The sequence below is a fragment of the Castanea sativa genome, chromosome 5 (assembly GCF_040712315.1).
Source record: "Castanea sativa cultivar Marrone di Chiusa Pesio chromosome 5, ASM4071231v1".
NCBI classification, from domain to species: domain Eukaryota; kingdom Viridiplantae; phylum Streptophyta; class Magnoliopsida; order Fagales; family Fagaceae; genus Castanea; species Castanea sativa.
This window is the reverse complement of record NC_134017.1, coordinates 76,162,410-76,234,498: the sequence shown is the minus strand read 5'-3', so window position 1 is coordinate 76,234,498 and position 72,089 is coordinate 76,162,410. Positions and strand designations below refer to the sequence as shown.

The following is a 72,089-nucleotide window of genomic DNA, read 5'->3' as shown; positions in this document are numbered from 1 at the left end:
CGAACAGGTCCATGACTAGTTACAATTAATAACAATACACATAAATATAAACAAAATAAACATCAACATCAACATAATATTAAAACTAATAATGATGTTAATCTTGATGGTGATATATATTTCTTGATTCTTAACCTTAAGCCATCATTATTTATTTTTTACCAATAATTATAAGTTGGCAAATTAAAGGTGCATTAGAATATGGATACTTAATTATTCTTTCATTATGCATTTGCAGCTTTAATCATTAGGACTTGATTTGATAAACCCAATGAATGTGCTTGGCAGTCGCAAATTTAATGGACTCGTTGATATCAATGTTGGTTACATTTGTATTTGAGAAATAAGACTCCATGTACAAATAAAAATGAAATTAAAAAGGAGATTTCAAGCATTGATGTCCAAGACAATGAGAACCTCAGGCAACACCAAGGTATTTTAGTTCTCACTCTTTTTCTCTATCTCATCTTTGCTGCAAAACCTCTGACTGACGAGCTAGTATATGGTGTACTCGGCATATATGCCGGGTCACTCACACACTGGCAGGTCCCACAGTGCGTGAGAGACCCGGCATATATGCCATGTACAAGATATAATTTTTGCTGACTGAGAGCGGCGCTCTCTCTCTCTATTTCTCTATTTCATTGTATGGCTTGTGACTATTTTTTTGATAATGCAGTGTATTGACTTAGACTTGGACCTCTTGACTATTTTTTTGTCTTATAATCTCTCTTTTTTTCTGCTTTAACTTAGACTTTAGGGTGCGTTTAAGTAGCACGGCATACTGCGTGCGTTTGCATTTTGACTGGTCCATGACACTGTTCATAGACCAGCTTAGTGATGAAAAGTGCATAAACAGTAATTTCAGCCCAAAAAGATATTATGTTACAATATTTTTTATAATAAATTTTTAATTGTCAGTGATATAAGAATAGTATGCTATGGTTCACTTTGGGCTAAATTGGTTTCTTAGCTTTTGTGTAAGTGTATATATGTAAATATGTATTTGTGTTGACTATTGATTGACCATTGTCTCTTGAGTTTTTGGGTAGGTGGAGGGGGGGGGGGGGGAGCATTGGATTGGGGTTAAGCCGGGTGGATAAACTTATAATTTATTGTTTATTCTTTTGCTAGTTATTATGGAAAAATATTTGATAAGGAAATCATGTACCCAAGATTCATCTCCTGTGCAAGATTCATTTTCAGTGCAAAATTTATCTTCATCTTTTAAGTGAATTCGTGTTAACTTTAACTTAAAAAATCTTCGTTTAGATATGAATTTGCGTGTTTTTTGGTTGTTGTTGGCGCCAAGAAATGTGGTCTCTTAATCAATTTTCAAAGGATAATAACCGAGTGGCTTCTAACCACACATACACACCATTTCACAATGATGTCTCTCTCTCTTTCTCTTATAAAAAATTTTGTATGTTTCTCCATTTATAACTAACTGATTATCTAATTGGGCTGACCTATTGGGCTTTAGTGTGTGGCTTATAGTGGGACCAGAAGGGACCAATAAAACACTAGTTCCAATGGGCCTTGGACTTTTCTGTCAACTCTAGATAAGTCCAAAGTTGCTCTTAATTATATTTAATATCACTATATAAATATAATTTCACTTTATGCTTTATTAATAAATTATATCCCAAGACTTTATTATACATGCAACCCCTTCATAAAATATTCGTAGTAATACAAAGTCATGAATGTAGACTGCCACTTTGAAGATCATTACATTTTTATCCTTGAATATCCGATTTAATCCTTTAAGTTATTTATCATATATCTATGAAATTTAATTTTATAAATATATACTTTAATATCTCCTTACTAAAGTGGTTAGATTTAACACTCTAAATAACCAAATCCATTAAACTTGTCTTAAAGGAATATTTTATATCTCCATTAAGAGATCATGAATTCCATCTTGAGAATATATGTTTCATCAACACTAAATGTGGCTGCTCAATATACTGAGGTTTTGATCATGACTTTAGATCTCACTCCTGATATATCAAAGCAACCTATATTTCATGATCAAGTCTATTCTCCTCTTAGGATTAAGAGTTCATATAAATAGAAGTTGTGAGATTTATTATTCATTTAATAGTCGTTAGAAGAATAATAAATCTCATAGCGGTCTAGTTCAATATGTCTAAACTCTTAAAACATATTAACATATCAACTAGAAGTCTCCACTTCCATGATCAAGACAAATCATCTTAGTTGATACATTATAGTTTTCGCAAATGAAATATCAAATTTCATCACCGACTACGAATTATAATTTTGAGTTTACAAAGAACTTGTAATTTATATCTTTTGTGACTTTTCACATAAATCACATACTATGCATCTCATGGACTATATGATAATGTCCAAATATTCATGTTACCATTATTTTAAATAATAATAAAACAACTTTATTTATCATAATATTAAGTCATACATAATGTCATACATAACATCATACAATAGGATTTAAGAGGGCACACATTCTAACATTTCCTCTATTTGGTTAGACTGAAAAGGGGTGGAAAAAGGGAAGACCGGGTGTTTGCCAATTGGGTCCAATACAAATCCGCCTAATGAATGAGAGAAAATGGAAAGGAAAATAAGCTAACCAAATGAAATACCAAATTTTTCTTACCCATTAACAATGTCTCTTTAGTCTTTACTGGTCGGAAAATTATCAAACTCCTCCATTTCGCAACAAAGCTTTAGACAGAGAGTATTAGATGGCAAAAAAAAATTGCACATAGGGAATGTGATCTAACCATCTTTCAGGAAAGAAAGAGGGAAGATTGTAAACTTAGACAATGACACTACAAGTGGAAGGAAAGACAGAAAGCAAAAATGGGATGCAACAAAGAGAAATACAATGAGTTGCTAGCCTTCACCTCCATTGCAAATCCCCTCACTGGCAAGAAGCTTTACAATTGCACCTTCAAATGGATAGATTCCCACCACCCAAAATGATGCCACTAATGCCATGTAGGGATTTTCTATACTCTATATATGTGGCTTGCCACCTAGGAGTCTTTTTACTTGCCCTAGTGTTAAACATTAAACATCAATAAACACAGACCTTCAAATTATTGGTTTAATTTGCAGCTAAGTGGTTCTCCAATAAGTTCAAAGAAAAAGGAGGATGCAAGACACTATATGAAAAAGAAATTGTAAATATATCTTGCTTATAAGTTCAAATAAAAGGGAGTACAAAATATAGAAGTAAAAAACCTTGAAAAATTGGAGATTGACTGGCTTAGGAAGCTTATTTTGGTTATGACACCTAGACTAATCAGAGCATATCAAGATAACTGTCTGAAGCACTAGAGTGTCTTGTGAGTTGTGATTAAGTATCTGTTTACTTTGATTTCTCCTCTAAAGCAGTAATTGAAACATTCAAGCACTGCAAAGAACTTCAATTGCTAAGCTTTTTAGCACTTGAGGGCGTGGGTAACTAAATTTGGTAGTGGAGATTGGGATTGCACACCCCTCTTGGCCAATGCAAGCCTGCAAATCCTCAATATGTGAGAATCAATACTAAGCAAATAATTCAAAAGACAAGCTTAGGCTAAAGTGAGATAGGCTGCTCGTACACTCTATATCAGACTCTAGTCAGGTTCCAAATCTATGTTCTTATATCCATATGTATATGCTATATATAAAACTAGAAGTGTAACATTTAATATTGCTATACTTCAATTGTGCCACATTATCTACCACAACATTAATAGCATTATTGTAAGTGCACAATTGTACCCGGACCCCAAAGACAAATGTGGGCGCAGGCCCAATTAGCCTTAAATAATAAAATTCGTAGAGTGTGAATTTGAAATCTAGGTTAGGGATGTTGGAAGCTTTAGTAGCAGGCTAGAGTGTTACAATCTATGCAAATGATAAACAAATATGACAAGGGAACCTCCTCGGACGTAAGCCGAGGACAATTTGTATATTACTTCTCTTTTTATGCCAAAGATTACAGTTCTTAGTTCTTTTTTTCTAGCTCTCCTCCTCTCTATTCTTTCCTCTCGTATCTTCTTAAATACTTCTTCTTCTTCCCTATTTCGTCCACGTGTCACACAAATCTTATCCTTCAATGCTCCCCCTTCTTCCACCACTTTCTTGAAGTCTTTAAATAATAGCAAGAAAGTTGAATTCTACTGTTTAGAGGTCATTTCCTCATTAATGCGGCCAAGGAGTTAGGTGCAGGGTCTTTAATGTGGAGGTAGCAGCCTTTTTCTGAGATATTTCTCTCACACCGCTGCGTCTAGAGGGTACTTGGATCCCCCTCTTACCTAATAGTTTTTCCAGAAATCAGCCTTTAACCTTCTTGGCAAGTCCCAGGGTCATCGTCAGGCATGTCTGAGGAGGCATTCCTCCTCGGACAGCTCCTCGAACCTTCGCAGTTTAGGCTGACTTGTGGGCCTAGGGGCCTTTAATAAAAAACAAACTGGTACCCGTCAATAAAGTCCAAGGCCCAAATGTTTGTTCGGGAGCTTTTACCCTCCACAATAGCCCCTCAAAACTTTATTTTTCCCCCCATCCGAAGAGAGAAATAGAGTTTTGATTTGACCAGAATACCTCCCACACGCTTTGTAAATCGCCACGTGTGTACGGGTCCTGTCGTTCCCTGAAAAACGCTTCTGACGCTTCGAAACCCGGAGCGCGCGCATTTATGACCGCAAGTTACATTCTGTTTCCCACGTTCAACGGTGAGATGCAGATCCAACGCTTCAGGTTGCCCCCTAAAAATTTGAGCGGGACAAATTTAATTTCGAGGCCGCCTCCCGCACTTCAAAATGTTTAGGAACCCGCGCTTCATTCATTTCTTCTGTAATCAATCGTATCAAAGTATCAATCATCGTCCTTTCTCTCCAGAAATTCGTGAAGAACCGCATAACCCTCTCCAGTAAGTTTTTTGCTTTTCTTTACTCCTTCCTCCTCGGTTTCTGTCCTCGACTCCCATCTAGACTCCCTTTCTTCTTAAAACTTTCCTTTTCGCTTCCTCCAGATGGGTAGATTTAAGTGTTTAGTTGATTCTGACGCCGGTATGGAAGGGTTTAGGGCCATATACCAGATTCCCAATGACGTAGGTCTAAAATACTGCCCAGTAGAAGCCTTGGGAGGCGCTAGAAAAATGTGAGAAGTCATCATTCCCATGATCGCCTTCATAGAAGGTGGAATGACTCTCCCTATGAGAAATGTGACCAGGGAATACCTCCGCAACCATAGGTTATGCCCAGACCAGTGCGCACCAAACTTGTTTAGGGTCTTAGGTAGTGTCGATGCTTTAAATGAGCAGATGGGCCTGAACCTCACATAGCACGATGTTGCCTTCATGTACGAATGCCACAAACTTAAAAATGTAGGGTATTACATTAAGTCGCGGTCTAGTGTAGTTAGGCTGGTTTCTTGTCTGCCTAAATCTAGCAAAGGCATGAAGGACGACTACCTCATCGCCTCAGGAAATTGGTACGACGGTCCTCACTGCCCAGTTGAATGGGGAGAACCAGGTGTGACTCCTTAGGAGTTAATTTCCTTAACCCGTGATTCAACCCCACCGCCTTTTACTGCTTTAATCCTTATTGCTCGCTATTGCTTTTGATTTTTATGTTTACTACTAATCTGACCATGTTTGTCTTCTCGGATGTTTCTTTTCACAAATAAATAGCATGTACCCCCATGCCTGAGCTTTTGCAACGCCGTCGACCTAAATCGTGTCCTCCGCTCAGAAGTCTTCGTAAGTGAAGATCTACAAGTGAGAGCAGCACATTTGATATTAGGATACAATCCTATATCATCGAACTTCCAAGAGATAGAAAACGCAATCATTGCTGGGGATAAACGACGAAGAAGGATAAACGTCGCACGACTAGGCTTCCTCTCCGACCACGATCTTCCCGACGAACCCAACATTATCCTGTACACACGCCCCATTGCAGCAATCCCTTTTTCGGTGCACTCTCAGACGACCGCCGCCCAGGAAGAGCAAGCGTCCTCACCGCACTCGTTGGACGAGGAGATAGACCAGTTTCAACTCGAGGACGTCGAAAAACCCCGAGGAAACCCGTTTGTCATACTCTCGGACGAGGAGGACGAGCCTGTTGAGACTTCCGGGATAGCAGGCCTGATAGTTGCCCGCCTCGACTCCAGCTCCAAAGAGGAAGAGATGGGCGTGCTTAAAGGACTAATGCATAAGAGGGGCAAGAGAGTCGCCAAAAAGGAGCAGGGGGGTCTCAAGTTCCTCCGTCCTTGCCCCCACCCCCTCTTCCCTCCGACCCCAAGCCTCCTGTTGCGGAGCCCAAGAACAAAAGGAAGGGTGAGGCCGAGGAGGCAGATGGGGAAAGGCAGAAGAAGCTGAAACAACAGCAGCAACCCCAGCAACAAAAACTTGACAAGGGCAAGGGACGTGCGCCCTCAGTGGAAAGCGGGGAGAACAGGGACCTCGCCGAAGTGCGCCGAGCACCGGCTACCTGGTCTCTCGAGCTCAAGCTGGACGGGGCACCCATCTTTTGTCAGTCCAATATTAGGGCATTCCAACAAGGCCATGCCCTCCACCTGGCCGATGCATTGGAACGTCCCCTTCTTCTGCCTAAGGACATGGAGGCCCTGGAGAAGATGAGTCAGCCCCATTTGTTCCTTTCACTAAAAAGAGACTTGGCCTTGGTAAGTCTCGAACCTTATCTTCACTTCATTTTTCATTGTATCTAACTGTTAGGAGATATTTTTATGAATTTGACCCTTTGGTATTCTGTCATAGGTCGTCCAAGAAGTCTTTGCTGCTGAGAAGTTCGTGGAGGATTCTCGGAAGAAAGCTGGACTGGAACTGGAGCTTCGGTTGGAGACCGAGAAGTCCCTAAGCTAGGCCCTTGCACAAAATGAAAAGCTCACCACAAAGCTGGCGGAGCTAAAAAGGGAGAGGGATGGCACTGAGGCCAGCTTAAAGACGATGAAGACCCAGGTGGAGGGGCAACGCAAGCTTCTTCGTCAGAAGGATGAAGAGTTCTCCAAAGCTCAGTAGGAGCACTCCGACTTGAAGAAGAAGCTTACAAAGATGAAGGACGAGGCCCGTGCCTTCAAGGACTCACTAGAGGCCTCGAAGAAGGCTGTTACAATGAAGGGGTAGCGGCGATAGAAGACCAGCTGACAGAGGAATTCGCTGCGCTGTGCCGAGAATACTGCCAACAAGTTTGGGGTGAAGCCCTGAATGTAGCAGGGGTTCCTCCAGCTTCTGAGCTGAGGAAGCCCGAGAAAATTTGGCTTCCCCTAGACATACAGGAGATAGAAGAGCTTCCTCCTGTCGCCCTTGCCCATGAGACAGCTCCTTCCATGCCCCCTCCTGTGATCCCAGAGCCCACTCCTGCTCCTACAGAACCTACAAGTTCCAATAAAGAGAAAGAACAGGGTAAAGGTGCTGAGAAGGCAGCAAGCCAAAGCGCCGAGACTAACGTTCCTCCACCAGTAGCGATAAACAAGGGAAAACAAGTCCAATCCTCCTTTGAGCTGGAGCTAAAAGGCACCGAAGCTAGCAGCACCTCTGAGCAAGACCCTCCTTCCAAAATTTAAGGCCGAACCTAGGACTCTTTTTTTGTAATTAAGACTTTCTTTGTAATGTATATTAAGAGCAACTAATGGAAGTCTGTCTTGTTTGATCTTCATTTGACTTGTATTTATTTTATCTTTGTTTTTACTATAAGAGTTCTCATTAGCACACAAAGAGAGAATGAGTGGGACAACTAACTCCACTTTCAATAGTTGAACTATCATAACTTTAGACAACAGTACACATACTTAACGTGTACTTTACACATTACATCTTAAGAGTATAACATGTGTGACGCAATGATGAACACCTAACAAGCTAACTTAGAATTCACATTGAGGGCTAAAGTGATAAAAAACATTTCATCAAAATCTCAACATTAATACGACATGAATTTTTGCTAGCATTTCTAAAGTAAAATGTTCAAGAACCTGACATAAACAAACTTTGTTTTCATGGTAAGTACGACATCAATTTTTACAAGGCATATGGGCCGAGAACCATATATATCAATGTGATACTTAGAATATGTAACTTGAAACGTTAATTTCGCCAAAGGATGAGGTCCAAGGACCCTACATTACAAACTTTCTGCTTGATACTTAAAAATTTGTAACTTAAGATGTTAATTTCCCCAAAGTAGAAGGCCTGTGGACCCGACATAACTAAGGTTCTGTTTAACAAATGTTAAGACATCAATTTCCACAAGGCATGTGGTCCGAGGACCATGCATTACCAAGTTTATATTTGATACTTAAAAATTCATAACTTAAGATGTTGATTTCCCCAAAGTAGGAGGTCTGTGGACCTGACGTAACTAAGGTTTTGTTTAACAAATGTTAAGACATCAATTTTCACAAGGCATGTGGTCCGAGGACCATGCATTACCAAATTTCTGTTTGATATTTTAGAATATATCAATTTTCACAAGGTATGTGGTCCGAGGACCACGCATTACCAAGTTTCTGTTTGATATTTTAGAATATATCAATTTCCACAAGGTATGTGGTCCGAGGACCATGCATTACCAAGTTTCTGTTTGATATTTTAGAATATATCAATTTACACAAGGTATGTGGTCTGAGGACCATGCATTACCAAGTTTCTGTTTGATATTTTAAAATTTGTAACTTATAAGCCCAAATATATTCATAATTTAAACCACGAACGGCAAAAGTGCCTTTATTAATAATAATACCTTCGAAGGTTGTTTACATTCCACAGGCGTTGTACAATTTTTTCATCTAGATCAGCTAGCTGATATGACTCTATACCTGCTACAGAAATGATCCAATATGGTCCTTCCCAATTTGGTCCTAACTTTCCCCAAGCTGGGTTTTTGGTAGTACCCACAACTTTTCTCAACACCAGATCCCCAGGCGCAAGTGGCCTTAGCTTCACATGGGCATCATATCCTCGTTTAAGCTTTTGCTGATAACAAGCCATTTGGACCATGGCGGCCTCTCGCCGTTCCTCAACCAAATCCAGGCTTTTCTCTAGGAGGCCGTCATTATCTTCTGGACTAAAAGAACTCGTCCTTAGCGTTGGGAAACTAGATTCTAAAGGTATTACTGCCTCGGCCCCATAGGTCATAGAGAACGGTGTCTCTCCAGTGGATCTGCGCGGCGTAGTTCGATACGTCCATAAAACATGTGGTAGCTCTTCTACCCATCTGCCCTTCGCGTCGTCCAGCCTCTTCTTGAGTCCATAGACTACGACCTTGTTAACGGCCTTGGCTTGCCCATTTCTCTGAGGATAAGCCGGTATGGAGTATCTGTTTATGATGCCCATGTCACTGCAATACTTCCGAAAAGCTCTACTATCGAATTGCACGCCATTATATGAAACAAGTGTGTGTGGTACTCTAAATCTAGTGATAATACTTTTCCAAATAAACTTCTTGGAGTCGATATCCCTAATATTGGCTAAGGGTTCAGCCTCGACCCCCTTGGTAAAGTAGTCGGTTCCCACAAGTAGCCACCTTTTGTTTCCTATAGCCCTTGGAAAAGGCCCTACTATGTCTAGTCCCCATTGAGCGAAGGGCCAAGGACTGGACAAGGGATTAAGGACTCCCCCAGGTTGATGAATGTTGGGAGCGAACCTTTGGCACTGGTCACACTTTCTTGCATAATCCTGAGCTTCCCTCTGCATATTGGGCCACCAATATCCCTGAGTCAGAGCCCTATGGGCTAAGGACCTTCCCCCAATATGGCTTCCACAAATTTCCTTATGCAATTCTTCCAAAAGTGCCTCTGTTGACTTGGGGTGCACGCATAACAAGTATGGTCCGGAGAATGAGCGTTTATACAGTTTCTGATCCTCGGATAGCCAGAAACGAGGTGCCTTTCGACGGATCTTATCTGCTTCAGATTTTTCCTCAGGAAGAATGTCACTTTTCAGAAAAGATACCACAGGGTCAATCCAACTAAGTCCAGGCCTTATCAGATGGATACGGGCTGCACTCACAGTGGTGAGAGTTGGCTCTAGCAGATCTTCGACAAGAATAATCCTAGGCAAACATTGAGCCGAGGACGTCACTAAGGTAGCCAACGAGTCTGCATGTGTATTTCCACTTCTAGCAACATGAGAAAGGATAAAGGAATCAAATTTAGATTGTAAACGTTTGACCTGGGTCAAGTACTTTTGCATTCGTGGATCCCTAGCCTCCATGGTCCCTTTCACTTGGCCGACCACTAACTAAGAATTCGAGAACATATAAACTTCCTTTCTGTCCATCCTACGCACCATGTTCATGCCGACCAGAACTGCTTCATACTCGGCCTTGTTATTAGTTGCCGAGAACGCTAATCTCAAAGATTTTTTGAAGACAATTCCCTCAGGAGATACCAAAACAAGTTCAACACTAGACCCCCTTTGGTTAGCTGCCCCATCAACGGACACTTTCCAAATCAGTGGTCCTTTGTCCATGATCATGCCAACTGATTTTTCATCCATGTGCGATTCCTTCGCAGTTTCTTCCAACAATGGTTCAGTAAATTCCGCTACCAAATCCGCGAGAACCTAGCCCTTCACCGAGGTGCGCGGCATGTATTTGATATCAAAGGCTTCCAAAATAGTTCCCCACTTAGCTACTCTTCCGGAGTAGTCAGCACTTCGTAGCACTGACTTGAGAGGCAGTTGGGTCAAAACCACGACGGTGTAGGAATGGAAATAGTGAGGAAGCTTTCGCGTAGTATAGACTACGGCCAGAAGTGCCTTCTCCAAGGGTAAATAACGCATTTCAGCCTCATTTAAGGACTTGCTGACATAATAGACCGGTCTTTGCACCCCGCCGTCGTCCCTTATAAGGACCAGGTTGACTGCATGGACGGCGACAGCTAGGTACGCAAACAGGATTTCATCAACCTTCGGCCGAGACATAATGGGTGGCCGGGAAAGATATTCCTTGAGTTGATGGAAAGCTAAAACACACTCCTCGGACCACTGGAATCCTTTCCATCTATTCAACAGTTGGAAGAAAGGCCTGCACCTATCAACTGACTGAGAGATAAACCTGCTGAGAGCGGTGATCATTCCGGTCAACTTTTGGACTTCCTTTGGATTCCGAGGTGGCTGTAAGCCTTGGATGGCCCTGACCTGCGCCGGATTCACCTCTATTCTTCTGTGAGTCACCATGTAGCCTAGAAACTTTCTAGCACCTACCCCAAAAGAACACTTTGAGGCGTTAAGGCGCAGCTTATACTTTCTAAGTATTCGAAAGGTATCGTCCTAATCATCCACCGCTAATGGAATTTGGTGATAGCCCTGAAAGGCATCTAAAAAACTCATCCGAGGATGCCCGACCGTGGCATCCACAAGCTGATCGATGCGTGGCATCGGGAACGAGTCCTTTGGGCAAGCCTTGTTCAAATCTGTGAAGTCCACACACACTCTTCACTTTCGTTCTTCTTTTTCACCACAACTGTGTGCGCCAACTAGTCTGGGTAGAAAACTTCTTTAATAGCCCCGGCCCTCTTGAGCTTGAGCACTTCTTCTTTAACAGCCTCGGAGTGCTCTTTGGAGGAACGCCGAGGTGGCTGCCTTCTAGGAACAATAGCAGAGTTGACGTTCAAATGAAGGCAAATGAAACTTGGGTCAACCCCCGGAGCCTCATAGGGATCCCAGGCAAAAACATCGATGTTGTCTTTTAAAAACTCCACCAATTCTATCTTCTCTTGGTGTGGTAAACGTACCCCAACTTGAAAGAACCTTTCGGGATCATCAGCTATCAAAAACTTCTCCAAATCTTCACACATGGTCTCCTCCGACGTCACTGCTTCGGGCGCATCCGGAGTCGTTAATTGCTATAAGTCGTTCATAGCCGAGGGCGAGGACGCTGATTTGGCTTGATGTAGTACTGCAACCGATATACATTGCCTTGCCACTGCTTGGCTGCCAAGAATTTCTCCAGTGAATTCCCCAGAGGGGAATTTTACTTTAACATGCAAGGTGGAGGAAACAACACCTAAAGCATGCAGCCAGGGCCTGGCGAGGATGGCCGTGTATGGGGAATATGCGTCGACCACAATAAAATCCACCTCAACCATTTTCGAGCCAGATTGTACGGGCAACCGAATCTGTCCCTTTGGTATAATGACATTCCCTTCAAAACTTATTAATGGCGAGTCATAAGGAGTGAGATCCTCCAATCTCAGCTTCAGCCCTCTAAATAAGTCCGGGTACATAATATCTGCACCACTGCCCTGGTCGATCATCACCCTCCTGATGTCGTAATTCCTTATTCGCAACGTGACCACCAGGGCATCATCATGGGGTTGGATGGTCCCAACCTTATCCTCCTCCGAGAATTCGAGGACGGGCACGTTCCCTTTAATCCGATTCGGCTTCGAGCCTGACTCCTTGGCCTGGGAATGTGAGACTGACATCACCCTGGTAGGACAGGAACCGGTCCTCCTAGGTGCAGCGAAGATAACGTTAATCGTTCCCAAGGGCGGTCGAGACGAGTTGTTCTTCTGATTATTTGAGCCAGACTGACTGCCTTGCCCATTAGGTTGATATAGGTGCTGCTTCAACTTCCCCTCGCCAACGAGTTGGTCCAAGTGGTTCCAGAGGGTCCGACAATTCTCGGTGGTATGACCCACATCCTGGTGGTATTGGCAAAAAAGATTCTGATTCCGCTTCGTAGGGTCCCCAGGCATCTTACTAGGCCATCTGAAATAGGGTTCCTTACGGACTTTCTCCAGTAGTTGGTGCACTGGTTCTCGAAATACGGTGTTGACTATTTGAGGAGTAGCCGAGCCAGCCTGCCTAGAGTAATCTCTCCTCGACTTATTATTGTGATACTTGTCCGACCTGAAATTCCTTCTCTCTTATAGGATAACCTCGCCTTACCTTTACCCTGCTGTTGGTCCTCTTCAACCCTTTTGTACTCGTCTATACGGTCCATGAGGCGACGTACACTCCGTACAGGCTTCTTGGTCAAAGACTTCCTCAAGTCATGGTCAGTGGGAAGGCCCACTTTAAAAGCATTGATCGCCACCTCGTCAAAATCTCCATCTGTCTCGTTGAACATCTCCCAATATCTGTTGGAGTATGCTTTTAGTGTCTCACTCTCCCTCATGACCATAGATAATAGTGAGTCCAGCGGTCGAGAAACTCTGCTGCACGTAATGAACCGTGACGCGAATGCTCTAGTAAGTTCTCCAAACGAACCGACAGACCCAATTTTAGGCCATTGAACCATCTCATGGCAACAGGTCCCAGGCTGGAAGGGAAGACTTTGTACATCAAGGTCTCATTGTGAGAATGCACCGCCATCCTCTGATTAAAGTGGCTCACATGCTCCACCGGGTTTGTCCGGCCGTTATAAATGGTGAAGGTGGGCTGGGTGAACCACCTGGGAGCCTCCCATTCTCAATCCTGCGTGAGAATGGCGATTTGGAGAGTTGGTGTAATGCTCGGCTCATAGCGTCGTTTCCCAAGCCCCTGGAAGGGAGCTTCCTATGCCTACGACCTAGTAGGTTATCCTCTTCGCAAGAGGAGGTTTTGCTAGGGGGGCGACTAGGACCTTGAACTGTAACTGCTTCCCCGGGATTCCCCCAAAGAAGGATTAGATGAGGGTGAAGCATGCCTTCGTCTGACGCGGCGCAGCTTCTTCTTGAGGCGGTTAATCTCCCTCTGCATGACCTTGGCATCATCTTCATGGGTGGCACTACCTCCATCGTGCGTATGACTCGCGCTGGGATATACAGTGTGAACGCTTCCCTCTCGATCCCTCCGGTGCTCAAGACGTTCGAACAGATCTTTGGGTTGGATCCCTGAGATTCAACATGGTGTGAGCCTAAACCTGCCATGATGTTCCAGTTCCTTCAACACTAGATTTCCCATAGACGGCGCCAATTGTAAGTGCACAATTGTACCCGGACCCCAAAGACAAACGTGGGCTCAAGCCCAATTAGCCTTAAATAATAAAATTCGTAGAGTGTGGATTTGAAATCTAGGTTAGGGATGTTGGAAGCCTAATTAGTAGGCTATAGTGTTACAATCTGTGTAAATGATAAACAAATATGACAAGGGAACCTCCTCGGACGTAAGCTGAGGACAATTTGTATATTACTTCTCTTTTTATGCCAAAGATTACAGTTCTTAGTTCTTCTTTTCTAGCTCTCCTCCTCTCTATTCTTTCCTCTCGTGTCTTCTTAAATACTTCTTCTTCTTCCCTATTTCGTCCACGTGTCACACAAATCTTATCCTTCGATGCTCCCCCTTCTTCCACCATTTTCTTGAAGTCTTTAAATAATAGCAGTAAGGTTGAATTCTATTGTTCAGAGGTCATTTCCCCATTAATGCAGCTAGGGAGGTAGGTGCAGGGTCTTTAATGTGGAGGTAGCAGCCTTTTTCTGAGGTATTTCTCTCACACCGCTGCATCTAGAGGGTACTTGGATCCCCCTCTTACCCAATAGTTTTTCTAGAAATTAGCCTTTAACCTTCTTGGCAAGTCCCAGGGTCATCGCCGGGCCTGTCCGAGGAGGCATTCCTCCTCGGACAGGTCCTCGGACCTTCGCAGTTTAGGCTGACTTGTGGGCCTAGGGGCCTTTAATAAAAAACAAACTGGTACCCATCAATAAAGCCCAAGGCCCAAATGTTTATTCGGGAGCTTTTACCCTCCACAATTATCATTCTTATTTGTTTTTTACTTCTTATTTATTGTTTTTTTTTTAACAATATCAAATAAATGAATAGATGAAATTCACACATTCATCTTGAGCTTTGGTGGTTTTAACTATACATATATCTTTGCCTTTATAAATTAATCTAATTTAATTTAGAAGTTTATAACTAAAAATTGAAATGAATGAAGAATCAAAAACTTTGCCATTAAATATTTATCTACTTTGATTTAGATGTTTATAACTAAACATTGAAAGCAATGAACAATAAAAAGTAAAAGATATTTTCTATACATATTCATCTTAGGTGATTTTAATTTTACATGTGGGAAAAAACCCGCGTGGGTTAAGCGGAGTGGGGTAAAATTACCATCCCTAAATCCTAGTGATTTGCACAATTATTTACTTCTCTTTCTCTCTCTCTCTCTTTCAGTTTTTTTTTTTTGAAAATCTAAGCAAGTAATACATAACCAGGTCTTTAACCCAAAATTAATACCATCTCTCTCTCTCTCTCTCTCAATTGTGACTAGTTGAGAGAAATGTCAAATCCCCAGATGAACGCATGAACACAATTATATTTATTTATCTCTCAAGCAACAAAGCATGTTGCATTCTCTAATCTAATGTAACATTGTTTCATTAGTCTAATGTCCACAACAATGTCTACCTGATTTTCAATCTAAAACTACAAATTATTTCTCTCAACATGACCTCCACCAAGGAGATTTATGGTATATCCTATGCATGTAATTACTCACACACATTGTGTGAGACTTGTAGCTAATTGGAATCTACATATTAAGAGTGTAAAGTTATATGCATGAATTGGAAACATTATATATAGTTGTCCACTTTAGTCTTCCTTTCTCTCTCTCTTAAGATGTATTTTACATAATTTCTATGTATTTTACATATGTAACGTACCTCTTCCAATAAATAAGATGTGTTTTCATTTCTCTCTCCCAATATAATGGATAGCCTTAAGATATTTGTTAATAAACTATTTTATAAAACGTTTTAATACCACATTTATGAGAAATATAAAAAAGTTGTCAAAAGAGTTAATTATTCTTTTTCACCCGCAAAAAGTTTCAAAAAATAGTTTTTAAATCAATACCCTTAAGACATTCATTAACTTTTTCCTATAATAATTATACTTATATCCAACATACCTAATATACCTTTCCCAATACTTAAATCCCATGAAAATATTATTGAGTTATATGGAGTCAGTTTTTGTATTTGATCTGACTTATGACCTTAACTTAGAAACGTTATAGTTTTCAATAAAAGATTTTCTAATGTTTAGTCTATATATGTACATATTGTTGCTTCATATTAGGGTTTGATGTATTGTAATTGCCACCTTTGAATTTTTTTTACCCTATAATAATTATACTTATATCCAGCATACCTAATGTACCTCTCCTAATACTTAAATCCCATGAAAATATTATTGGGCTATGTGGAGCCAATTTTTGTATTTGATCCGGCTTATGACCTTAACTTGGAAGTGTTAGAGTTTTAAATGAAAGATTTTCTAACGTTTCGTCTATATATGTACATATTGTTGCTTCATATTAGGGTTTGATGTATTGTAATTGCCACCTTTGAATTTTTTTTTTCCCTAAAATAATGAAATTGCTGCAACTGTGTGATGGTTTATTTTGCGCTGTTTTTCTTTTACTTTTCGTCTCTTAAATTCCTAACAAATATGTGGATAGCATTCATATGGGAGAGATACTTTTCCCTTCGAAAGGCAAAACAAAACCATAGGATTGCCAATCGACTCAAGTGTAGGATGAATTGGGCCTATTTGACTGGGACATGATAATATACGCGTTGCTTTCCAGACCCCACAAAACCATGACTGAATGAAATTATGAACCCAACCACTAGATGATTATGACCAAAATTAAACTCCTTCAATTACAGGAAATGGGTTAGCTGTAGACTTGTAATTAGTTCAGAGTTTTAGATTGGTTATTTGCCCCATCAAACATCATTCGTCAATGCCAAAGAAAATTGGGAAGGAGGAGCTCTAGAATTGTGTTAGGTAGCGTTTGGACCCCCACAAAACCATGACTGAATGAAATTATGAACCCAACCACTAGCTGATTATGACCAAAATTAATCTCCTTCACAACCTCGCTATTGAAGGGGGAAAATGGGCTTTTGCCCATATTTTTGAAGATATCCAACACAATGTTCCTGTTTTGAAACTATTAAGCAACGTGTTTCTATTTTGAAACTTGATTTTTAAAAGATCAATTTTTACATAAAACTTGATTATTAGGAAATCAAGTTCCGTGGTAACTTGATTTTATGAGTATCAAGTTCTAGGTACGTTTTTGCCATGCCGGCTGAGCAACCGTGGCTTTTTCCAATTAAAAAAATCTAGATGGAAAATTAGTAACTCGGCAATTGGAAAATCGATTTGGTTACCAAATAAAAACAAAATTTGAATGTGTAATGTCCCCAAAACGCCTCTTTTGTCTCCTTTAGTCTCTCCCGATTAGTAGCCCATCTCCTCTTCTTTCTCCCTTAATCTCACCCCGAATGCTTGTCGAGACTGTGTCAATAGCAACAAACAAGATTGTTCAGCAGTACTGCCTTGTAAAGAAAATGGTTGTGATATGGTATGATGAATGCTATTTTGGGAGTAGCATTTTTTGCAAGGAGAGCATTGGATCCAAACCATGTCACTTCCAGTGTCCAGGACCATGTATGCGTATTTAGGTGGGGTCCCTACGTTGATGCGTGAGAAGTACTCATTGCTACCTGAAGCTAGAGCAGAGATGATTGAGCTACTAAACCCTAGGCGTAGACCTCCACCTCTGCCGCGCTTGGCGACTGCGAGGGAGAGAAAAGAGTCCACTTACAGCACATCGTGTTGGAGCTTGAGGTGGAAGAGTTGGTCTGGGGTTTTGTTGAAGGAGATGGAGTCTAGGTGGTGGAGTTGGAAAGTGGCGGTGGAGGTGGAATCTGGGTTGGCTTCGGTGGAGAGAGATTTAGATTTGGGTTCGGGCTATGAGAGGGTGGTTTGTGGAGTAGTGAGAGGGTTAAGGAGTAGGGTTTAGGTTTGAAGTGAGGCTGAGGAAGAAGTGGCGAGAAAGAAGAAAAGGGTGGTAGGGAAGATAAAGACAAGGAGGGCATTGTGGACGATTGAATTTCGAGTTTGAAATAAACCAAACAAGTAAAATAGTTTCACAAATGCGAATTTGTATTGATAAATATATGATACAATTCTTTGTAATTACAAAAGAGTGATCCTCTGATTCGATCTTCTTGAAAGACTTACTGGTTGGAAATGTAATAATGTGATTTTGACTTTGTCGGGGACGTTTTGCAACAAAGGCCGAAAATGTGAAAATGGCCCAAATCTTCCCTTGGGTTCTTTAGAAGTGTTTATTTGTGGAGAATCAAGCCCAAAATTCACAATAACAAAGGCTAATGGTGTTTTGACAAGAGAGAATCAAAATGCTAAAAAAACAAAAGTGCAGAAAAAGCATAAAAACATAATAGGTTTGAAACTTCGACCCACAGTCACCAAGAAGAGGAAATTGAGAGAGGTCGCAAGGAAGAGAGGGAAGGCTCCCCTATACCCATATTTTCACCCCTAAGGTTCAGAATGGCGAGAATGTTTCTTGGCTCAGTAGGTTTTTGCCCTCAAGTTTCAGCTCTATAGGGAAAACGTGGTTCAACAAGTCTGAAACTTCAACTTACAATCACCGAGAAGATGAAATTGAGAGAGGTTGTGAGGAAGAGAGGAACGGTTCCCCTGAACCCATATTTCCACCCCTAAGGTTTGGAATTATGAGATTGTTGATTGGATGAATGGGCTTTTGCTCTAAAGTTTTAGGTCTCTAGGTAGAACGTGGTTGCCTTGTTTATGAGCCGAAGAGAGAGTTTTATATAGAGTTTGGGGTGTTGCTCTTGACTGGTTTTTGAGTGGTAGAAGAGGCTTTTATCCCCTATGATACTATTTTGGTATTTTGGCTTGGGTAACTTTTGTTTAGGGAAGAGTTTTGTATGTTTTTAGCATGATTTTAGAAATAAAGTGGGTTTTCTTTAATTAGTTGCCTTTGGTCAGAAATTTCAGACCATTGGGAGGCTCACCTAAGTGAGGGCTAGCATGGAGTTGGCCAATGGGAGCCAACTATGTTTAAAGGAAAAAAAAAATGTTTGGGCAGAAACTTTGGGTCACAGTCACCCAGAGTATAAAAGCTGTTTTGGGGTGGAAATTTTGGATACAAGACCTCCTCCATGAGCCTGAGGTGCTACTAGCGTCCCTTGCCCACTTGGTAGCATGCATGGGCTAGGCTCATGCAAAAAGTCCGGAAGGAACTGACCCATATCCTCAAAACCACACTTCCTCAATTTTTTCCAATAAGTCACATGGGCTTGGGTCATGCTTAAAAGAATAAAATATAATATAATACATGAATTGAGTCCATAAGGAAGTCAGGCTTGGTTGAATTGGGCTTGTAGAATATGTGTCGCGAAAACGGTTATCAACAGACTTGAACACCAAATATCCTCCAATTTGACTGAAGGATGGATTAAAGACCCTTGAAACAGAATTACAATGAATTTCTGGCTATAAGCTTGTTAGAAATTCTTTGTTCTTCGTGTTCTTGCTGCGTTTTTCTTCTTCGAAGGTTTGTGGTGGAAATTCTTTGATGCTTTAGAGCTTGAATCCGTAAAGTTTTGTTTATTTATAGTTTGTTAAGGTTTCTAGAGGCTTTTGAGTTTGATTCCAGTAAAATTCAAGATCTAGGTTGATAGTTTGGATGGTTTTGTTTTGAATATTCTTGGGTTTTGAGGTTGAAGTTCTTGAAGGCTTTGAGGCTTGATTCTTGCAGAGCTTCTATACTTCTGAGTGCTTCTGAATCTTCTCTGATGCTGCTTGTGCTTTGGATGTCTTGGTGTGTAGAAATGCCTTAGGAAGGCTTCTATTTATAGGAATTTGGGGGTGGGTGAGCGACATGTGGTGAAGCTTGATTGGTGAGACATGTCAGTTTGATTGGAGAAGCTTTAAGACTTTTTCTCCAAGACACGTGGCATCCTTTGATTGGCCGAAATGTTTTTGTTTTCAAGGTGACACATGTCAGCACTCAATTGGACTGCCTGCGTCACCGCTTACATGCGTTAGGCCGCTTATGTCATTGCTTACACGTGTGATTGGTTTTTGCATGCATTTTATGTCCCTATTTCAACGGCATTTGGCAAATTTCTATTGGTTTTCTGAATAGTGATAACAAAACCTAATAGTAGTACGTGGTGCTTTGTAATTGACCGTACTTTATAAATTTTGTAGTATGATGTGTCAGTTTGTAATAGGTTAAGAAGTAGCAACCAATCAACAAGTGGTTTATGAATTCTTTGTTTTGTTTAATTGAACTAGACGTAGCAAGTAGCAACCAATCAACAAGAAAAATGACGTCATGCTCATTAATAAAATAAAATTAACACGACATCATATCACTAATTAATTAATAAAATAATAATCATTTTACTTGATAAAGCTAATTAAAAATCAAATTGAACACTGAATAGTTGTATTGCTGCTAGTGCATGATTAGTAATGCTATATTTACAAATTATTTTACAGAATTTTTACATGTTGTTAATGTGTCTAACTTCTTAATAGTTTTTATCTAGACCTACTATTAACATCACTTTTAGTTACTCATGCATCATATACAGCAGTGGAGATGTGGAGTGATTGGGGCCTACACTCTAGATTAAACCAGTCGGTAAGAGGTAGGGGTGTCAAATGGGCGGGTTTGGGGTGGGCAAAATTGGGTTGGGTATATAAAACCCAAATGGCCCATTAAAACCCATTTAACTAATTGCTTTTAACCCAAACCCAAACCCAATCCAATTATAATGGGTAAACCCCAACCCACCCAATTACCCAATTATTGAAATTACCAAAATGCCCATAAACACAGTAACAGCTCACTGACAGGAAAATGGAGGAATAAGATAAGAAACTAAAAGTTGTCCCCCATTTGGTTGCCGAGAAAAAAAGAAATCAAAAATAAAAGAAGACAAAACCTCTATTTTGCGTTTGGTTGCTAGTAAAATGATAGAGAAAATGGGAAGAGAAATCTAAAAAATGAGAAATCCAAATCTCTCATTATTCAAATGCCAGCAAAACAAAAACATTAAAATTAAGCAAACATCATTTTCTGTCCATTACCTCCACTTTCTCGGCAACCAAATAGAGGACAACGATGACCAGTAATTACAAATACCATGCGCGGATCAGACAAACACTCACACACAAAAAGTGAGAGAAAATGAAAGCATTTTGTCAAAGATAGATATCCAAAGAAAGAGACACAGACAAGGTTTTGCTCAAGCTCTAAAAGAGGCTCGCCTCGAGTGTCCTCAAGTGTGGCCATGGCAAGGTCTGGCTCGACTCAAATGAGGTCAACGAAATCTCCATGGCCAACTCTCGTACGCACGCTCTCTCTCTCTCACTCTCTCTTTGTTCATTTTTTGTTTAAATTGTTTTATATGGTTTTGATCTTGTTTGCTATTCTATGCTATGATGTGATTGATTTGATTTTATTGTGTTTACTCTCTTCCGACTTGTTTGGTTGCTGAGAAACCATCTGAAAATATTAGAAATGGAATGGATTGGTTACTGTGTTTATGGGTTTATTTCTTGGGTAGTTGGGTTGATTTGATTTGATTTTTTTTATTTTTTTTATTTATGGGAAGGGCTGGATTGAATTTGGGTATATTGTTTTTAGGTTAAATGGGTTTTTAGTTAAAACCCAATAATCATTGGGTATAATTGAATTGATGTCCATTTAACCCAATTAATAATTGGGTGGGTTTGGGTTCAATTAGAATGAGTGGGTTTGGGTGGGCAAATGAGTTTGTGCTTAGTTTGCCACTCCTAGTGAGAGGAGGCAAGATTCGTTGTCATTCGTTGTCCCTTGGTTGGCTGGTCAAGTCTTCAAGATGGAGCACATTGCGAGATTTTATTTATTTATTTAATATCTCTCACATAATTTTTCAAATATATACATATATATATATATATATATATATATATATCACATAAATTAATACATTAGCATTTACTCAGTTTTGATATTTTTCCAACGCGACTTAATATTTTTTTTTTTAAATAATAACAGATGCCTTAAAGCAGTGATTAATAATTTATTGAAAGTTTTTTTATAAAAAATAAAAAAAAATTAATATTTTAATATATATATTTTTTTCATCTTTTAAAAAAGTGATATCAAGACATCCTAAAACAGATGGTTAATTATTGCCGTAAGCCACCAGTTAGCATCACCCTTTCTTATATAAGAGAAAACCTGTTGCACACGGTTCCTAAATTTTCCTCATCAGTTTAAGTCTGAGGCAGCTTGACTTGACTTATTGACCAGAATAAATTAGCCCATTTTATGTTTATATCAGACTATCATTTTCCAAACCTTGACTTTATCCATATCTTAGCAATTTCTATCCTATTAATTTAATGCATCTAGTAGTAGCCAAAAAGCAAAGAGGTTTGGTTTGATCATCCTAATGGGTGTTCCTTGCATCAAGTTCTGCATGACCCTTTTGGTCCTCTCCTTGCTGATCAGCTTCCTTAGCCAATCGAGAACCGAAGCTGTTCCAACTTACACCTACCATTATTGCGGAATCGCACTCAATTTTACCGTCAACACCCCCTACCAGTCCAACCTCAATCAACTCCTCGCTTACCTCTCCTCCAACGCCACCCGCAACATTGAATTCTACAACGCTACCGCCTCTGCCATGGGCTCTGCCGATACGGTCTACGGCCTCTTCATCTGCCGTGGCGACATGTCCGCCGATGTGTGCCGAGATTGCGTTGCCAAAGCAACAAAAGACATAGTAATACGCTGCCCAGTGCAGAAATCTGCGATGATTTGGTACGAAGAGTGCATGGTACGCTACTCATTCCGCTATATCTTTTCCAGCATGGCTACTGACCCAAGCGCTTTCCCACGGAGCACATTGAATATGTCGGAACCAGACCGGTTTAACCAGCTAGTGCGAGCAACAATGAACGACTTGGCAAGCCAGCTTTCAAACGTTAGGGCTGGAGCCAAGAAGTTTGGGACAAAAGAAGCGACTTTCACACCGTTTAAATTTTTGTACACCCTTGCCCAGTGCACGCCGGACCTCACCGGTGCTGATTGCAATAGGTGTCTTGTCATTGCTATAAATACTTTGCCGGGTTGTTGTGGTGGAAAGCAAATGGGCTCAGTTCTGTTTCTTAGCTGTATTGTTAAGTATGCGGTGACCCCGTTTTACCAGAGTGCAAATACATTGGCTCCCACGCCCCCTCAAGATCAAGTTCCAGGATCAACAATTTCACCTAAAGGTAATTTTTTATTTGTTCGATTGTAATTTCTTTTAAATTTGGGTTAAGCTCCTTCTAAAAAAAACGCAGCTGAAAATCAAGACTTTTTAAATAGTGGTCAATACCGTTTCGTACCTAACGGAACAGCCAATACGTATGAATCAGAGGAGGAAGGAGACGAAAGATTAGAAAATAAATTTTAAAAAAATGCAAATCCTCTGTATTATAATCTGTAGAGTTAATTGTGGAAAACAGCTTCTTCTATTTTTCAAGAAGCTCATGTGGGTGTGTGTGCTCTAGAAAAAAAACAGGAAAAAAAATTTGTCTTTTGAGTTTTGACCCTTCCAACTTACAACTCGCAAGTTGTCCCTTACAACTTTCAATTTTTTCATAGATAATATCCGGCTACTTTTAATTTTTTTGGCTTGAGTAAAATTTTAATAAATATATATACACACTTTTAAGTCAATGAAATATATATATATATATATATATATATATATATATATATATATATATATATATTGAAATGATAAACTAGTATTAATTGATATTTCAATATATTGTTCTTTTGAACAAATCTTAACAATATCAAGTACAAAATTGACTAGTTAAAAAATCACAATTTTAATTACTTTTTAGGGTGTGGATAGAAGTGTGTAAAACAAGTTGTGTAACAGCTCTGTTTTTTCCCCTCCCCTTCCTATTATATTTATTTGAGTGATGGTAAATATATTAAAAATTTTACAAGCTAACTTACGAACAATCACCAAAATATAATTTAAACATTCATGTATTATATTGTTTAAGTGACACTAGATTGATTAACAAAAAAAGACGTTAGATTCTTATTTTTTTTTAAAAACAAGAATTGATATCAATCAAATTCTATATTATTTGTAAGTTTTTGGTAATAAAATTTATGGTGACTTTAACAATTTTCAATTGATTTTGATTGATAGAATTTTTTTTTTCATTTTTTTTAAATTTATGGAAGACAATGGAGTCTTTTGGCTAAAAATTGTAAAAAACGGAGTTTATTATTGTTATAGGCACTGTTCAAAGTTATTTGGCAAAATGAGGAGAGAGACTGAATTTCGGCAACAGTATTACCGAAATTGCAAGAAAAAGTAGAATGTGTCAGGGGAGAGAGGAAAATTGAATTTCGGTAATGAGATTACCGAAATTCTTGTCCTGCCCTTACTCCAAGCCTGCCCGTGAAGTGACCAAAATGCTGAAATGAAAAACCAATTGTGGCAATAGCATTGCCGAAAATGGGAGGAAAAAAAAAAAAAAAAAAGAATTGTGGCAACCAAGTTGCCGAAAATGGAGGGGGAAAAAAAAAGATTCTACGTCCACAACATTTTTCACAACAAATTACAGGTGGTTAATTGTTATTGGTTCAAATTTGAACCTAACACTAAGATAACTTTTTTGCCCCAATAATAACAATAAGTAACAACTTGTCATTTATGATTTGTTGTAAAAATATTGTGAAAATGTTGTGTACGTATCATTTCTAAAAAAAATTGTGGAGCCGAAATAGAAGGAAAAGGAAAAAAAAAAAAAAAGTGGCAATGGCAATTTTTTTTGAAATGATACGTCCACAATATTTTCACAATATTTTTACAACAAATCATAAATGGCAAGTTGTTACTTATTGTTATTATTGGGACAAAAAAGTTATCTTAGTGTTAGGTTCAAATTTGAACCAATAACAACTAACCACTTGTAATTTGTTGTGAAAAATGTTGTGGACGTAACATCTTTTTTTTTTCCCTCCATTTTCGGCAACTTGGTTACCTCAATTCTTTTTTTTTTTTTTCCTCCCATTTTCAGCAATGCCATTGCCACAATTAGTTTTCCATTTCAGCATCACAGGCAGGCAGGGCAGGACACGAATTTCGGTAATCTCATTACCGAAATTCAATTTTCTCTCTCCCATGACACATTCTACTTTTTCTTGCAATTTCGGCAATACCGTTGCCGAAATTCAGTCTCTCTCCTCATTTTGCCAAATAACTTTGATAAGTACCTATAATAATAATAAACTTCATTTTTTGCAATTTTTAGCCAAAAGACTCAAGACAATGGCTAGTTTTATTTATGAAATCTCTCTTTGTACAATGGGGGAGAAGAAATGAGGTTCACCCTTTTAATCATTAGTTCCTCCTCTCATTCTCCTTTGCAAAACCAACCAAATCTTGAGCAGCTTTATTACAGTTCTTTTTTTCTTTTTCTTTTTTTGAGAATGCTCTATTACAGTTCTTGGAAGCAAAAACAAACCCTTTTTCTTTTTTTATAAACAAACTTAAAATATCTAATTGGCTGACACAAACTCCTCTAATATCACTCCTATCCCGGTGACACACATGTTTCCTTTGAAGGAATTAAGGAGTGCAAAGCTAGGTTTGAGCATTCTAGAACAGCTGAGGAGATGCCTGCATTTAGAGTTATTTAAATTTTAAGTATTTCACGCTTGACATTCATTTCTTCTATTCAACAAGATATATGCATGGTACTACATGATTTAAATTTTTAAGAGTCATATGGGATGGACTTTTAGATGTACTATATTTAATACTGTATAAAATAAAGCCATTTTATTCTAAATTAAGAGTATTATTATTCTTTTTTTTTTTTAAAAGGTTATAATTTGCAAGCAATATGTATTATGTAGCACTATTGTTCTTTTTCAATTATCGAAAATGGACTAGGCTTGGGAGTCGAAACAGTAAACTCAAACTAAATTTTTTTTTAAAAATAAAATAAAATAAAAAACCAAATCTAGTATTAATTGGGGCGAATGTTAGCTTGATTTGGTGATTTCACTTTTTGTTTTTTGGATTAATTAAATGGATTTCAATGTATCAATGTAAGCTTCTAAGACAGTATTTGACCAAACAAAGACGAAACCATAGCTGGATGCTCCAATATATGGTTGGTTTATTCATCTAGCTGGCCTATAAGGATTTTTTTTTTGTCTACTTATCTATTTGTATTCAATCATAGGACAGTAAAGGAATTAAACAGTTCAGGCTCAATTTACGAAAATATTGTTTCTGTTCATTTATTTACAAAATTAAATAAAAGTCAAAGTTAAGTTTAGGATGAACTATCAAATAAGCGAAACTCAAATATAATAATGTGCTCATTAACAAATTTGTGAGTATGATGCTCAATTAATACATTTATAATACTATATGTTTAGATGTTTAGATATTTAAAATATAGTTATATAGACACAAGATTTTTTTTTTAGAAGGATATAGACTTGAGATTAGATTATATATAAGTTTGTAGTCAAGTTTAGAAGATATTAAATTATTACTTATAATATATTGTTGATATTAATCATCCATTTTCTAGTAAAATTATTTACAAATTCTAATAATTGTTATAAGTTCATGAACAAAAATCATTCTGTCTAATTAACTTAGATAGTTTAATTTTATTTATAATTTAGTTATCAATTATTAGCATAGATTTATGAAGGGCTAAAAACTTCAATAATAGTGTTTACAATATATAGGAAAATAATAAGTTAATCAAATAAGTATTTCAAACTCAATTTAAAGCACAAGTATTACTATTTTTGTGTGTGTTTTAATAAGTATTACTGTTTACTAAAAAAAATAAAATTAAATGGACTCGAACTTGTTTGATAAGAAAATAAATTAGAGTTGAACATGAAATCTAATTTGATAATAAATTTGCTAAGTTGGTAGTTGAAATAAATTTAAATGAACAACCGTCAACTTTTACTATGCAGCTCCACTTATTTACAGCCCTCTTCAATGAAACATTATTGTCTACAAAGGACCTCTAATTATTAATCATTTTATGATTTTTCTTAGCAATGAAACATTATATTGTGTATGCAGGAAAAAGTCAAATCTCATTGCAGACAATTGTCGTTGTTGTTGCTTCGATTTCTGTTTCTGCGTTGCTATTTGTTGCCGGCTACTGCTACCTTAGAAGGAAGCAGAGAAAAAAATACAATGTTATTCAGGAAGAAAATGGTAAACAATAAATGATTTGATTGCATAACATTTTCATATTTCCTAATTTTTACATTTGTAGTTACGTAATTAACTGTTTTGTCTTGCAAATGATATTACTACAGCAGAGTCCTTGCAATTTGATTTTGCAACAATTGAAGGAGCCACCGACAAATTCTCTGATGATAACAAGCTAGGTGAAGGCGGATTTGGTGTGGTTTACAAGGTGTAGGATTATTTATCAGTATTTGTCTACATTTTGTGTGTGTGTGTGTGTTTTTTTTCCAACAAAGCCAAAGCATTTTTGATATTGAGATTACATGAAATTGTTTGGGGTAAATTGTTCTAAGATCGGTCGAAGTATATTCTCAGGGCATACTTCCTAATGGACAAGAAATAGCTGTGAAGAGGCTATCACAAACATCTGGACAAGGATTAGGAGAATTCAAAAATGAAGTTATAACGGTAGCTAAGCTGCAGCACAGAAATCTTGTAAGGTTATTGGGATTTTTCTTGGAAGGAGAAGAAAAAATACTTGTTTACGAATTTGTGCCCAACAAAAGCCTTGACTACTTTTTATATGGTAAGTCCCTTGTATGCATATGTCTGATTTTATAGTTTGCCGTGGGATATGTGAGGATTAAGGTTTTCCTTCAAGGAGGATAAAATCCATCCAAGAAGGGCTCAGTTTGATTGCTTAACTATTAATAAGTCATTATTGTTGTGGAACTCACAAGAGACGAATAGATTAAATTGTCTCTATGTAAGACTGTAATATTTTTTCCCAAAGTCAAATGAATTGGTTGAATATGTGCATGGCTTAATTGATTATTCTAATTTTTATTCTAACTTGAATTTCTCTCTCTCTCTCTCTCTATATATATTTGATGGATGTGTAGATCCTAAAAGACGAGAACAATTGGATTGGTCAAGACGTTACAAAATTATTAAAGGCATTGCTCGAGGAATCCTTTATCTTCACGAAGATTCTCGACTCAGAGTTATACATCGTGATCTTAAGGCTAGTAATATTTTGTTAGATCAAGACATGAATCCAAAAATTTCAGATTTTGGCATGGCAAAGATTTTCGGGATTAATCAAACTCAAGGAAACACCAATAGGATTGTCGGCACATTGTAAGTTCTAAATGTCTACCAAAACTCTGTACTACTCTAATCTAATATTCTACAAATTCTACTTTCGACAATATAGGGATGTGTTGCACTCTATCCTTCCCTGTAGCATAATCTATGCATGAGTAATGTTGTCAGATTACATTGTTTAGGCAAACCCGTCAGCATATCTTGTCACTAACATTTGCTGCATCAATGGTGCTGTATTTGTAGTGGCTACATGTCTCCAGAATACGCCATGTTTGGACAATTTTCTCTGAAATCTGATGTGTACAGTTTTGGGGTCCTAATTCTAGAGATTTTAACCGGTGAGAAGAACAGTTCTTTTTGTCAAGCAAATAGTTCTGAAGTCCTTTTAAGCTATGTGAGTATAAACCAAACATTCAGATTTTGTCTTCCTATATGAATGCCAACATCATCACATTAGTGTTGGGGCAAAGAGATAGTGACATTGCAACATTACTTAACCAATTGGTGCAGGCTTGGAAACATTGGAGGGATGAAACACCCTTGGAATTGTTGGATCCAACTTTGGGAGACTCTTACACGAAAAATGAAGTCATCAGAAGTCTCCATATAGGATTACACTGTGTACAGGACAATCCAGCTGATAGGCCTACTATGGCTACGGTAGTTCTTATGCTAAACAATGACTCTGTTACTCTGCCGTTACCTCAACGACCAGCATATTTTTTCCGTAGCCGAACAGACGACAACAGGCGTCCAAACGAGCTGGAGTCAAATCAATCTACAAGCAAATCAATTTCTTATTCTGCCAATGAAGTATCAATTACTGAATTATACCCTCGCTAGTCACGTATTGTAATTAATGGTCTCACTAGAATTAGTGTTTGTTTATGAGTCATGAAATTTGAACAGTGAGTAGCATATGACAATTGCTTAAAGATTTGAAACTTCATAACCGTAGTAGCGTTCAATCCAATAAGTATAATAAACCAGAACCAAGGCAAAATGGTTAGAAGTCCAAGCTGTACTTTATTTTACAATTACTAGATACATGCCTCACGGCATTACCATGATGACTTTGGTAGTTTGATATAGAATCACACTGCTAAGGGCTTGCCATGTTTATTAGTCCATTTGGCACCGGTTAATTTGGTTTTTCAATTTTCTTTTTTGGTTGTTTAAAGTTGGATATTATGATTATATTTGTAAAAGTAAGGTATTAAATAGTTGTATAAAAGAAATTATGCTCCACCTTCATTCCAAATAGAAATATGTTTGTAGTGGGTCGGAATCAACTCAAAACAATGGGAAAAAGCTGTTTAACGCAAAAAAAAAAAAAAAAAAAAAAAGACTGACCAAGTCACGATTTTGACTTTTTGCATGAGTATAAATGTGTGTAATAGTGTGCAATAAACACAGCTTCAAAACAATATATTTGTTTTACAATAAGTGAACCACATACAAAGGCCAAAAACTTGACAACCTCGCTATTGAATATAACAAATGGACATTCATACACTTCTCTATCTATCTACCTGGAAATGTCACTCGGTCTTTCCTCTTATTCGTCACCTTTTGTCAAGGTAAGGGAATGGGTTAGGGTCTATTTCTACCACCCTATAGTTCAGATGAGTCATTCAATATATAATGCAAGGTGGCTGTCACTAGGTGGTAGCATTTAATGCAAATGTGAAACTGAGATGGGGAGAAATGTGCTTGCATCAAGGCTTTTATTTAGAAATAATACTTAATACTGGTTTGGATAGCACGTCCACATCTACGTTTGTGAGATTTCTGGGTTTTCATATTTTTTTTTTAAAGACCAGCGCTTGGTGCACTGTTCATGGGACATGAACAATGCACCAAGGCATATGAACAGTAAAAAAAGAGTGAACAATAATTTTTACACATTTAAAAATTATTTTGCTACAGTGTTTTCAGTTTTCATCAATAAGTTCTATCCAAATGGACCTTTAGGAGACTGTCCCGAGGAAGCACCCGCACAACCTTCATCTGTAATTTGTCTCATGGGCCCTATCCATCATCCCTTTGACCAATGGACTGTTTGGGGGTGGGAATGAAAATTCGAGATTGGAATAGAGTGATAGCTGTTGTGTCTATGCCCTGTTGGGTGTACTACAACATGGGTCCAACCCACATGTCTTTTCAAGAGCTCATTTAATGAGCATGTGACTCTTGTCTTCCATGACTTCTAGGAAGTCTGACTTCTCTTAATGAGAAGTGGGTCAAAGTGTGTTGGACACGTTGAAGAAAAAAGAAAAGAACAAGCAAAGTCCATTCGGCCTGGGAGCTGAAGAAAGAGGTTTTGATTGAAGCAAAGTCAAAGTCAGTAGCTTGCATTTATTGTGATTTGATGTGAAGAGTGTGGAATGAAGAAAAGAAGAAAATGTGAAAAAATTGAAAGGGAAAGACCATTCGGCCATTTGGAGTAGAGAAAAGGGGAGAAGTCCCAGCTAGAGAGACTGAGGACAGTGCGGTTTTGAGGAGCAAGAGAAAATTGTGAGAGATGTACAGTAAAGAAGAGAGTGAGTATAAAAAAAAAAGAGTTTTTTTTGCTTAAATTGTATCTCTAAGTATTGTAATCTTTATTTAATATAGTGAAATTATTCAGAGTTTATTCCGTGATTTTTCCCTTCATGAAGAAAGGGTTTCTACGTAAATTTTTGTGTTCTTTTGTAGTTGTACTTCCGTTGCGCTTGCTGGAAATTTATTCACAATTATATAGAACACCAGTTTTAGTTCTGGCTAAAGAACTTGGCTTGGAGAAAATAATTATAGACTTCGACTCCCTCTTGACTGTCCAAGCTGTTGAACTCATGGATGTTAGGAGGGTTGTTGGTAACATTATAAAGCGTATTGGTTGAAAAGCAAATCAATTCGTGAAAGAAAGAAATGCAAAACAGAGAAAATAGAGAGTGAAGAATTTGATAAAATGGAGTTCTTCTTCTTAAGTCAAGCTCGTTTCAAGCCCCAATATATATACAATAACCACCTTCACAAAATGTGGAATGAATCTAACAAACCCTAATACAAACACACCAGATCTTGACACGTGTATACTGAGTAATTAGATATTGACTCACGGACTTACATCAATAACTAACTCCACTCTTCACACCTAAGTTAAGCTACTTGTAGTTTTAACTATTACAGCTTTACTACAGGTCGTTTATCAACAGCTTTGTCATGTGCCTTTACATCCCCCCTCAAACTAAGGGGAGGAACACCCATCATTTTGTTAGCAAGATCTAGGAACTGTGGAGAAGGGAGAGCCTTGGTAAAAATATCAGCCAGTTGATCAAGAGTTGAGATGAAATTAACCTTCAATTCCTTACTAAGAACTTTCTCCTTGTTATAATGATAATCGACCTCTATATGCTTGGTCCTAGCAAGAAAACACCCAAGTCTTTAAGAATCATTTTAATCCAACACAATTCTGCAGCAGTGGTAGCTAAGGCGCTATATTCTGCCTCAGTTGAAGATCGAACCACAGTAAGCTACTTCTTAGCAGACCAACTAATAGGGGAATTACCCAAGAACACCACCATACCAGTAATAGATTTTCCAATCAATAGGATCACCAACCTAGTCAGAATCATAATAAGCTGAAAGGGCCAAATGGCCTGCTTGAAAGTGAATCCCATGATGTAATGTACCCTTGAGATATCCAAGAATCATTGTGGCTGCCACTAAGTGATGTTGGGTAGGGTGACTCATAAACTGATAATTTTTTTAGACGGAGTAAGCCAAATTATGCCTTGTAAATGTCAGATATTGCAAAGCCCTAACCATACTCTTGTAGGCAGTAGGATCAGGAAGCAAAGAATTATTTTGAGAGTTGACATGAACTGTAGGAGAGCATGCAGTTAGGCAAGGCTTGCAGTCCAACATATTAAATTTGGTGAGCAAATCCAATGCATACTTAGACTGATGCATAAACAAGCCTTGAGAAGTATACTCAATTTAAAGTCCAAGAAAGTAAGCAAGGGGACCAAGATCTTTCAAATCAAAGGTAGCATTAAGTCTGAAAACAAGATGATCAATGAATGGAAGACTATTACTAGCAATAATGATGTCGTCCACATAAAGAAGAAGGTAAACCACAAAGAAAACATGATGCAAAATAAACAAGTTACAATCTGCAAAAGAAGCTTGGAAGCCAATGTGAAATAGCTGAACCTGAGAAGTAAAACTATCAAACCAGGCTCTAGGTGCCAATTTTAAGGCCATAAATGGCTTTATAAAATTGACAAACATGATCAGGATGAGCAGGATCTACATAACCTGGAGGCTGAGACATAAAAACCTCCTCTTGAAGCACCCCATGAATAAAAGCATTGGACACATCCAGCTGTTTTAAAGACTAATGATTCTGCACAACCAATGGCAAAATGGTCCTAACTGTGGCTGACTTAACAACAGGACTCAAAGTCTCCTCATAGTCCAAGCCATACTGTTGCAAAAATCTTAGCCACCAATCTTGCTTTATACCTAGCAATAGTCCTATCACTGTCCCTCTTAATCTTATATACCCACTTATAATGAACCACATTCTTACCAACTAGAAGAAGGACTAAAGACCAAGTATTTTGTTTTAACAGAGATGCATACTCAGAATCCATAGCTTCAACCCAGTGTTGAAAAATTGAAGCAAAATTGAAAGTAGGGGGATCTTCCTGAAAATAATTTCTCACAACTGCATAAGCTTTAGGCTTAAAGATGCCATGTTAAAATCTGGTAAGCATTGGATGAGTATTAGGAAGTGAAAGAGCAGATTGAACAATAGGAGTGGTGGACTCAACTATGGACTCAAGAGCAGCAAGATGAGGGGACTTAACATGACCCAAGGACGGAGCAAGACTAGAGGAAGGTAAAGTAAGATCAACTGAAGTGGCAGGAACAACAGAAGACTCACTAGACATAGAAATGTAGGAAAAACATAGTTTGTATCGCATACAAAACATATGCAGGGAAAAATTAACGGATTTACTTCATTCGCAATTGATAACATATACTATGTAAATTTCATAATTTAAGAATAAGAGAGCGTACCTTGGTGCGGTGAAATTCAAAACTAAGGATTAGTACTTAGGAACACTTTTAATCTCCACTCCAATTTCACTTATGCCTAAGAAGTGTGGTCTCTCAATTAGTTTATATGTATGTGTATCAGGAAGAATAAGAGTGGCTTACACTCATATACATACCATTTTCATACATTTCATTTATTACAAAATTATGTATGTTTCTCTCCTTATATATAACTGATTATCTAATAGGGTTAGCCTTTTGGATCATTCCAATTGAGCTTTAATGTGTGGCTTGAAGTGGGACCAAAATGGACAAATAAGACACAAGCTCCAATGGGTTTTGGACTTTTTTGTCAACTCTTGATAAGCCCAAAATTATCATTAATTATATTTAATACCACTATATAAATATAATTGCACTCTAGGCCTTATTAATAAATTATATCCCAAGATTTTATTATACATTCAACCTCTTTATTAAAATATTCGTAGTAATACAAAGTCATGAATGTTGACTGTCACTTTGAAGATTATTACATCTTAATTTTTGAGTACCCAGTTTAATCATGTAAGTTATTCATCATATATTTATGAAATCTAATTTCATAAATATATACTTCAGTAACTTCTTACTAAAGTAGTTAGGCCTAACATTCTGAATAACCAAATTCATTAAACTTATCTCAATGGAATATTTTATATCTTCGTTAAGAGATTATGAATTTTATTTTAAGAATGTATGTTCCTTCAACATTAAATATGACTGTCCAACATATTGAGATTTTGATTGTGACATTAAATTTCACTCTTGATATATCAAAGCAATCTACACTTCATGATCAGGTTCATTATTTTCTCAATATTAAGAGTTTATGTAAATAGAAGTCGTGAGATTTATTATTCATTTGACAGTCGTTAGTAGAATAATAAATCTCACAGAGGTCCAGTTTAATATGTCTTAACATTTAAAACATATCAAATAGAAGTCTTCACTTCTATGATAAACAAATCATCTTAGTTGATATGTTATAGTCTTCGCAGATGAAATGCCCAATTTCATCATCGATTACGAACTAAAATTTTGAGTTTATAAAAAACTTTTGATTTATATCTTCTGTAATTAAATCACATATTATGGATCTCATGGACTATATGATAATGTCCAAATATTTATGTTACCATTATTTTAGATAATAATAAAACAAATTTATTAATCACAATATAATATTATACATAATGTCATACATATCATCATACAATAGAATTTATAGGGCACATATCCTAACAAGAAAAAGGTGAAATTATAGAAGGAAAAGCATCAGTGACAGCAGATAAAGAATTAGATTAATAACTAGATAAAAGGGTAGAGATCCAAAGGTTTAAGGAAGGACTGTCAAATATAGAGTTGCTAGAAGAATTAGATAAGGCTGCAGGAAGAGTAGGGAATTCAGATTCATGGAGAATAACATGTGAGGTGATGTAAATCTTCTAAGTATGAGGGTCAAAACAAATATTCCCTAAGAAAATACATTGAATATACTTAGGCTGAAGCTTGTGATCAGTATAGGGCTTAAGAAAAGGAAAACAAGCACAACCAAAAGTCTTCAGAGAATGCAAAGGAGGGATAATATGAAATAACAATTCCCAAGGAGACTTAAAAGACAGAATAGAAGGGGGAAGCCTATTGATCAAATAGGTGGCAATGCTAAAGGCATAACACCATTAAGAAGAGGGAAGATTAGACTGATGAAGCATTGAAAAACCACTGTCAACTATGTGCTTATGTTTTCTCTCAGCAGCACCATTTTGCTGAAATGTGTAAGGACATGACGATTAATGTTGAATGCCATGATCCAAACAAAAATACTTAAAATGATTACTAGTATACTCACCCCCAGCATCAGTTCTAAGTGTTTTGATTTTAGACCCAACAAGAGCTTTAAAATGCAAGAAAACAATAATCACTTCAGACTTATATTTGAGAGGAAATAACCAGGTGAATCTAGTGAAGTCATTAATAAAAATGACGTAGAATTTATAGCAAAGGACAGAAGTAACAGGAGCAGGGCCCCAAACATCACTGTGAATAAGTTGTGGAGGAGAAGTACTAGACATAATATGCTTTGGAAAAGGAAGTTTGTGCATCTTCGCACTTACACAATATTTACATTGAGAGAAAATGTCATCATATACAGAAATTTGAACATTGTTATTGAAAGAAGACAAGGGAGAGTGAAGAAGCTTGGAACAAGGATGACCAAGTCTTTAATGCCACAACATTACTTCATTGGAAACAAGAGCATTAACAGAAGAGTTGAAAGCAAGAGATGAAGAAATATCAAAATCTGTAGAGAGTTGTGAAGAAAGTGGAATTGGATAAACACCATGCTTACTCAGGCCTTGATAAAGAACCTTTCCCGTAGGCAAATCCACAATTAAGAACTGATTGGTATCAAAATAGCAAAAAAAAAATTTATTTTGTAAACAGAGTTTATGGATAGATAATAAGTTTGAAGCTAAATCAGGACCACTAAGAATATTGTTTAAACAACATGAGCCACAAGCATCTCTTGCCCATTGCCAACAATAACAGTTGCATGACCAGCAGTAGCTTGAGATGTCAGTGAAAGCTAAGATAGATCAGGTGTGACATGATCAGAACAACCTATATTAGTAAGCCAATTTGAGGTATTTGCTGAAGCAGAATTAGCAATTGCAGCTGCTACTTTAGAACTAGCTGTCATAGATGCTAGCTTGGCTGGAGCATGTTTGCCTTGATAAGCAAAATTCATGCGATAATAGCAATTCAAGGAAATGTGACCATTCTTGCCACAAATTTGACAAGTAGGTCTTGAATTTTAAGATTGACCTTAAGAATGATTTGAAGGAAAACCAAAACCACTCTTGAGTTGAGACTGTGGTTGAAAACTAGAAAATTGAGTAGTGGTAGTGGCATTTCCAGAGGATTGACCATTATTGAATCCAAAATTAGGCCAAAATTATTGAATCCTCTGCCACGACCCTTCTAATTGCCATTTCTGCCTCTACCTCTATTATTATTCTGATTAAACCCACTCTAAAGGATCATAGCCATAGTTGTATCCCTAGGTTCAAATTTCTTCTTAATAGCTCTTTCTTCAGCATTTAATAAAGTATTTATCTCTTCTATAGTAAACACATCATTACGAGTCCTTATCGCAGAACAAAATGCATCATATTCATGAGGTAAAGCTTCTAAAGCTAAATGTATAAGCTCTTCTTCATCGATGAAAACAACAACAGAACTTAATTTATCCCTAGCCTCTTTAATTCTTTGATAGAAATTATCTATGCTTTCAGAACCTTACTTAATACTCAGAAATTCATTTCTCAAACTCAAAACATGAGAGCGAGATAAAGAAGCAAACCTCTTTTCAAACACCTTCCAGACTCCCCTCCCAAACTTCTGACCCATAATGATGGCTAAGACCGACGGAGATAAAGTGGAATTGATGAAAGTGAAAATGGCTTGCTCTCTACTTTTCCAATTAAGCTATTCTGGGTTTGGCTCTCTAGTGAAACTTCTAGAACTATCTTTCAAGAAAGGATCAGGAGCTACACACAAATCATCAATAAAACCAATCATGGTATAAGCTTCAAGAATCACCACCATTTGATGCTTCCATACAATATAATTGGTGAAATCTAGCTTCATCGTCATCATACTCGACATATTGGACAAGAGTAGCAACGATGGATTCACTAAAGGACTTGTAGTAGTTGTGGTGGAAGGACTTGTTGAAGAACTAGAGATCAGAGCAAAAGCCATTAATGGTGGCTCTGATACCATCAAAAGCAAAGCAATACAAGAAAGAAAGAAAGAAATGCAAAATAGAGAAAACAGAGAGTGAAGAATTTGATAAAATGGAGTTCTTCTTAATTCAAGCAATTTTGTTACAAGTCCTAATATATATACAATAACCACCTCCGCAGAATGTGGAATGAATCTAACAAACCCTAATACAAACACACCAGATCCTGACATGTGTATACAGAGTAGTTAGATACTGACTCATGGACTTACATCAATAACTAACTCCATTCTTCACACCTAAGTTAAGCTACCTGCAGTTCTAACTATTACAGTTCTAACTACATTTTCACGTGATTCCCTCAAGCAGTGGGTGAGTTGGACCTGATGGAAAACTTGGAGAATGTCCCTGCATCCAGCCACCAAAGGTTGGGTTAGTTTATTAGTGGAAGATGAGGAGGTTATGAGCCTAACTACATTAAAGGAATCCACATTTACAACAAGATTGTGAATGTTATGTTGTTTTGCCATGCCGAGCCCCTCTCGCAAGGCCCATACTTCAGCCATTAGGACTGTTGTGGTGCCTACATGTTTTTAGAATCCTTGGACCCAGTTCCCATTCGAATTATGGAGTAAGCCACTAGTACCAGCATGATCGTTGATGATGAAGGCGTCAGTATTCAGCTTATGCCAACCTTGGAGGGGGTTTGGACCATTAGGCATTAAGCCGAGGCCTTGCTCTAATGGGTTTGTTTGAGGCTATAAGGAAATGGAATTCTAGGGCTTTTTGCAACACATTCTTTTAGCAGTTGCTACTTTTGTTGTCTTGCTTGGAAGGTGACACAATTCTTGTTATTCCAAATGGACCAAACACCAAAAAGAAACAGAGTAGGCCAAGGAATGCCATGGTGCCGGGAGACCAGTATAAAGGTGTAGTTGACATGCATCCAAATTTGAGAGGGGGAGGCCGAAGGAGGTGTATAGCCCTGAAGGAGAGCCAAGTTGACTCCAAAAGTTGACTAAGTAGGGGCATTCTTTGTGCATGTGGCTTATGGACTCAGTTTGTGAGTTACAGATGGAGTAGCACTAATCCAGGCTTAAACCCCTTAAACCTAAAACTTCTTTAACAGGGATGCTATTATAAGAGCAAAGCCAAATAAAGAGGATGAATTTTGGAGGGACTTTGAGTTTCCAAATCTAGGAGAGAAAGGAAGTGGTCGGGTTCAAGACATATAATCCTTTTGCTACATTGTAAGCAATTCGAAGGAAGAAGTCACCATCATTAGTGAAGGTCCAAGCAATAAGATCATCCACTTGGGAAGCTAAGTTTGTGGGGTAGCTTGGATGAGCTTAATAACATTATCAAGAAGATCAAATGAGAGCTAAAGATTCCATTTACCATAATTATCAATAGCTTGACTTACTAGCTGATTTTCCCCTCCAATATTGAGTGAACCAATTATTTGGGCTCTTAGTGGGCTATTTGAGGTCCAATTGTCATATCATAGGGAGGTAAAAGTGCCTGTAGTGATTACTTTTCTTAGTCCACTATCTTGGAGGGGCTTTGCAACTTTGCAAGCTGCCCATGTGCGGGAGCAAGAGCCTTTGGAAGCCTATGGGCTCCTACTAGTATTACTGAAGAGGTATTTAGCTTTTAAGACATGAGCCCATGGGGAAGGGTCCTCAGATAGCAGATTCCAATTAAGTTTGGCAATGAGAGTAAGATTCTGCGGTCTTGTTTCATAAATACCCAACCCACCATAGTCCTTAAGCTGTGTAATAGTGTCCCAGTTCATAAGGTGCATCCTCCTTTTTTGAAGGGTTGAACCCCATAGAAAATTCCTGTTGGCTCGGTCAATTTCTTTGCAAACTCTATTTGGAAGCAAAGCCCCCTGCATGACATAGTCAGGATTGGCACCTGAAGAAGACTAGATGAGAGTCCTCCTACCAACAATGGAGAGGAGACTAGCCTACCATCTTGCAAGTTTTTCTTTGCTCTTTGTGAATGATGAAGTTAAAATCTATAGAGCCACAGTCAGAGAATTTTAGCGGAAACCCTAGATATTTATCAAATTTCTGTGCTTCTAAAATGCTTAGAGAACAACATATTGCTCTTCTAGTCTCTTCAAGGGTTTTTTTTTTTAGAAAAGAACTCTAGATTTTTCCTTGCTAACCCTCTGTCTAGATAGACGACAAAAAATAGTTAGCACTTCATCAATTGCCTCACTGTTCTTGAGACTAGCTTGACCGAAGAGCATCAGGTCATCGGCAAAAAATAGATGAGAGAAGGCTAGGCCGGATCTAGAGGCTTTGATGGGCTTCCAAATGCAGTTTGAAATTTTGTCTTGGATAAGGAGTCCAAGATATTCAAGGCACAGTATGAAAATGTATGGCGATAAAGGGTCTCCTTGGCGGATGCCACGGGAAGGACTGAAGGCAGGGAGCTTACCACCATTGAAGAGTACAGAGACAGAGGTTGAAGAGATACAATCCATGATAATGGCAATGTGGTTTGAGGGAAAATTAAAGTTAACAAGAACTTCCCTGATAGAACTCCATTCAAGGCGAGCAAAAGCTTTTTCAAGATCAATCTTTAATGCCATCGTGCCACTCCTCCCTTTTTTCTTTTCCATAGAGTGGAGAATTTGTTGAGCTATAATCATATTGTCCAGCCCTTTTCTTCCAGGAATGAATGCAACTTGGAGCAGGGAGATCAGGTGTTGCATATGGGGCTTTATTCTATTGATGGTGATCTTTGAAACTGCTTTGTAGATAGAAGTACATAGACTAATTGGTCTAAAATGACCAAAAAATTTCGGACCATTTCTTTTCGGGATGATAGCCACCAAGGTTTGATTCAGATATGAGGGAATATGTTTAGATATGAAGATGGTCAGGATTTCTTCAGTGATTGATGGTTCGAGAATGTGCCAAAAAATCTGAAAAAAGCTAGCATGAAGACCATCTATTCCTGGAGCTTTATAGGGTTTCAATGAGGAAAAGGCCCTAAGAATTTCCAGATTCAAGGGTATGACTGAAAGCTTGCAGGAATCCTCATCCGAGAGCGCTACAACCCAGTTGAAGGTGGAAATGGCCAGTCCAAAACTAGGATTGAGACCCCAAGCTTTTTCCACAAATTGCTAAAATCCTGGGTGATTAAGCCACATTTTTTCAAAATGGGAAGGCCTTTCCAGCCTCTTTTAGGGATTCTCATGTAAACTCAGGAGAAGAGGACAGTGATCTGAGCTCACCCTAGGGAAGTGGGTGACACTGGTTGTTAGGACATATGTGGTTGGATGTTAGGAACATATGTCAACATTTTATGTATTGGCTAATCTTTTGACAAAACGCACTTTACTTATATTTGGATAGATCTAGGATGTGTTTAATACTTCAAAAAATAAGGTTTCAAGTTCAAGTGTTAAAGCCATGCAAGTCTGTCCAAGAATCAAGTAAGAAAATGCTGGATTTTAAAACTCGACAGCTAGTATCTATCGAGATTTAAAAGCTGCTGAAACCCATGGCTCGACAGCTAGCTCAATAGATAGCTATTTATTGAGGTTTATGAAACTCAGTTTTTCAGAACTGTTTTTCATCCAATTCGTGAGTATGTGTTTGGGCTTTCTTTCTCACAACCCTAAACATATATAAGAATTATTTTAAGGGTCATATTAGATTACATGAGTAAGAGTACAATTGTACAAGAGCATAATTTCTCAAGTGTGACCAAAAACCTAGCTTACTCTAGTTCTTGAAGAAACTGTTGTGTTTGTACATCGTAGGGTTTTATGACCAAGCAACTTTGTGATCTTAATCGGTTGATGAGTAGAAGAACTTTGCAGCCAACATCCTTCTCAAGTTGGTGATCAAGTCACGTACTAGGATCTGCGCATCTTTTGGTTAGTCACATACTGGGAGCCATGCAATACAAGGAAAGATTGTCACTACAGAACAAGTCCAATTAGGTATTGGGGTAAGGGTTCAATTGTAGGTTGATATAAGGTACTGAGATTCTTTTACTTGTAACCACTTGTTTTGATAATAGTGGATTCTCAGGAGTGGTGACTTTAAAATCACCCGGTGGGGTTTTTACTGTGTAAGTTTTCTCCATTCGTAAACAAATCACCGTGTCATTTAATTTCCATTGCATATTTAGTTAATTAGTGATTTGTTTGTGTTATCACGCTCATTTCATGTAATTGAACCTAATTAATACATTTGGCTAATTAATTGGTTAATTCATCATAAGGGGTCAATACGTTTTTGGCCTATCAAGTGATATCAGAGTAGGCACGCTCTGATTAGATTTTAATCTTTGCTGTGAGATCCACTAACCCCTGTTTGTCATGGATAGAGGACAATAACTTATTGTACCTCCTTTATTTGATGGAACTAACTATGCATACTAGAAGGTACGTATGAGAGCTTTCTTGCAGTCCTTAGATGAGAAGGTGTGGCAAGCTGTGGAGATAGGCTGGACCAAACCGAAGGAAGCGCCGGCCGACTGGGATGATGCCAAGATCAAGGTGGCAAACTTCAACAGCAGGGTATTGAATGCTTTATTTAGTGCGGTCACAAATGAGGAGTTCAAGAAGATCTCCTCCACTAAAACTACAAAGGAGTCGCAGACCATTGTCCAGACAACTTATGATGAAGGAACCAAGGCTGTCAAGGATTCGAAACTTCAGAGGCTTACCACTAGTTTTGAAGAAATCAAGATGGAGGAGGATGAGTCATTTTGATGAGCTCTATGCTAGGCTTAAGGACATAGTGAACTCATCTTGCAATCTTGGGGAAGCCATTCCCGAATCCAAGATTGTGAGAAAGGTGCTTAGATCTTTGCCTGAGAGATTTCATGCCAAGATCACTGCTATTGAGGAATCAAAGGATATTGACAAGATTCCTTTGATAGAGCTCGTTGAAAATCTGCAAACTTATGAGTTGGGTTTGTCTAGGCTCGAGAAGTTAAGCAAGGGCAAGAACATGGCATTGAAGGCCAAGAGCAATGACACTCATGAGTCTTCCGATAATGAAGATTCTAAAATGAAGTCCTACATCACCCGGCAGTTCAAGAAGTTCATGAAGAATGCCAATCCAAAGGGCTTCGATAAGGACTGTAGGCATTCAAGTTCTTCACAGTCTAAGAGCCAAGACAAATGGAAGGAGGATGCTAGGGATGGCAGTCAATACATTATTCCCTTAGGGCCCAAGTGTTTCGGGTGTCAAGGATTCGGTCACATGAAATAAGAGTGTCCCACTTATCTCAAGTCTATTGGGAAAAGCAAGGTACTTGCTGCTACCTTGAGTGACACTAAACCTGAGGATGATTCTGAAAATGAGGATGACAGAATACTGAATGCCTTCACTGCCACTATCAGTCCTATTGAAAGGATTGTAGAAGATGTGGATGAAGAAGAAAATTTGGTGGAGTCAAAATTTAAGAAGATGGATGAGCAAGATGACATCCACACAACCTATGCAAAGTTGTACAAGGTTTCAAAAAAATATGAGAAGTTGTATAGGTTGGCCACCAAGAAGCTCAGTGATGTGGAGCTTGAACGAGAACAACTCTCCACAAAGTATGATGAAGCAAATTAGACTATTGGAGTACTGAGGTTTGAGAACAATTTCTTGGCTAAAAAGATCAAGAAGCTTGAGGCGAAACTATTTCAAGTGAGAGCTCAGTTGGAGAGGACCTCGAGTGCAAAGCTGAATGAGATGCTCAATGTGCAAAAATATCCCTCTAATTGTTCCAGTTTATGGTATGCTTTTTCTTCTCCTAATATTGCTTCTTCTAGCACGACTATTTTTGTTTCTCCTACTAACAATATTGATTATAAGAATAATAATGTTAAAAATATGATAGCTAGTGAGAAGATAGATAAGGATAAATCTATCTTAGGAGCACTTCCTAAGCTTGCTAAGAAAGAAACCAAAAATCCTAGGGTTAAGAAGAGTAATGCTCAAAAGTCTAAAAGAAGAAGTAGCATCTCTATCATCACTGTGGCAGAGTTGGATACACTCGACCAAATTTCTACAAGTGCAAGCCACTCAACGGGCAACAATATAGTCTCGGTAGGAAACCTGAGTCAGTTTCCATCCTCTCTTGCTCCTCTTGATGATCTCCTTCAAGCCTTCATATTCCTTTCGAACTTGAACGGTTGCAATTCTTCTCCCTCACCACCGGTTCAAGGCTTTGCTCAAAGGAAAGGTTCTTTTAAAGTGTGGAAGGAAAATCGCTCCAAGTGATTTAGTCACTTTTTCACTCTCTCCCTCTTTTTTGTTTTGGTTGCATTACTTGTGTGTTTTGTTTTATTTGAAACGGTCTAGTATTTATGCATTGCTTTATTTGACATGTTTTTGTTTGGTTGTTTTTCAGTTTTGTTTTTATTTTGTTTTCTCATTCATAAAAAAAATTGAAAAAAAAAACACAAAAACAGTGTGTATTTGTGTACATTGGTACTTGTGTACCTTGAATGGCCAATGGAAAAAAGTTTTCTAAACTTTGTATTTTTTGTCGCTTAGATGAGCATCTCCATGCACAACTAAGCAAGTGAGCTTTGTGGCACTTTGTTTTGTGATAAGTAAGATTAAGTTATCTCTTGTACTTAATACTCGTATCACTCTTTTTGATGAGAAAGACTAGAAAATCCTAAGATAAATGCATAAATAACTATCTCACCACTATTACCCACCTATCATGAAATGACATCTGTATGTTTCGGTATAGCAAAAGTGCAATGTCAAAAAACTTAACATAATTAGGTATTTCTTTTCTCTCTCTTGTATGCCCATGCATGATATGCTTAATAAAAAAAAATATGCAAAGAAAAATAAAAGCAAAAATGAAAATGCTTTAAAATATAATTGCAAGCGTGTATTCTAGGAGATACGGGAGTTATAAGATGTACCTCGAAGGTGATAGTCTCCATCAAGCAGTTATGATTGTGTGTGAGTTAAATTGATTTACTCATATCTCAAATCATCATAACATAGAGACACTTATGCAATCTTGCGATGTTTTCACACACGAAACGCAATACTCTTTGCTACTTTTGATACATGTGTAGGTACAATGTGATTTGGCCATCACAAGGTTTACTTGTGTTAATGTATGCTCACTAAACTATCTTAACTTGTTTTTGAAATATAAAATTGGTTAGACTTGTTTAGTGTGTGTGTGTGTGTGTGTTAAGGATCTAAATGCATGACAATTTTCTTCATTGAGAGTTGATTTTGAAAGCTTAAAATGCTATTTGGATCTTTGGTTAAGTAGCATACTTGATTACATTCATTTGTGTTTTTCTCTTCCTTAAAAAATTATTTTTAAGCAATCTCGATAGCTCTTCTGTAGCTCTCGACAGAGAGGCTATCTATTGAGACCTTCTAGCTTTTCTTTATCACAATCTCGATAGCTTTCGATAGCTATCTCGATTAATCGGGAAACTTTCTGTCTCCTTGATAGCTTCTTGATAGTTACCTCAATCCATCTAGCTCCTTGATACAAAATCTCTTGTTTGATCCTCGATAATTGGTTTGATAGCTGATAAGCACCTCTTTAAAGCTCGATCGATCGAGCTTTATGAAGATTTTATATAAGGAGCCATCACTATTTCTGCACTCATTTTTCTCGATCTCTCTGAACAGTTTCTCTCTTTTCTTAATCCAAAACTCCTCAAACTCAAACGCCACACATTCCTCACTTGATCTTCGGCCTATATCAAGTGTTCTTCATCTGGTATGATTCTTTCTCACTCATTAATCATGCATTTCACTCTTTTTTGACCTAAGTCTTGAGTCTTGAAAATTTTTTGGGGGTTTTTCGAAATTGATGAGTTTATGAAAATTTTAGGATGGATTTTTGTCAAAATGATCTTTAAACTTCATGCATTGCATCACATTTGCATTATAACAATGTTTCATGCATTTTAGATGTGTGTTTTCTTTGTTGCATGTTTGTGTGCTGATAGGTTTGGATTGGGCTGAGCCCATGATGGATTTTTATTTATATGTCACATGTTCATACATTTTCATGCATACGTACCTTACTATTTTTATCTTTTGATATTAAAATTGTTTGGTGCTTTTCTGTTTCTCTCTCTCCCTCTTACGTTAGGTGCATCATGGCACCTAAGTGTAAGTCTGTTCCGTCTCAGAACCCTCTTCGTTCTAGGGCACCTTCATCTTCTTCTCCTTCTGACCCCACTCCACTTCACGTACGATTCCATGATGAGAAGGTCAAATCTAACTTCTTTGAGAACTTTTCATGACGAGGCATTCATTCAAAACGCCAAGTCATTCTGTCCGATTTTTCTGACACTGATCTACCCACTGTTATTAACAGTAGGGGTAGGGAGTCTTTTTGTGGCATTCTGGTCACGTGGCCTTCCGTGATCATTGAGGAGTTCTACTCCAACACGTATGGATTTGACACTTTTATACCCTAGTTTGTCACTCGCGTTCGTGGTATACACATTGTAGTTACTTCGAGTATTGTATTGAAGGTACTACACGTTCCTAGGGTAGTGCATTCTGACTATCCTGGCTGTGAGCGTCTGAGGACAGTGTCCAAAGACGAACTTCCGTCTCGTTTCTGTAAAACACCTTCTTTTTGGGGTGATTGTCAGTTCACCCGTTGCACGGCCTTTGCTAAAGGTCCGAGGTTTCTTAACATGGTTATGACTTTTGTTCTCCATCCTCTCTCTCACTATAACACTATCACAGAGCCTCGTGCTTGCCTCTTGCTTTTCCTCATTAAGGATCTTACAATAGATTTTTCCTCTCACTTCATACTTTCCCTTTTAAATGTCTATAAGGATACGATGACTAGTGATAAGCTCATCTTCCCTTCAGCTATCACGCGGCTCTTTCGCCACTTTTCTGTCTCCTATCCTAAGTCTCCCCATTTCACCTTCATGTGTGCCATTGATGCCGCTATCATTAAGTGGAGTTTTGCACAGCTTCACTAGAGGTGGACTCAAACCGAGACGGCTGCTCCTCCAACTTCTACCACTCCATCCACCTCCACTCCTTCGTCTTCAGCGGGTGGAGTGACACTTGAGGCCATCATGGCATATCTTGTGTGCATGGATGCTCGCCTTGACACACTTAGTGATGAGTTGGGTCACGTGAACACCAGTGTAGGTCATATCGCACGGCAACAGACTGTTATTAGTGGTTTCACTGTTGCTTCCTCTCCATCTCCACCAACGCCCGAGGATGAGAGTGACGATGGCTCTGATAGTGATGATGTTGATGCTGGCTCGCCTAGTGATGATGAGATGTATACTTGATTTACTTACCCTTTGTCACTCGTGACAAAAAGGGAGAATAGTTTTCGATATGAGAATAGTCATACTCATAGGGGGAGAGTTAGTTTTAGGAGATAGGGGGAGTGTTCTTGAGTGTTCATATTTTGAGGGATGTAGTGAGGATTTTGATGTATCTTTTCTTTTCTCTTCTATTTTAGATACTTTGTTCATGTACCTTAGATCTTGTGATCATGTTGTGATAGCAAACCTTGCACTTGTTGATATATATACATTTGAGGTTGTTATTGCAGTTCTTTCACCTATCTTTACATGTGTTGTTTCTTTTCTCTCTTTATACATATATTTCTTATTTATTGTATGCAATCTTTTATTTCTGTCTTACACTAAGATGCCTTGATGAGTTTTGTTTAAGTGTTTCAGAAATACAGGTTGTTAAAGTCTTCCTTGCTATGAACTCTCTTCTTGTGAAATTTTTCAAGAGTTTGTGTTAGGATAGATTTTATTGTACTTAACAAGTGAGTATGAGTTGAGTGATTTATGACTCCTATCATATGTTCATTTGTTTGTTGTGGTTTTGTCATGGATTTCCAAATGGGGAGATTGTTAGGACATATGTAATTGGATGTTAGGAACATATGTCAACATTTTATGTATTGGCTAATCCTTTAACAAAACACACTTTACTTGTATTTAGATAGATCTAGAACGTGTTTAATATTTCAAGAAACAAGGTTTCAAGTTCAAGTGTTAAAGCCATGCAAGTTTGTCCAAGAATCAAGTAAGAAAGTGCTAGATTTTAAAACTCGACAGCTAGTATCTATCGAGGTTTAAAAGCTGCTGAAACCCGTGGCTCGACAGCTAGCTCGATAGATGGCTATTTATCAAGGTTTATGAAACTCGGTTTTTCAGGATTGTTTTTCACCAACCCGTGAGTAAGTGTTTGGGCTTTCTTTTCTCACAAACCTAAATATATATAAGGATTATTTTAAGGGCCGTATTAGGTTACACGAGTAAGAGCACAATTGCGCAAGAGCACAATTACACAAGAGCATAATTTCTCAAGCGTGACCAAAAACCTAGTTTGCTCTAGTTCTTGAAGAAGCTGTTGTGTTTGTACTCTGTAGGGTTTTGTGACCAAGCAACTTTGTGATCTTCATCGGTTAATGAGCAGAAGAACTTTGTAGCCAACATCCTTCTCAAGTTGGTGATCAAGTTGCATACTAGGATCCGCGCATCTTTTAGTTAGTCACGTACTGGGAGCCGTGCAATACAAGGAGAGATTGTCACTACAGAGCAAATCCAATTGGGTATTGGGGTAAGAGCTCAACTGTAGGTTGGTATAAGGTACTGTGATTCCTTTACTTGAAACTGCTTGTTTTGATAATAGTAGATTCTCGAGAGTGGTGCCTTAAAATCACCCAGTGGTGACCTTAAAATCACTCGGTGGGGTTTTTGCCGTATAGATTTTCCCCATTTGTAAAAAAATCACCATGTCATTTAATTTCCACTGCATATGTAGTTAATAGGTGATTTGTTTGTGCTAGCACGCTCATTGCATGTAATTGAATCTAATTAATTCACTTGGCTAATTAATTGGTTAATTCATCATAAGGGGTCAATACGTTTTTAGCCTATCATTGGCATCAGGAAAGATCAATGTCCAGGCCGAATTTGCCCAGCATCTATCTATTCTTTGCTAGGTTAAGGCATTGATATCTCTACGATTGGTCCATGTGAAAGTGGCCCCAGAGAACCCTAGATCTATCATATTACAGAAGTTCATGCAATTTCTATAGGCAATGATGCGACGAAGGCTTATCGGATTACCCCCCCCCCCCACTTTTTAGAGTCAATAATAACATCATTAAAATCACCCACAATTGTCCAGGGAAGTTCATGAAAAAGAGATATAGAATATAAATTTTCCCATAAAATTTGGCATTCCTCAAATCTGGGACTTCCATAAATAGAAGAAAGGAGCTAGGGAGAGGGAAAGGTGATTACCTTCACTATAACGTGTATCTCCTGTTCCGTGGTAGTGAGCACATCCATGTCCACCATATCCTTGTGCAATAAAAGCCAAATCTCCTAGCATAGCCAATGGGGTCGGTTATGTGCATATTATCATAAGGTAAGGAACAAAGCATTTCACTTGCGCTAGAGCCACTTATGCGGGTCTCCATGACCACCACAATGCCAGGAGAATGAAAGTTTGTCAGATAACGAATAGTGCTACGAAAAGAAGGCTTCATAGCCCCTCTACAATTCCAGACAAGTATATTCATTTTTGGGGATAAGGAAGGAGAAAAGAACTCACATTCCTGGGCAAGGCCCTCCTATTTGTCATCCAATTCCATCCCACTTGCCTTAGGTCCTCTTTGGACATCACTGGGTTATGTGCTAGAGTTATGGCATGTTCCAGCAGTTGTAGTTGTGTCTACCTTGTGACTATTCCCAAGGTAAAGCTCTCTGTGAAGGCTAGAGCCTAGATGAGCTTGAGCTGTGGGAGAATCCCTTGAATTAGAATTCTCGTTGTCTCGTCTGTGAGAAACTTTCTCTGACAAATTTCCACTAGAGCTAGTTCCCTTTCTAGGAGATCCAGCAATATTTCTGAGAGGTAGGACTGCAAGCAATCCCCTGAGGTGCTTGATGTTCTTTGACCCAAGGGAAGTAAAGGTGGTCGGTCTAGAGTAAACCTCCACCATGGATTTGGGGTGTTGTGCCATGCTGGGTGTGTGAGAGGTAGGCACTCATCCCTCTTGCTTTGCTCAGTTAGAGGGAAGATAAAGCTCCAAGAGTTCAACAAGTCTTTGTTCGTCCACCCATAGATCATGAGGGTATCCCATCGGATGTAGTCGATCATGGAGTTGCTGAGCTCCATCGCATGGTTGTTGATCCAAATTGCCCACAACATTGTTGGGTTGAGGCTAGGTTAGGGAGAATGGAGTGTTTGTGGAGGTTGATGGGGCCTTAGCATTAAACTGGAAGGGTGTAGAAGATTGTAGAAACGTGGTTGTATCTGAGGGTTTAAGGGAGGCAGTGGGCCTAGTGGGCTTAGAAGAAGGCCCAATTTTTAGGCTTTCTTTTTGGTTCAGTTTTTTGGTCAAAACAAACTAATCCTAATAATATTATAAATATAACAAGTTGTCAAATGATTACCAAGATAACAAAAACGTGTGGATTTAAAAACACCCAACGACTAATTCCAAGACTTTTCAAACCCATGACTTTTCGAATGCCTTCCACAAGGACCCCAACTTCATACGGACCATTTGGGCATCCTTTCCTCCTCTAGTGGGGCATATGAACACAAATTTTAGCACAGCGTAAAAAAGAATCTCAATTATTTCCACGCAGCACACCATGACAGTTGACTAGCTGAGGTCAACAAGTCCCTTTACACGTGTTGTCTACGGTGGAGTGGACTCACCGTTAAGTGAGAGGGAGGGGGAGGGGGCATCGCCCCGTCCGGGAAGCAATAACAGCCCCTATAAAGCTAATCCCGAAGTAAGATCAAAATACGAGACACAAAAAAGTAGGCATGGTTTCTTTAAGCGTCTCCATGGTAAATCTGGTTCTTTTTTGGCTCAGCTTCATGAGCCTTACTAGTGAAGCACTTGTCCCAAGTTACCGCTTTCATTTCTGTTCAAACGAAACCACCTTCATTCCCAACTCCACCTACCAGTCCAACCTAAAAGACCTGCTCTTTTCCCTTTCCTCCAATTCCACGCGTGAAATTGGCTTCTACAACAACACCGTTGGCCAAAACCCAGAGACCTCAGTTTACGGCCTCTTCCTCTGCCGTGGAGACCTCACCCCAGATGACTGCCAAGACTGCGTGTCAACAGCTATAAACGAGATTGTTCAGCAGTACTGCCCCGTAGAGAAAGTGGCTCTGCTATGGTATGATGAATGCATGTTACGCTACTCAAATCGATCAATCTTCTCTGTCGTGGAAGAACAGCCAACAAAGTTTCTGTGGAACGTGTTGGATATTACAGAGCCAGATCGCTTCCTTAAGCTAGCGCAAACAACACTGAGTGACTTGGTGCCTCTGGCCGCAAATGCTTCCTCCGGTGCTAAAAAGTTCGCTACGAAAGAAGTCAATTTTACGGTATTGCAAACGATGTACAGCCTTGTACAGTGCACTCCTGACCTATCCAGCTTTGATTGTAATAGGTGTCTTCAGGAAGCCATATCAAACGTGTCTACGTGTTGCAGTGGAAAGCAAGGGGGTAGAGTTATGTATCCTAGTTGTACCATTAGGTATGAGGTTTCTCCGTTTTATCAGATACGAGCCGTTGCTCCACCGGTACCAGCACCGGTACCAACACTAGGACAACCACCTATACCATTGCTTCTTCCTCCTCCACCAGGTGCAAAACTTATTTACCAACTTTTGATTTTACAGTGTCGTGTGAGTGTCGATTAAGCTCCAGAGACCATGTTTTTAAACAAAGAACCACACAACTCTCTTATTAGTCTTATTATTGTTATTCAATATTTGGAAGAAGAGGGATTTAAAACATGGACAAGATCTAACACATGGATTTAAAGAGTAGGATTATATTCTAGAATATAATCCTACTCTTTACTCTTTAGCTAATACTAAGTATTAAAACTCTTTGTGGATTACAATTAATTCAACTAATTTTGAAGCACTGATCTGTTTAGTTTGAAATAAAAATCTTTATGTTAATGCAGGGAAAAGCGGAATCTCATGGCCAATAATTCTCGCCATTGTTGCTTCAATTTCTGTCTTGGTTCTAATTGCTTTGAGCTACTACTTCCTAAGAAGGAGAACAAAAAAGAAGTACAATTCTGTACCGGATAAAAATGGTAATGAGTAATTTAATTGAATTTATAATGTTTGATTTCCAGATATCTTCTAACTGCTCTTGTATCCTAATCCCTTATGTTTGCTGGAAATAATTGTAATTACTTCCACTTGTTATTCTAGAAAGTAGAAGTGAAGATGAAAATCTATGAAATGGTGAGAGATGTGTATTCGTGTATTTCCTTATTTTTTGATAAACTGAAAACTTTTATTAGAGGAAAGAAAAAAGAAAAAGAAAAAAAGATTACAATATAAAGCACCGACAGTATACTCAAAATTATAATATATTTTCTATGCTTCCCCCATGGGCCAAAGATTTCACCAATGTTTACCCGATTTGTGTGCGTAGATGCCACTGACATTACAACTATAGAGTCTTTGCAATTTGATTTGGCTACAATCCAAGCTGCCACAAACAAGTTCTCTGAGGATAACAAGCTGGGTGGAGGTGGATTTGGTGAGGTTTACAAGGTATATTTGTTGCCTTTTTTTTTTTTTAATTTATTTATTGGACGCTGGGGACATGCAAAAATTCAATTACTCAAAAAATTGAGTCAATTATATATGTGTGCGTGCGCGTGTATATATATATATAATTTGGAATTGATCATAATTTTTCGTACCCATTTAAGTACAGCCCATATTAGTTATATCAAAATCATTAATCACATTTCAAATCCCATTTCAATATTTATCAGAATTAAATATTTAAATATTTGCATATTACGGCATATCATTTCGAAATTATCACTAATAAATAAATATATATATATATATATTATTTTTCACTACTATAGAAAATAATAAGTTTAACATAGTTTTTTTTAAATCTTAAATAAAGTAGGATAATTATTATTATGATTTTTCTTTAAAAAATAAAATTCAAAATTTGGGTAATTGTTCAAGTAACCTTCCTAAAAAAACAGTTCCTGCTGCCTACTTTTCCCATTTACCAACCCGCCCACGTGAGAGCATATTATCAAATATCAATAGCACTTGTTTTTCTTTTGTCTCTTTGCTCTCTTCTCACCGTGTTTCTCAGAGCTCCTTTCTCACCTTCTTTTTCTTGCTCTTCATAATTTTCCCACTTTCTCTGTTACAACGGTGAGACTTGGGGGTCTGGGAGTGAGAGCACTAGTAGCTATATAGCTATTTTTAGCACCACTAAATATCAAAATGTACCCTGTCATAGCGGAGCTAAAGTTATATTTTTTTGCTATAGTGCACAGTTACTTTTGGTTGTGCATTGTAGCTGAAAGGTAAAAAAAAAAAACATTATTGTAGTTGAAAGGTAAAAAAAAAATATATATATATATATATATATTTTGTATTGACACTACTTTTGTCTCTCTACTTACTACTCTATGTGTCTCTCCCAATTTTCACCATGTTTTCACATTATTTTTAGTTGTAGTTGTGTTTTGGTGATTGAATGAAATATTATTTTATTGTAGTATTTATATTATTTTATTATAGTGCTTATATTATTTTATTGTGTTAAAAAATAAAATAAAATCACTGCTATTAGATGTGAGAAGCTAAAATAGATAAAGTGACTTTTTGTGGTGTTAAAAAGTAAAATATTTGGCTCCACAGTGGATGCTTAGAGAGATGAGAGAGAGAGACTGAGAGCTGTGAGTGTGAGACAGAGTGTCAGAGATAAGAGAATGAGGGAAAATTTTTGTATGCGCCAGGCACAGTGAGAGAGATGTCTCATGTGCATGGCGCATGAGATACTTTCTCGAGAATGAGAAGGGTATTTTGTGACCTAGCGAGAAACAATACCAGGAAAATGGAGTATATATCGGTTAAACGTTTCTTTCTTTGGAGTTTTTTTTTTTGTTGCGCCTTTTTTCTATATCTGTTTAGTTATTACTTTTTTTTTGGGTGCAATGTGCCTAACAACCAGCATGAACATTGGGTAATTCTTACATTGAGCAATGTTCCCTCCCCTCATGCCTCATGGTGAGACCCATGTGTAGGGCCCACCCCTTATGTGAGAGGAGGGAGCATTGCTCCCAAAGGACCTAAGTTTTTTATGTGAACATTATACAAAAGTATGCAACTTGAATTTTTTAGAGAAGGAACTTGGAAATTGGAATTTAAAATAGAGTAACTATTTTTACGATATATATTATGATGTCTTTATTTATGTGTGTAGTATATTTATCAATATCTAAATATGACAAATTAACAATATCTAAAAGGATGTTAATTATTATTATTATTATTATTATTATTATAATATTAATTTTAATGAACTAACATTTTATATAAAGATTAAGATAATATATACTTTCAAGGAACAAAAAAAGATAATATATAATATATGAGATTCTTATAAAAGAACAAGAAGAGAGATTATGGCCATATATATATAATTAGAGGTAATCTCAAAACAATACACCGATATTGATTAGTATTGAAATACTTCATTTTCTTAACCAAACTAAAACATTATTCAATACAGTATTGACTCTAAAATTCAAAAGCTTTTGACCTTGAGATTTTATAAATTCCACAAAGTATACCATTCTAATGGTTATTGCAATACATTCTCAGGGTATATTACTTAATAGGCAAGAAATAGCAGTGAAGAGACTCTCAAAAAGTTCTGGACAAGGTGTAGAAGAATTTAAGAATGAGATTTTAGTAGTAGCCAAGCTTCAACACAGAAATCTAGTCAGGCTATTGGGATTTTGTTTGGAAGGAAAAGAAAAGTTGCTCATCTACGAGTTTGTGCCCAACAAAAGCCTTGATCATTTCCTATTTGGTTTGTACATTCTATGCATATGTCTCAGCTATTTATTTGTCATATAAGATGCGTGGATTAAATTACCTAATATTTATTAGTGTTTTGGAGCCTATGAAGATGCAATAGATAAAAGACAACCCATCAAATAAAATAAAAAAGAAAGATAGGAAGAGAGAATAAATTGTCTTTCTATATTTAGTGCTTTTAAGATTAACGAATTAGTAGAATTTGCAATTCACTTGGATTCATTTAGTCTAACTTGAATATCGAATTTGGATGGGTGTGTAGAATCTGACAAGAAAAAAATATTGGATTGGTCAAGGCGTTACAAGATTATTGAAGGGATTGCTCGAGGGATCCTTTATCTTCACGAAGATTCTCAACTACGAATTATTCATCGCGATCTTAAAGCTAACAACATACTATTAGATGAGGATATGAATCCAAAAATATCAGATTTTGGCATGGCAAGGATTTTTGGGGTTGACCAAATTGAAGGAAAGACCAAGAAGATCGTTGGAACATAGTAAGTACTTGATTAGAGTCTCTCTCTCTCTCTCTCTCTCTCTCTCTCTCTCTCTCTATATATATATATATAATTTTTTTTTTTGAAAAAATATGTTCTTATTGGTTGATGGATATATTAATTTTTTTCATCCTAACAGATTAATCTAGAAAAAGAAAAAGATAGGTCTTTCTAACCTAAAAATTTCCATATCAAGTAACCCATAGACAATTTAGAGATGCATTAAGTCCAATCTCCTCTGTGGCACAAGTTAGATATATGTAACTTATTTGTAGAACCCAGTTAGCTTTGAATCTGACTAATAATAAGTTAAAGATTTTATAGTTTTATTTTTCTTTTAAAGTTTTATTTATTTATTTTTAACATTGTTGAATTGATGACATTGGTTTGCAGTGGTTATATGTCTCCAGAATATGCAATGCATGGACAATTTTCTATAAAATCTGATGTCTATAGCTTTGGTGTCCTAGTACTAGAGATTTTAAGTGGTAATAAGATCAGTTCTCTCTATCAACCAGAGACTACTACTAAGGACCTCTTGAGCCATGTGAGTATGCAGTACGCACCACATTTTTTTTTATTTGTTTTTGCTCATTCTGTAATTGCCAACATCACCCCCAGTTGAAAGGGAGAGATGGAGATACTATATGAACATTGACAAATTGATGCAGGCTTGGGAACACTGGAGCAATGGAACAGCCTTGGAGTTGTTAGATCCAACTTTAAGAGATTCTTACTCAAGAAATGAAGTCAACCAATGTATCCATATTGCCTTACTTTGTGTTCAAGAAAATCCAGCCGACAGACCCACAATGGCAAATATAATTCTCATGCTTGACAGTTACTCTGTTACTCTAAAAACACCTCAACAACCGGCTGTTTTCATACTAAGTGAAACAGAGCCGACAAATCCAACGGAGTAATTGGAGTCAGATGAACCTTCAAGCAAGTCGGGGCTGTCGTCTGGTAATGAAGCATCAATTACTGAAGCATATTCTCAACTAGTCAACTGGTTTGGGTGACCAGTTAGGGCTCCTCCACAATTATCTCTTTAATTAATAAGTCATGGAATTTCAAACACTATGTTCTATGTTATTACTTAATATATGTACTGAAACTTCACGGATGATAACATGTACACGTATTATCATTCCAGCAATAAGACAAAGTAAATTGGAAACCTAGTTTTACTGTAATCAATTTTAATTGCTGTAAAATTAAAATATGCCTCTCAATACTTGTACTTAAATATATATATATATATATATATATATATATATATAATAACTAATAGTCGAGACGTTTGACTGTTTGTTAAATGTGTTTTATTGCACCAAGGAATTACATAAATTTATGCCACACATCTACATTTAAAACTGGACAATTGTGTCTTTTTGTGTTGCAAAATAAACACTAAACAACTATCTCTTTTGGATTTTAAAAAACTAATCACAATCAAAAGAAATAAGTTGTTACACTGTATCAAGATACAGTTGTTTTCCCTCGGTACATATAAATATAACCGGATTGCAAAAAAAAAAAACTGCAATTTGCAAGCAGTTTCTCTTTTTCAACCACACACCTGTCTTTGAAAAAAATTACTGACAATCTCAATGCCAATACAGCAGGCGATCAACATGTTCATGAAAATCATCGGCACTTCCGAGTCATTACCACTAAGTAAACTGGAGGTGCATTTTCGTGGTCTGCTATTTTCGTCCTTATATATGCCTTTGTTTTCCTACTATTTCTTTTAAAATTTGGTTACTGATTATGTTGTTTTTCAAGGGGTACTCTTGAATCATTGTTGAAGAAAAATGGAACAATTACTGCCGGTAGTGATGATGGTACACCACACTATTTATATTTATTAACCTCAAAATTGTCTAATTCTAACAGAAGTTTACTTCACTTTAAAAAACCATATTTTTTCACTGGATACAAGTACCATACAATTGTAAAACAAAGACACAGAAAACACAGAAGAAAAAAAAATAGAGAGGCCAAAATAATAAAATCTTAATTTCATGATCTGATGCGTCTCTCTACTTTTCAACTTTACAGGTCCAAACTCCACCAAACCCAACAATTTCCCATTTTTCAACTATTACAACATTTGACAGAAGAAGAGGAAGAAGTAGATGAGAATGAAAGTAGTGGATGATCTTATTGTGGGGAAAAGAAACTTAAATAAAATAAAAATAGGTTTTATAGTACTATTCATATATTTAAAAATTATTTTTAGTCCAATATTTTTAGTTTTTAATTTTCAGTAAAATAAACGGTATCTAAACATACCCTAGTTGTAACTTTATACTACAACATTATTCAATATTTTTTTTAGCAAAGATAAATTTTTAACAAATGTACTATTGAATTATATTTTCTTATATTTTTTATACTTGTAAAATTTCTAGAAAATTAAAAATCAATAGTTATGTCATCTATAAATTGTTTAAATTGCAAGTTTTTGTAGTTTAAAATTATGCGTAAAATATAATTTTATAGAATATAGTAAATAATATCCAATTGACACTGAATTTGACATATGTATTAAAAAAGTAAAGAACATATAATCCAACGATTAGATTTTTGAAATATGTAATAATGTTAATGATATTAAGTAAGGTTGTAACCTTATACTACAACTAATTTTGTAGTTAAATTTTATCATTTTTTTATTCAACTCCATTTATATACTTATTTTAAGGTGAAAAAGACAAATAGTTATATAATTAATTAATTATTTATGCAACTCGATTTATATACTTATTTGTTAGTATCCTCATCTGGAGAGGATACTAACAAATTATATTTACTTTTTAATAGTCCTTTCTTCTTTTTTATTTGGTTTTGTTGTGTATATTGCAAACAGTTAGGAGTTCAACTATTTACTACTCTATGTTTCTTAGTCACAACAATTAGTGCAACAGACACAATCAATTGTAAGAAAATGCCAAATCATGCTTTCAGGCACTCAATGGAGCTTTAGATAAAATGCTATGGTCCATCTCAGCGCCATGTAATAATACAAGAGTTATCCATAGAAGTTTTGGTCCTTTAAAATTGGGTCAATAAGGATGTTGTAGCGGATGCTTTAGCAAAATTTGCAAACACTTACATTGTAATAATCTCTCTCTCTCTCTCTCTCTCTCTCTCTCTCTCTCTCTCTCTCTCTATTTGGGATGTTTGATTCAGAAATGTATAAATCAAACTAATTCCAAGTGCATTGTAATAATTCCTCTCTTTCTCCTTCATCTGGAAGGTTTGACTCTGTTGAATTGTTTGGAAGTTCTTATATAAATATTTTTTGTAAATTTTTTTCATGCATTATACGGGTCAAAAACTAGTAAACAATAAAAAAACATTTCTAGGAAAAAACTTGATGCTCACCACAGGCCCTAACTAAAAAATAAAATAAAAAATTTAGGGAGACTACACTTTATCTATCTGTGGTTTGCCCAAAAAATACTTTGTTTACCTGTGGATTGAAAATTGGTACTTTACTCACTTGAGGTTAGCTCTGTTTATCTTCCGTTTCCCACTTCTGTTAAAAACAAGGGTAAATTTGTATTTTTATTACCTTTTTATGTCTCTCTCATCTTTAAACATAAAAAACTAAAAAATCAAGGAAAACAAAGATCAAAAAGCTAGATTTTGTAAAAATTAAAACCTAACTTTTACATCTTTTTTCATGCATCAACTTTTAGACCTTATATTGATTTTCTAAACGTGAAACCAAGACAATGCTTTAGTTCTACTTCAAAAATCCCTGATGCTCATGTGCCCCAAAAGCATACTCAATATTATGAACTGCAACAGATTAAAATAGCACCCGAAAAACAAAAAAGTTTTAGTGATCAAACCTCAAAACTATTAAATATGTAAAAAATCTGAAAAATGTAATGTAATTTAAGCGAGTTCACCGGTATGCATATCCATAACAGAATCATATTTCCTCATGGCATTTATTACCATCCCTTTGGTTGTCGAGGAAATTGAGGAACATGAAACAAATTTCTCCTTCCTAGAATATTGAGAAACTCAACCTGAACCAAAAAGCCACACAATTAAATTGATCTCAGTGTAGTAAAGTTTTCCTTTTTCTTATTACCCAAACAAGGATTAATTTTGCTTCAACAGTAAACAACTCCTTTCCAATATCCATCAATTCTTTTTTCATCTTTTTTCATTGTTATGTCTTTCTAGACTCATGGTTAATGTTGCCTCTATGTTTAGTTCACCTGATCTTTACTCATTCTAGGATTAAGACAAAGTTGTTGACGGCTTTGTTGATGTGTGTTCTATAGAAATAGGGGAAGGTTTTAAAATAGAAGATTTAAAAGTTGATTTGAAAAAGATGTAAAAGTTAGATTTTAATTTTTACAAAACTTAGCTTTTGATTTTTAAATTTTTTTTTAAATTTTTTATGTTTTGAAAGAAGAGAGACATAAAAAGGTAATAAAAATATAAATTTACCCCTATTTTTAATAGAAGTGGGTAACGAAAAACAAACAAAGCTAACTTCAAGCGAGTAAAGTGTCAATTTTTAAACCACATAGTGTTTTTTAAACAAATCACAGTTGAGCAAAGGGTAATTTTCCCAAAAATTTATAAAACAATTATTCTAGCTTACCGTTCTTTCCCCGTCAGCAATTATTCTATGCCATATTTTCCGCAGCTCTGAAAGGGGTATTACTTCAGCAGTTTCCTTTCTTCTTCTATAACAAAAACTCGGAAGAGTAGAGTAGTGCCTTCTGAAAGGAATATTACAGCTAACATCTACCTTGTCAATGTTCAAAATTTTACCAGTCAAGTCTACGTGACCTTTTCTTTCTTTTTTTTTAATTTTTTTTTTAAAATCTTAAGATTGATTAGTATTTCTTTAAAACGAAAAGAACAACACTACAAAACGATTTATGTTGTAAAACTTTTCCCCCCACCATACCAAAATGAGAACAAGACGGAATAGATGATATCAAAATGAGTTTCCCTCCCAAGGTTACCTTTGTGGTCCATTTCTCGATTAGTATCCTGTTCATAATTAGTGAAGCCGCCCCAAATTTCCGCTTCTATTACTGTCGAAATGGATATAATTTCACCCCCAATAGCACCTATCAGTCCAATCTCAACCACCTCCTCTCTTCCCTTTCCTCCAATGCCTCACGCGAAGGTGGTTTCTATAACACCACCGTCGGACAAAACTCACCCAACCAGATTTGCGGCCTCTTTCTCTGCCGTGGCGATGTCACCGCCGATGTCTGCAAAGACTGCGTGGCAACGGCAGCAAAAGTGGTAGTGCAGCAATACTGCCCCACAGGAATTAAGGCCATTATCTGGTACGACGAGTGCATGTTACGCTACTCAAATGAATCATTCTTCTCCATCATGAATGACTGGGGGGCATATTACGCTTGCAACGACCAGAACATTACTGTGCTAGACGGATTCGCTCAGCTACTGGGATCCATGATGAATGACTCGGTCACTCGGGCCACAGCTGCTGATCAGCCTGGTGCTACCAAGTTTGCCACCAAAGAAAACAACCTTTCTTCGTCCATAACTCTCTACTGCCTTGTACAGTGCACGCCGGACATCTCAAGCTCCAGTTGTAATACGTGTCTTCGGGGACGGGTTGCAAATTTGCCGGATCATTGTAGTGGAAGGAAAGGGGCAACAGAATTAGCTCCTAGTTGTAATGTTAGGTACGATGTTTACCCATTTTACCGGAACATCACTACACCGCCGCCGCCTCCTCCTCCAGCTATAGCTCCACCAGATTCGGCCCCAAGATCCAATGGTAAAAACTGAAGCGCACTGGCTAATTGTTTGGGCCTAAAGCTTTTAAATTCCTCTTAAAGCTAATTAACAATCACTGATTTTGTTTTTTCCCTTCCTATAAACTTTATTGATTAAGCAGGAAAAAGCCAAGTCTCATCACTTACAGTCATTGCTATCGTTACTCCAATTGCTGTCTGTATGGTGCTATTGGCTATGGTTTACTGTCTCCAAAGAAGGAGTGCAAGAAAAAAGTACCCTATGGAGGAGGAAAATGGTAATGACCAATTTTTATCGATTTCATTGGAAATTTGATTCCCTCATGACTGTACATGTTACTCTTATATTATATATAGAGTATTCCCTAAATTTACCATTTCATTGTGTAGCTCTGCTAATTTAAGAAATTTTAACTGTAGAGTCTTTGCTATTTGATTTGCCAACACTTAAAGCTGCCACTAACAAGTTCTCAGAAGATAACAAGCTCGGTAAAGGTGGATTCGGAGAGGTTTACAAGGTATTAAGCTAGTATAATGCATTCAAACAACCCCCCCCCCCCCCCCCTTCTAATATTTTGGAATAATAGTGGTAAATGAATTGTATGCAAAATTCAAAATTCAGAACCATTTCATGTTGGGACCTTTATTTGTAAGTTCTGTAGGCTACTCTAACAGCCTTTTAAAAGCACTTATCAGGGCATACTTCCAAATGGACAAGAAATAGCTGTAAAAATGCTTTCAAAAAACTCCACACAAGGTGCAGAAGAATTTACGAATGAGGTTAAAATTCTAGCTAAGCTTCAACACAGAAATTTGGTGAGGCTATTTGGATATTGCTTGGATGGAAATGAAAAAATTCTAGTCTACGAATATGTGCCAAACAAAAGTCTTGACAATTTTCTAAATGGTATGTTGTTTCTAAAGAATTTTTAGATTTCCACATGTTTGAGAGCATAAATCTTATTCACTTTCTAGTTAGTATTTGTTACACTCTTTTGTTACACATTATTTTCAACTGAAATCCTGAGTTAAAGATACAATTTTTTAAACTTGAAATCGTGTCTTTAACTCATGATTTCAGTTCAAAAAATTGTATGTAACATGTGTGTAACCACTTTTATCCTTACTTTATACTCTACAACAAATTTGTAGATTCTTAATTATAACCCTGTAAAAGGAGCTTACCCATTGAGGGTTTTTGCTTTGTTGTTTTAAAGACCCTATGATGGTGGAAGAGATAGAGATTTAATTCCCGTTCTATACCTGTCTTATTAAATTTAATTAAAGTATATATTTCAATTTGTAGTTGAATTTCATCCATTTATTCTAACTTGAATATTGAATTATGATGGTTATGTAGACCCTGAAAAACAAAGAACATTAGATTGGTCAAGACGTTACAAGATTATTGGAGGAATTGCACGAGGGATTCTTTATCTTCATGAAGATTCTCGGCTTAGAATTATACACCGTGATCTTAAAGCTAGTAACATATTGTTAGATGAGGACATGAATCCAAAAATTTCTGATTTTGGCATGGCAAGAATCTTTTCAAGTGAACAAACTCAAGAAAATACCTTCAAGATTGCAGGAACATAGTAAGTACATTATATTTTAGTAGTCTTTCTTAACATTAAATTTTCGTGGCAAATTACCACTAAAGAAGAAAACAATGTGACCATCCGGAATTCTTTGTGTGTAGCCTCTCATCACATTAATACACACTAGATAATTACAACGAAAAATTCCATTAGAAACTAGTTAGGAGATCTGAGGAGAAAAAATGTCTTAATTTAAAGAACACCCTAAGAAAAGGCTAATCAACACAATAATATAATGAAATCTAATGCTATATGAGCCCAAAAAAAGGGTCTAGATCAATTTTAATTTATTTCTTTCTTATCCAAATAAAATAACACAGAAAAACAAACAAGTTGATCATTCTAACTAGACAAGTTGATCATTATGCACGTAGTTTTATCAAACATGAATTTATGCACGTAGTTTTTATCAAATATAAAGTACTGCACATAATTAATGTTTAGAAAGATATTATATTCATAATATTTTCACAATAAATTGTAAGTGATATATTGTTATGAGTTGTTACACTCATAGGTGGACAAAAAAGTAATTTAATTATGGATTTAAATTAGAATTTATAACAACTTACCACCTATGATTTGTTGTGAAAGTATTGTGAAAATGTTATAAATATAGCACTCCTCTAATGTTTATGGCAAAGTCAGGAATTTTCTCCAGTACTTGTAAATTTTAATTAAAAAACATTTAAATCCATAGATTTGTATTGTTGTGTATTTATAAGAAATGTTTAAATTCCAAATCCTTAACACATTGCAATTATCCTGGACGTATTTTCATGCTCTTAAAATCGTCCTATCACTAATACAATAAAAATTCTCTTTGAATATATGTGTAAAACATTACAAGCATTGTATAAATAGTCCTTTTGACAGTTAAGTATCAGGACTATTTGTTTCTTACACAAGTGATGTTTGTTTTGATATTGATTTTTTCTTGAGAAATTTATCCATAGTTGAATCTAATATATATATATATATATATATATATATATATATATATATATATATATATATATAGTATTGATATGTTTCTGGTATTTCATTATGATTGTTTAATTAATAGTGTTTCTAATGTTGGTTTCTAGTGGTTACATGCCTCCAGAATATGCAATGCAAGGGCACTTCTCTCTTAAGTCTGATGTATATAGTTTTGGCATCCTATTACTAGAGATTTTAAGTGGCAAGAAGAACAGTTCTTTCTGTACATCAGATCCTTCCGAGAACCTCTTGAGCCATGTGAGTGTAAACCAAATTTTACAATTTTTTGCTTATTTTGTAATGAATATATAAGCACCTTTAAATTAGAGGCAGGGAACGGTGACAATATAAGAATACTTGATCATTTGATTCAGGCTTGGAAGCATTGGAAGGGCGGAACGTCCTTGGAGTTGTTGGATCCGACTATAAGAGATTCTTATTCAAGAATTGAAGTCAACAAATGTATCCATATTGCCTTACTATGTGTTCAGGAAAATCCAGCGCAAAGACCAACAATGGACTCAATAATTCTCATGCTAAATAGTAACTCTGTTACTCTGTCATCACCTCAACGGCCAGCATTTTTCCTTCGAAGTGGAACAGAGCAAAACGTGCTAGAGTTGGAGTTGGATCAATCTAAAGGAAAGTCAATATTATTGTCTGTCAATGAAGCATCAATTACTGAAGTATACCCTCGATAGTAAGTAGCAACGAGGGCATGACAGAAATTAGTATTAGTTTTTTTGTTATGAAGCATCAATTACCACTTTACCATTAATTGTTTGAGATTTTGGACTTCAGGATGACAAAATAATTGGAAGCTTCCAATTATTTTGTAAAGAATAATTTTATATGTTAAAAATACGGAATGATTATATTGTATTTCTCAATTAAAGAATATACATATGTGCATTTATATAGGAGGCATAAGAGTGCAGTACAAGTAAATGTGTAGTACAAAAATATGTGCTATACAAGTAATCTAGTTGGGCCTAAAGCTTAAATACTATACATGTTAATAGCCTCCCTCAAACTCAAGGTGGATGTGAGACCAACTTGAGGTTGTCAACTAAAGTACGAAGGTGTCCTTTAGGATATGACTTGGTGAAGATATCTGCAAGTCGATCTGTAGAGGAGATTGAGATTAGCTTGAGAGCACTATGGACAAGGTGATAACAGATAAAATTTCTCGATGTGTTAAGTCCGTTCATGGAAGACATCATTGTCAGCAATATGAATGGCACTCTTGTTGTCACAACAAAAAGGAGTAGCAGAGGATGTAGACACACTTAAGTCTTTGAAAAGCCATCGTAACCAAAGAATCTCAGATGTGGTATCAACAAGGGTACAGTATTCTGCTTCAGTACTTGAGTGGGCCACATAAGTTTGTTTCATGCTTCCCCAAGAAATCAGAGAAGAACCAAGAAGAAAGCAATAATCAGTGGTGGACCTGCGATCAATGGGATCTCCTGCCCAATTAGCATCAAAAAATGCACAGAGAATAAGAGGAGATTGAGCAGAGTAGAAAAAATCATGGAAGAGAGTGCCCTTTAGGTATTGAAGAATGTGCGGAACAGCAGCATAGTGAGTCGATCATGGAGCAGATAGATACTGGCTTACCTGGTGAACATCATAGGAAATGTCTGGACGAGTAACAATGAGATAAACTAGGCTGCCAACTAAGCGTCTGTAAAGAGAGGGATTAGACAATGGTTTCCCCTTAAGAGAGTCAGATGCGCATTAAGCTCAACTGGAGTGTCAATAGTCTTGCTATCAGTAAGTCCAGCTCGAGACAAGAGTTCAAAGGCATACTTGGCTTGAGTAATGTAAAGTTCATCTGTAGAATGAGTGATTTCAAGACTCAAGAAGTAGCTGAGATGTCCAAGATCTTTCATCTCAAACTGCTGAATAAGAAAATCCTTGAGTTCTTAAATGCCACTGAGGTCATTACCAGCTATGATTATATCATCCACATATAGGAGAAGTAAAATAGTGCATTTGTCAGTGCGACGAAGAAATAAGGCAGAATCATAATAACTGATCATGTAACCTAAGCGAGAGATGGTGGAGCTGAATTTGGCAAACCAAGCTCGTGGAGATTGTTTAAGGCCATAAAGTGCAAGTCAAAGGTGACAAACCTTATTTGATTTAACAGAGAGACCAGAAGGAGGTTGCATATAAACTTCTTCACTTAAATCCCCATTAAGGAATGCATTTTTGACATTCATCTAGAAAAGGTCCCATTTTAGGCAGAAGCAACAACTAAGAGGGCATGGACAGATGAGATACGAGCAACCAGAGCAAAGGTCTCTTCATAATCAATCACATATTCCTGTATAAAACCTTTTGCAACAAGATGAGTTTTGAAGCGCTCAATGGACCCATCAGAGCGAGTCTTAATCTTGTAGATCCACTTACAGCCAACCACAAATTTCACAGGGGGAAGAGTGACCAAGTCCCAAGTATGGTTTTTAGATAATGCATCAAGTTCCTCTTTCATTGCAATCTGTCATAAAGAGTTAGTGGAAGCCTCACGGTAGGTGTGAGGCTCGTGCAGTGTAGCAAGGGCAGTGTAACAATGATTGTTAAGTAAATGTGCAGGAAAGGATCTTACCCGAGTTGAGTGACGAGGTGGAATGATGTGTGCAAGATCTTCAGCCGGAGCAAGAGTAGGGGACCCAAGCTCAGGGTTGGGTAGCTTGTCTTTGACCTGTTCATCTTCCACCTATTCATTAAAGGGGGAACTAGGAAAAAGATCAAGGATATCTGGTGGTTGGATAGAGAAGTCTATAGGAGAATCAAGAGTAGCTACAGGAGGATTAGGAGCAGCTACAAAAGGGTCAGGAGTAGCTACAGAAGGAATATATGTCTCATCTGGAAATAAATCTAAGACAGAGGAGGAAGATAGAGAAGCACGGAAGTGAGAGAGCTCAACAAAGAGGCGATGTTCACAAAAGACAACATTGTGGGTGATACATAGACGATGAGAAACAGGATCATAACACCGATACCCCTTTTGAGTTTCGCCATAGCCAAAAAAGCAACAAAACCTTGACCTAGACTCAAGTTTGTTATGCTCATGTGGCTGAAGAAGAATGAAACAAGCAGAATCGAAGGAGCAAAGGTGGTGATAGTCTAGAGGTAACCCAAAAAGGCGCTCATATGAAGTTTGATTTTGGATGACAGGACTGAGAAAGCGATTAATTGCATGAACAGCATGAAGAGCAACTTCGCCCCAAAAAGGAGCGAGAACTTTGGCAGAGAGAAGGAGAGCACGAACGGTGTCAAGAATATGACGAAGTTTTTGTTCGACTCTACCAATTTGCTGAGAGGTACCTGGACAAGTTAGTTGATGAATAGTGCCATAGGAATGCAAAACAGCTTGGAAAGCATATTAAGTGTACTCAAGAGCATTATCAGATCGAAAAATTTTGATATGTGCAAAATTAGAATATACTTGCAATAATACAAAACGATGTTTCATATTAAAGATCCAACTATAGCAAGAGTAATCATCACCAAAGACAACAAAATATCGAGATCTACCAATGTTAGTGACAGAGGAAGGCCCCTAAACATTAGAATGAATAAGGTCAAAGATATTAGTGGATATTGATTCACTAGTATTGAAAGGCAAAGTTGGTTGTTTTCCTAAATAACATGAAACGCAATCAAAATTTTCTGTAGGCACTGAACCTAACAAACCTCTAAAACCCAATTGTTGTACCCGAGAAGAAGATGGGTGACCAAATCGAGCATGCCAAAGTGCAAGGGAAGGAATAGAAGAAACTGTAGCAGCTGCGGCAACAAAAACAGTAGCAATAAGTGGAAGACGAAGGTTGTCCACGAGAAACATACGCCCAACTCTGGGACCAGTCCCAAGCTCCTGTCTCGTCCTTGGATCCTGCACAATACACCCACAATACACCCACAATAATCAAATATAATTCGATAACCCAACTCAGCTAATTGTTCCACAGAAAACAAATTGTAAGAAATGTCAGGAACATTAAAGACCTCAGGAACTGAGAGGTTGGAGGTTGAAATGGAGCCTTTATTATGACCAGACATTATGGAACCATTTGCTATGCGAATATTAAGAGGGTATGGTGCAGGTTTAAGTTCAGAAAATAAGGACGAGTGAGGTGTCATGTGATTGCAACAAACAAAATCCATAAGCCAAGAGGAAGGAGACGTACCAGATAAAGTTGAGAGAGAAGAGGAATAAGATGCATTACCAACAATACGAATGACATTGGCGATGATGTTTTTAAGGTCATCTGTGGACATGGTGACAGCATGACCTGAAGACTTAGACTATGCAGAAATGGGAGCCATTGGTTGGACACTCTCAGTGTTAGCAACAGTAGCAGCAGAAATTGAAACAGTTGATTTGTTGCAATGATTGCAAGTCTCAATATTGTGGCCAAAACATTTGCAAAAATTGCAAAAACGTTTGTTGGATTATCGGCGACGATTATTGTAACAAGAAGAAAACCTGTCCTTATTCTTTATTTAGAATCAAAATATGCAAAAATGGACTGTAAAAATAAAATCTATGCGAAAAATTGGGTAAGGAGCACTTGGACTACAAAAAGTCAACACTAGAGAAAAGTCAACGGTCAAAGTCAACATTCAATCAAAGTCAATGGTCTGGTCAACGCAGGTCAACGATGACGTGGCGGGTGACGTTAGTAGGCGAATGGATGATGATGTCAGCTAATGACGTGGTAGTGATGACGTCACCTAGGGCCAACGTGAACAGGTACAAATCTAGCATATGCAAGCGCATGGCAGTGTGTGAGGAAGGATATCGGCGTGTGGGGCGTGTGAGCTTCAACGCAGAATCTTTGGGTGGCGTGTGAGGGCACATGCAGGCTCCGACGACTGCAAGGTTTCCATGATTAAGTAGATTGGGGTGAGACAATCACTGTGGTACTTGAAAAATACTTATTGGAGCAAGATGCATGACGAAGACAATAAGTGCAGTGGTCTGTGTGGTGTGGGACTCCTCAACGATGGCGGCTGCAAGTCCGGAACCCAAGGAAAACGACTAGAAGACGTTGGAGGTTCTAAGGCGAAAAACTACGGCAGCTACTGTGATGGCGGAAGCGATGTTGAGAATTGAGTAACACTAATAAAGACAAGACTGCTAAGAAAATGTCAGAGCAGTGGCTCTGATATAATGTTAGAAATACTGAATTATTGTATTGTATAGGATGCATAAGAGTGCAGTACAAGTAAATGTGTAATATAAAAATGTGTGCTATATAAGTAATCTAGCTGGGCCTAAAGCCCATAACTATATACACATTAACATTATATATATATATATACACACACACACACCCACCAAATCTGTTACTGACTGGTGATTTTGTAAAGAAAATGAATATAGTACAAAAAAAAGTACGAAAGATTGGTTTTGAGGTGCATTGAATAGTTATTAACAATATTTATCCCCACTCAAAAAAGAGAGAAGAGAGTTTGTTTCCTAACAAATTGTCTTTGAGATATAACAAAGTTTGAATTCTCTGTAGGGAAATTCTTGTTTAATTTAATTGTGCTTGACAATGTAAATTACATTGTAGAGACTCGAGTGTAGACACATAAATTGACAAATGTTGTACACATCTGTAAAAAGTGCAAAATATTTATCACCTTTTACAAATGTGTACAACATTTACCTCTTTTTGTGTGTCTACAATATAAATTTACATTGCAAGTACAAATGTAGACACCTAAAGTTTATTCTCCATAATTGCTAAATAGGATTATGTAGAATTCCAGAGTTTTGTATTTGTCTATATATATATATATATATATATATATATATATATATATTGAAAGGTCACTATTGAAGAGTTGCAGACATTCAAAATATTAAAATTGTTACTGGCCATTAGGCACACATTTTCGCATAATTCTGAAGCCTTAAACCGTTTCGCTCGATTGGTCAAGGCCAAACTAAGGTTTATCTTTCTTAGTTTATTTCCACGATCAAGGTTGAGTTTAGGAAAGCGTCGATATTTTCATCTTTCATATAGCATTCTTCTTAATAATTCTTATAGACGTTGCTTCTGTCCTTGGTATTAAAGCAAAGGGTAACAGATTTTAGGATACACTAGTCGCATATCTGCGCGTTGCGCGTGATAATTTTTTTAAGATGATCTCATTAAATATTTTATTAATACTATTGTAAGGACCAAAAATCATACAACAAACAGTTTGCCACAATAAGTTTTATGATTAAAGATCCGAATACAATGAATTTGTAGAGAGGGTAATAACAACAAAAGTCCCTCTTCTGTGTCTCTCCTCTCTTATTTATACCATTTGCCCTTATCATCTCAGCCCTACACCTCTCCATCTACTCAATCCCTTCTCCTGACACTTGTCCGTCGGTAATGGAGAAAAGCTATAGTTCTGTGTTCTGTACTGTTCAGGTCATGTCTACATTAATGCAGCGGACAAAGCTGGTATTCCCTATTTAATGCGGCCAGAACGGTTGGTACAGGACATTTAATGCAATGCTGAAAGTTATCCAGCCCCACCTGGATATTTGCAACATGTCCCATACATCATCAATCTCTCTTTCTTCCTTTACCCGACCATTCCACTTCATCCTCGGGCATACCTTGAAAAGCATCCAAGAAACTCATCCGGGGATGCCCAACAGTTGCATCCACCAATTGATCAATTCTTGGGATGAGGAAAGGATCCTTTGGACATGCCTTGTTTAAATCAGTGAAGTCAACGCAAACTCTCCATTTTTCGTTCTTCTTTTTTACCACAATAGTGTTGGCCAGCCACTCGGGATAAAAAATTTCCTTGATTGCCCTGCTTGCTTTAGCTTGTTAACTTCCTCTTTAATTGCCTCTGCATGCTCTTGGGACGCACGTCGAGGAGGCTGCTTCTGGGGCATTGCATTGGGACTAACATTCAAATGGTGGCAAATGAATTCCGGATCAATTCCCAGGACGTCATAGGTTGTCCACTCGAAAACATCAATGTTATCCTGTAAGAATTGAACCAACTCCTCCCTTTCCAGCACTGGTAACTGTGATCCCACCTGAAAATATCTCTCCTTATCTTCTCCTATAAATATTTTGTCCAACTCCTCGGCAGAACCTCCATCCTTATCAACACCTACTTCCCGAGCAGATTTCTTTAATTGCTATGATGCTTCTGGTGTCGCCACCGCTGATGAACCTTGGCTTGTTCTGATACTTGCAGACATCAGACACTGCCTGGCTACCAACTGGCTACCATGTACTACTCCCACATTTCCTCGGATAGGATATTTCACCATTACGTGCAAAGTTGACGAAACTGCCCCCATTGCATGGAGCCAAGGCCTAGCCAAAATAGTCGTATACGGTGAACATGCCATAACGACTATGAAGTTAACTTGGACTTCGGTACCCTCCACCTGTACAGGTAACCTAATCATCCCCCGTAGAATTACCTGTTTCCCGTCAAAGCCTACCAATGGGGAATCATACTTCTCCAAATCCTCTTCTCTCAACTTTAAACCATTAAATAGGTCAGGATACATGATTTCTGCACCACTTCCATCATCCACCAAGACTTGCTTCACGTCGTATCCCCTGATACGAATAGTTACTACCAATGCATCGTCATGGGGTTGATATGTGCCCTCCTTATCTTTATCAAAGAACCCCAATACCGGCATCGCCGAGAACCTCATTCTTTTAACCAGTTGATTGTTTTCCTACATGACTTCGTTTCCAAAACCGTTTTGCACGGACATGATCCGTGAAGGATCCCCGACTTCTCTTCTAAGCTGCGCCAAAATAACGTTAATGGTGCCTAGAGCTGGCTGAGGAGTATTTCCCCAATACATTTGTGTACCTTGTTGTCCCACTTGCCTATCCGGTCTAGCCAAGAAGTGATTGATCTTCCCAGCTTTAGCTAGTTGGTTCAGATGATCATGCAATGTCCGAAAATCTTCTGTGGTATGTCCCTTGTCTTGATGATAATGGCAATGAAGATTTTGATTCCTCATGGATGCATTTCCACTCATCTTGTTGGGTGGTCTAAAGTACGGTTCATGCTGAATTTTCTTCAATATGTGATGTATAGGCTCCTTGAACAATGAATTAACCAAAGGAGTTTCGGCGGACATTGGGTGACTTGAAAAGTCTTGTTTAGGCCAACTGCCTTGAAACCCCACAGATCTTTCTTCTCCGGATACACCTTCACTTTTCCTTTGCTTTGCATCTGATCCTCTTCCACCCGTTTATATTTATCTATCCGGTCTATAAGCTGGCGCATATCTACAGCTGCTTTCATTGTCAAGGACTTTCTCAATCCATGCTCCGTGGGAAGCCCCACCTTAAAGGTTCTCACAGCCACACTTTCCACATCTCTGTCAATTTCATTATACATTTCACAATATCGATCAGAATAAGTTTTGAGCATTTCTCCTTCCCTCATGGCCATAGATAGTAAAGCATCCAAGGGTTTTGGGATCCTACTACAAGTTATAAACCGTGCCCCGAATGCCCTAGTCAATTCTTCAAAGGACGCTAGGGAACTTTCCGCCAAAGCATCAAACCACGGCATGGCTACTGGCCCCAAACTGGAGGGAAACACTCTGCACATCAGCGCCTCATTATTCGAGTAGACAGCCATCTTTTGATTAAAATGACTGACGTATTCTACAGGATCAGTCATTCCATTGTAAATAGTGAATATAGGTTGAGAAAACCTGCGGGGGAGCTTTGCCCTATTTATCCTGGCCACAAAGGGGGATTTTGACATTTGCCTCAAAGCTTTACCCATTGCATCGTTTCCATCACCGTGGTATGCTCCACCTTCACCTTGCGTCTCCTTTTGCTTCTTTGTCCTAACACCCGAAGAAGCACTAACACGGGCCTCACTGTGAGGAGACTCAAGCGCTGGAAGTTCCTTTCCTCCAAATTTTGCTTTAGAGCTGTCGCTGGAAGAACAAGAAGAGCTCTTCCTTCCCCGCTTCTTACTATCTAAACGCCTGCGTAAGTAATCTATCTCAGACTGCGTTTGTTGCAACACATTGTCGCGAGACATTTGCCCCTCAATTGGTGATCGTTGCTCAGCCCCCTGACCGCTACGATGTGATTCCATCACCACCCCTGAAGTAAGTCTCTTCCCTACTCCCCGTTGGAGACTTACAGTTAAGTCTCTTCTTCGTGAACTTACTGATTCTCCCTTTTCTGGACTTGCCTCTGCCATATAACTTTAAATCAGAACGTCTCACTTTGTTGTTCCCATAGATGGCGCCAATTGTAAGGACCAAAAATCATACAACAAACAGTTTGCCACAATAAGTTTTATGATTAGAGATCCGA

At 37.6% G+C, this 72,089-nt stretch overlaps 4 protein-coding genes and 1 pseudogene across 6 annotated transcripts; 4 read left to right on the top strand and 1 right to left on the bottom strand.

Moving 5' to 3' along the window:
- Positions 1 to 22,152: 22,152 nt before the first annotated feature.
- Positions 22,153 to 29,169, top strand: LOC142636620 (cysteine-rich receptor-like protein kinase 10). 3 transcript variants are annotated; one of them, XM_075810895.1, is made up of 7 exons: positions 22,153 to 23,065; positions 26,929 to 27,066; positions 27,174 to 27,271; positions 27,418 to 27,628; positions 27,945 to 28,182; positions 28,393 to 28,543; positions 28,660 to 29,169. In XM_075810895.1, the coding sequence occupies exons 1-7, from the start codon at positions 22,240 to 22,242 to the stop codon at positions 28,990 to 28,992; spliced, it is 1,995 nt and encodes a 664-aa protein (XP_075667010.1). In that variant the 5' UTR covers positions 22,153 to 22,239; the 3' UTR covers positions 28,993 to 29,169. The 3 variants fall into 3 exon arrangements, with proteins under 3 accessions (XP_075667010.1, XP_075667009.1, XP_075667011.1); XM_075810894.1 differs by having other exon boundaries at positions 27,171 to 27,271; XM_075810896.1 differs by having other exon boundaries at positions 27,171 to 27,271; positions 28,626 to 28,764.
- Positions 29,170 to 49,754: 20,585 nt separating this feature from the next.
- LOC142636622 (cysteine-rich receptor-like protein kinase 25) lies at positions 49,755 to 55,560 on the top strand. The gene is made up of 7 exons (XM_075810897.1): positions 49,755 to 50,635; positions 50,964 to 51,098; positions 51,446 to 51,567; positions 53,659 to 53,869; positions 54,140 to 54,377; positions 54,771 to 54,924; positions 55,049 to 55,560. Exons 1-7 carry the CDS (start codon positions 49,801 to 49,803, stop codon positions 55,298 to 55,300), a joined length of 1,947 nt encoding a protein of 648 aa, XP_075667012.1. The 5' UTR covers positions 49,755 to 49,800; the 3' UTR covers positions 55,301 to 55,560.
- Positions 55,561 to 59,360: 3,800 nt separating this feature from the next.
- On the top strand, positions 59,361 to 60,188 carry LOC142635834 (cysteine-rich receptor-like protein kinase 25). Its single transcript, XM_075809903.1, has one exon. It carries the CDS (start codon positions 59,361 to 59,363, stop codon positions 60,186 to 60,188), a length of 828 nt encoding a protein of 275 aa, XP_075666018.1.
- A 115-nt stretch (positions 60,189 to 60,303) lies between these two features.
- On the top strand, positions 60,304 to 63,524 carry LOC142636749 (cysteine-rich receptor-like protein kinase 34). Its single transcript, XM_075811035.1, has 6 exons — positions 60,304 to 60,432; positions 60,575 to 60,672; positions 60,851 to 61,040; positions 61,515 to 61,752; positions 62,844 to 62,994; positions 63,111 to 63,524. Exons 1-6 carry the CDS (start codon positions 60,357 to 60,359, stop codon positions 63,435 to 63,437), a joined length of 1,080 nt encoding a protein of 359 aa, XP_075667150.1. The 5' UTR covers positions 60,304 to 60,356; the 3' UTR covers positions 63,438 to 63,524.
- A 1,937-nt stretch (positions 63,525 to 65,461) lies between these two features.
- LOC142635833 (uncharacterized) lies at positions 65,462 to 71,544 on the bottom strand (annotated as a pseudogene).
- Positions 71,545 to 72,089: the final 545 nt, after the last annotated feature.

Coding starts and splice junctions, on each gene's coding strand:
- LOC142635834 (XM_075809903.1), top strand. CDS start 59,361: ATGAGTTTCCCTCCCAAGGTTACCTTTGTGGTCCATTTCTCGATTAGT.
- LOC142636749 (XM_075811035.1), top strand. CDS start 60,357: ATGGTGCTATTGGCTATGGTTTACTGTCTCCAAAGAAGGAGTGCAAGA. Junction 61,041..61,514: donor CGAATATGTGCCAAACAAAA/GTCTTGACAATT, acceptor ATGGTTATGTAG/ACCCTGAAAAACAAAGAACA. Junction 62,995..63,110: donor CCGAGAACCTCTTGAGCCAT/GTGAGTGTAAAC, acceptor CATTTGATTCAG/GCTTGGAAGCATTGGAAGGG.
- LOC142636620 (XM_075810894.1), top strand. CDS start 22,240: ATGGGTGTTCCTTGCATCAAGTTCTGCATGACCCTTTTGGTCCTCTCC. Junction 23,066..26,928: donor ATCAACAATTTCACCTAAAG/GTAATTTTTTAT, acceptor TTGTGTATGCAG/GAAAAAGTCAAATCTCATTG. Junction 27,272..27,417: donor GATTTGGTGTGGTTTACAAG/GTGTAGGATTAT, acceptor GTATATTCTCAG/GGCATACTTCCTAATGGACA.
- LOC142636622 (XM_075810897.1), top strand. CDS start 49,801: ATGGTTTCTTTAAGCGTCTCCATGGTAAATCTGGTTCTTTTTTGGCTC. Junction 50,636..50,963: donor GCTTCTTCCTCCTCCACCAG/GTGCAAAACTTA, acceptor ATGTTAATGCAG/GGAAAAGCGGAATCTCATGG. Junction 51,099..51,445: donor TTCTGTACCGGATAAAAATG/GTAATGAGTAAT, acceptor TTGTGTGCGTAG/ATGCCACTGACATTACAACT.